At 35.8% G+C, this 72,089-nt stretch overlaps 6 protein-coding genes and 1 long non-coding RNA gene across 7 annotated transcripts; 2 read left to right on the top strand and 5 right to left on the bottom strand.

Annotated features, from left to right (window-relative positions):
• Positions 1-6,601: 6,601 nt before the first annotated feature.
• Positions 6,602-20,444, bottom strand: LOC141294635 (butyrophilin-like protein 2). The gene is made up of 7 exons (XM_073826396.1): positions 20,384-20,444; positions 14,030-14,362; positions 13,584-13,931; positions 13,109-13,216; positions 12,915-13,010; positions 6,933-6,951; positions 6,602-6,674 (listed from the first exon to the last, which is right to left on the bottom strand). Exons 1-7 carry the CDS (start codon positions 20,442-20,444, stop codon positions 6,602-6,604), a joined length of 1,038 nt encoding a protein of 345 aa, XP_073682497.1.
• A 4,042-nt stretch (positions 20,445-24,486) lies between these two features.
• LOC141343712 (uncharacterized) lies at positions 24,487-24,938 on the bottom strand. Its single transcript, XR_012356796.1, has 3 exons — positions 24,809-24,938; positions 24,653-24,698; positions 24,487-24,557 (listed from the first exon to the last, which is right to left on the bottom strand). It is a non-coding gene; the product is annotated as an uncharacterized lncRNA (long non-coding RNA).
• A 1,234-nt stretch (positions 24,939-26,172) lies between these two features.
• On the bottom strand, positions 26,173-31,541 carry LOC141294801 (uncharacterized). The gene is made up of 13 exons (XM_073826397.1): positions 31,529-31,541; positions 31,111-31,476; positions 30,672-31,019; positions 30,352-30,459; positions 30,160-30,255; positions 29,879-29,971; positions 29,534-29,608; positions 28,576-28,681; positions 28,346-28,393; positions 27,866-27,958; positions 27,496-27,576; positions 26,786-26,887; positions 26,173-26,250 (listed from the first exon to the last, which is right to left on the bottom strand). Exons 1-12 carry the CDS (start codon positions 31,539-31,541, stop codon positions 26,875-26,877), a joined length of 1,440 nt encoding a protein of 479 aa, XP_073682498.1. The 3' UTR covers positions 26,173-26,250; positions 26,786-26,874.
• A 1,976-nt stretch (positions 31,542-33,517) lies between these two features.
• On the top strand, positions 33,518-36,733 carry mrps7 (mitochondrial ribosomal protein S7). The gene is made up of 5 exons (XM_073848350.1): positions 33,518-33,585; positions 33,836-34,024; positions 34,301-34,364; positions 35,763-35,930; positions 36,352-36,733. The coding sequence occupies exons 1-5, from the start codon at positions 33,542-33,544 to the stop codon at positions 36,571-36,573; spliced, it is 687 nt and encodes a 228-aa protein (XP_073704451.1). The 5' UTR covers positions 33,518-33,541; the 3' UTR covers positions 36,574-36,733.
• mif4gdb (MIF4G domain containing b) lies at positions 36,678-44,037 on the bottom strand. The gene is made up of 6 exons (XM_073848363.1): positions 43,948-44,037; positions 41,245-41,336; positions 41,051-41,160; positions 40,759-40,914; positions 39,354-39,446; positions 36,678-39,003 (listed from the first exon to the last, which is right to left on the bottom strand). The coding sequence occupies exons 2-6, from the start codon at positions 41,333-41,335 to the stop codon at positions 38,776-38,778; spliced, it is 678 nt and encodes a 225-aa protein (XP_073704464.1). The 5' UTR covers position 41,336; positions 43,948-44,037; the 3' UTR covers positions 36,678-38,775.
• Positions 44,038-45,521: 1,484 nt separating this feature from the next.
• On the bottom strand, positions 45,522-51,399 carry LOC141294967 (junctional adhesion molecule-like). Its single transcript, XM_073826398.1, has 9 exons — positions 51,385-51,399; positions 51,216-51,294; positions 50,314-50,658; positions 49,873-50,229; positions 49,409-49,510; positions 49,036-49,128; positions 46,112-46,207; positions 45,783-45,811; positions 45,522-45,665 (listed from the first exon to the last, which is right to left on the bottom strand). Exons 1-9 carry the CDS (start codon positions 51,397-51,399, stop codon positions 45,522-45,524), a joined length of 1,260 nt encoding a protein of 419 aa, XP_073682499.1.
• Positions 51,400-59,183: 7,784 nt separating this feature from the next.
• sstr5 (somatostatin receptor 5) lies at positions 59,184-67,783 on the top strand. Its single transcript, XM_073848375.1, has 3 exons — positions 59,184-59,647; positions 62,179-63,316; positions 66,978-67,783. Exons 2-3 carry the CDS (start codon positions 62,225-62,227, stop codon positions 67,056-67,058), a joined length of 1,173 nt encoding a protein of 390 aa, XP_073704476.1. The 5' UTR covers positions 59,184-59,647; positions 62,179-62,224; the 3' UTR covers positions 67,059-67,783.
• The last annotated feature ends 4,306 nt before the right edge of the window (positions 67,784-72,089 follow it).

Raw genomic sequence — 72,089 nt, forward strand, 5'->3', positions numbered from 1 at the left:
TGATTTTGTCATTTCTTCAGGAGCTGTTGGACAAGGGACGTTCTCCCTCCACGCTCAGGGTTTATGTGGCGGCCATAGCGGCATTTCATGTCCCTATGGACGGTCAGTCTGTGGGAAAGAACGATCTGATCGTTCGCTTTCTGAAGGGGTCGAGAAGGCTCAACCCTCCTCGCCCCGTCACAGTTCCTACTTGGGACCTACCCACAGTACTGAGAGCTCTGAAGAGCCCTCCATTTGAGCCGCTGCAGTCTGTTGACCTTTGACCTCTAACGCTAAAAACTGCCCTGCTGCTAGCATTGGCATCAGTCAAGCGTATGGGCGACCTACAGGCTCTATCCATAAATCCTGTATGCCTGGAATTCGTACCAAATGACTCTAAAGTCATCCTGAAGCCGAGATGCGGCTATGTACCTAAGAGTCTCTCAACACCGTTTAGAGACCAGGTTATCTCTCTCTTGGCACTTCCCCCATCGGAACAAGACCAAGGCTTTAATCCCCTCTGCCCCGTGAGAGCATTGAGGTGTTATTTGGAGCGTTCGGCTTCTTTTAGGAAGTCAGAACAGCTCTTTGTATGTTTTGGAGGCCGCAACAAGGGGTTATCGGTCACAAAACATAGACTATCCAAGTGGATAGTGGAAGCTATAATGCTGGCTTACTCTTCTTTGGGTCTGCCATGTCCCATGGGGGTAAGAGCCCATTCGACTAGAGGCGTCGCCTCGTCATGGGCCCGGTCCAGCGGAGTATCCATTGCAGAAATATGTGCGGCGGCAGGCTGGGCCTCACCGTCCACATTTGCTAGGTTTTATAATCTAGATGTCCCTGTCTTGCAGACTAGGGTCCTTTCTGCATGAGGAATTCTGTTACCAGTATTGCTATGTATGCACTTGGCCTCTGGGAGTTTCCAAGTGTATCATTTTTCCTTGGAACGGAATGTTCATTAGGTTATCCTGATTGAGCAAATTGGCTCCTACTAGCCCATTCTGTGCTAGGGCCATACAGTCGTTCCTCTACCTTAGCAATGGCGGGATTGTACTGGTTCCCCATAAGCGTCTTACGACGCAGTACGAGTGTAGTATCGACAGGGAACGTACTCGGTTACTTTCGTAACCTCGGTTCCCTGAGATACGGGAACGAGTACTGCGTTGCTTGCCGTTGCTAAGTAGCTGCACGACTCAGTCGTCGCTTCAGTCGAAGAACCTGAGATCCTGTGGCGAAATGCACGCATATATAGCAGAATTCTCCGCCCCTTTTGGCGCGTTCGGGCGCGAATCATTGCCACAGGCTCGTGCAGCTCCGCTGCCGAGCCATTGGTTTGTTTTCATCTCACTGCACAAACCAATGGTCGTGCAGTTACACTGCGTTATTGAAATACTTCAGTCTCAGGAGAAAAAGGAGCTTTTTCCCGATAAGCGTCTTACGACGCAGTACTCGTTCCCGTATCTCAGGGAACCGAGGTTACGAAAGTAACCGAGTACGTTTTCTCTGCCCATTTTGGGTGTGGTTGTGTTTCCCTGTGTGTGTGCGCTCGCTCTCTCTCTCTCTCTCTCTCTCTCTCTCTCTCTCTCTCTCTCTCTCTCTCTCTCTCTCTCTCTCTGCTTGCAGATTGGCCTCAGGTGGTGCTCATCAGAGAGTGTGCTGCAGAGAGGCAAACCACACAAAAGAGCACAGAAGCATTGTGGAGAAAGGTTCACTTCTCCCCTGCTCCAGACTTGTGTTGACGTTCTCTTTGTCTGTTGATTGTGATGCACACTTCTGAAGAGTTAATTGTTGATCTCTAACTCTAAAGAGTAAATTGAAATCTGGTTGACAAGTGAGTAGACTGCACACGGTGTGTATAACTTTAATTTAGTTTAAAATTTATTTGTTAAGGTATTAGAAGGTATTGTAACTTTGTTTGAACATTTATACTAAGCTTAAATTGGAAGCTGTAGGGAGAGGGTGCCATCTTATTTTGTACCAAACGTTTATCCCTGTTTTTGGTTAGTGAGGGAGTTGAGGAAAGCCTCTGTTGTTTATTTCTTTTCTTTTATCAAGGTAGGTTATTTAGTACTCCTCCCGTAGTTAGCTGCTGTTTTGTTTGTTGTTTTGGCCTGGCTCTCTCCTGAAGACTGTTGCTTCCCTGTTAATTTTGTAAGTTACTAAATAAAACTGCTTAAAGTTAAGTGTTAAGTGTTTGCATTTCTGGGGCAGAGGACTGGAGTGATTCCTCCACGCTTAAGTTTTCATTCTTTTTTTTTTATTATTACGCTTTATTTTATTTGTTACTCCCGCCCCAACCCTAGACTGGGAATTGGGAACGTAACACATGGCAACAGCATTTGATTTATCAAGGACCAGTGATGCGCGGGTCAGTGGATAAACAACCCGAACCCGACCGACCTTTTCAACTAACCCGCCCGCAACTCGGACCGCAAAATAAAAAAAGAAAATATTGTACCCGACCCGCTTCCTGACCCGCATGATTAATATTTGCGACTGACACCAGCGATATGCTATGCGGAGGAGATGCGTTCACTGTCAAACATCATTCGGCATTAATTAGGTAATTTTGTCAAAAGAAATGTTCTTGATTACAAGAAAAATACAGATTGTTCATGTTGTGATTTAGTTTGTCTTGCCTTTATACAGATTTAAATAGTTTCATTTTCAAAGTAGGCTACACTAAATTATGTCAGTGATTCTCCGATGTTAAATATGATCAAGAGTTATTTTATTTCGATCTAATAAAAGTTAAGAAAAAGATTAGCCTATAGTCCTACATATTAGAGACTATAAGCTAATTCCTTTTCTTAACTTTTATTCTTCTTAAAATTATCAAGAATATTAAATGAACTTAATAGCGACTTTTCTTATACAAACATAAGGAATGCACTTCAAAACAAAGTTTTCATATATAAAATCAGGAATCACGAATATGACAATAATATATATATATATATATATATATAAAATTATTTTGTCATATTCGTGAGAAATAGAGAAACATATATATATATATAAATTGTATAGCTATAATAGTTGTTAATAATAGGAAATTATAGTGCCTTGAATTTATCAAGTAATGCTCAATTTCGTTCGTTTCGCTTTCTGGAAATGTAAAGTAAAAATACCGTTTTTATTCGGAATTCGTTTTTAATGGTTTTAAACAAGCATATACATGAGATAATTTATATATTATTGCTTGAATAAACGTTAAAAAATAGTGCTAAATTTTATAATTAAGGAAATTAAACAGACCTAGGCGTTTGAAAAGACAGTGAAATGTGTCTAATAATTCCCAAAAGAAAGAGAAACATTGGACATAATGAAATTATTCGAGACATTTATTAGGAATACCATTTTCTTCACAATTAAGATGCTGCATGTGTTTATCCAGTCAAATCGAAGTGTGCGTCTCTCCCCGACTTTCCCAATAAAAATCCCACCCCCTCTCAGAAAATACATAAAGCTGACATTATATGCGTTTAGAAGTAGCTTATTAAAATGGTACAATGGCATTGATCAGTTCAACGTGTTGGGAAATCGGGCATTTTGTCCCGCCTCAGCATTTATTCTACAGTTAATAACACTCAACATTCAAAAGGTAAATATTATTCAGCCAATAAAGTGTATAGGTCTATGTATTTCATAGAAAAGTGTGTCTAGTTCTATATAAATTACAAAGATTTAATTGGCATCAAACGACCCAACCGACCATGACCCGAATATCATTAAAAATATTTTTGAATGACTCGTAACCCCGCGGGCACCCGCTCATTTCGGATCAACCCGTGCATCACTGTCAAGGACCCATTCACAAAATAGATTGCATGTCAACTCAACCAGAGGTCATAGGCTGTGTTTTGACATTATTCTGATGAAGTTTGAAGCAAATTGAGTAAAATTAAGAGGCTGATTTTAAAGCATTTTGAAAATGGCACGCTTCCAGCTGCCAGTTGGTGGCGCTATAACTTTGACTCATAATAGTCACACCTATGCGATTAACATCATACAATGAACAAGCTGCTGAACTTTGATCAAAATCAGTTACAAACTAGTCGTGACAGTGAAACCTTAAAATGTTAAGTTGAATTAAAAAATTAGGAATCTGCTAATTGTGTCAACTTGAAAAAATTTTTTTAAACAACTGTGAAATTATATTTTTTTTACAGTGAACATTTGTTATTACTTAACTGCAGGTACAGACGCATAAACTGTTGCACACAGACAACCTAACAATTCAGAACTTTGCAAACTACTGGTTTGTTTCAAACATTACATAAATATATTTGCATTTAAATTTGGCACAACCTATTCTGTTTAACTTCACCACTATTTGAAGAAAATGTGTTGCCAACATACATTGAAACACTGTCAGAATAAGACAAACATGAACAGACAACAGACACTCAACTCAACCAGAGGTCCCCAGCTCAAATTTTTTACTTTGCTAATATCTTTTTCTGAAGAAAGATAAACATGTATAGTGATGAAAGCCAAATATTAAATGTCATGGATAATTATTTACTGAGTAATACAGTTTTGTAGTAGTAGTAGTGCTTATTTTTAATTTATATTGGTTATTTTTAAGGTCCTTTATGGTTCAGTTCCAGAGATATTGGAACTTCAATATGGCTCCAGGGGTAAATTGTTAAAATGTACACATTTTCAGTGGTCAAAAACCAAATGTAGGTCAATTTGCAGAAAATATGAGACTTCCACTGTTTTGAAGAGGAACGTCTGAAGAAGAGTCGGCGTGAAAGCATTCTATTTCTATTAATATAGTGGAGGAATATTACTAAGAAATTTACTTTTTCATCTATACAAATCCAATAATTGTAAGATTGAAACAGTAAAATAAATAAATAAATTAATTAATTAATAAACGTACTGGTGCTTAAACAGTGCCTGATCTGATACTTAAAAAAAAAAAGAGCCACCAAACGACAGTGGAGCACATTTAAGAACAGCATGATATAATATTTTACATATTGACAAATACCTAAGAACACTACACTCTACACTCACCTCCAGTAAAGCTCCAAAAGATGAAGGCAAATAACATACAGATGTTTGGACAAAGAACAAAAGAAATCTGAAGATTCCAGATTTTGCTGCAGGTGTCTAGAGAGGAGATGCAGAATAAACATGAATAAACCAAAATCTTAAAGAAGCAAGACACTTAAAGTCACAAAAAAAATCATAAAGAACAATTCTTGTACACACCTGTGTTTTTTGATCTGCAGTAGATCAGACAGCAGAAGATAAGTTCAGCTCCAAATCCAGCAACAGAACGGAAAATTAACACAGCTATGCACTCTTAAAAATAAGGGTGCTTCACAATGTCATAGAAGAACCCTTTTTGTCTAAACAGATCCATAAAGAGACTTAACACCTGGAGATCCTTTCTGTTTTATAAAAGGTTCTTTGTGGTAAAAAAAAGTTCTTCAGATTCTAAAACGGTAAGAAAGAGATAACTGTGAAAAAACCTTTGACTTAATGGTTTTTTGTGGGACCAAAAATGGTTCTTCTATGGCATCACTGTGAAGAACCTTTTAACGCACCTTTATTTTTTAGAGTGTATGCCAAAAAAGAGAGATCTGTGAACCACAAACATCAGGTAATATTTGCAACTGAACTGAATCCACTTGTAAATTTAGTTTGTTATAAAGAAATAAAACATCTAAAGAAACACTTATTTTACAAACATAAAGGCCTATAAACCTTTTTTTATAGCGTTAGCATGTCAACTGTTGTGTTAATTAAAGCTAAATAGCAGTTGCATTAAGGAAATTAAATTTTAAAGTACTACAACGCATGAGAAGCAAATAAAACTTCACCACTGTGAAAATGGGCAGCTCATATGCTTATTTAATGAGGTTGATGAAAAGATAATCAGTGTTATTTAATTCAACTGTCAGTGGTCATAATGTTATGCCTGATTGGTGTATATTACTTTGGACATCAAATTAATGTGATAAAACTAAAGTAAAATAAGAGAAATGGTTATAGCCTTTGTGGTCTCATATCTCAAACTTGAAGACTTCAATAGAAAGCACTCTCAACATTTATTTCTGCATGTACACACATAAACTTTAGCAATTAAGACACTATACCCACTTCTGTGTTATCGTAAATTTTACATAAACATATTTACAGATGAAAATGTTGCACAGATCTGTTTAACTTCACTATTAGCTAAAACAGAAAATATGTGGGCTTCATACCACTGATGCAATAACCTCACAGATTTACAAAACACATGTTCAGCTCCCCCATATTTAACTAAATACTGAATAGATGAATAAACTCACATTTTTAATAACACCATATTTACATAAGATCTGTACCTCAATCTGTGGAAAAAAATACTTTGTTTTAAGTTATTAGAAGAAACTAATAACAAACTTAATACAGCCGCCAAAATACAGCACAGTTTACTTTTAAAATGATCCAGCCACCAATGTAAAATTATCCAAGTTATTTGTAACGGAATGTCACCAAACCTACTGCTTTATAATGTACTGTAGTTTTCAGTCTCGGTTTGTTGGGGTTTTTTTTACTCCAGAGGAACTCCTCTTTTGCAGACAGAGTAAATGTTTAGTTGGTTTATGGTCAGTTTCTAATATCTGTGTCTGTGAAACAGCAGTATCAGGTGCAGACAGATTCTCCATTTCATGATTCTCTGATGGGTTCTGTGTTCAAAACAAGACATTGTTTAGCAACTACACATCTGTACTCCATGCTAAGATCAAACCTTATACTGCTGAACAGCTGACATGTAATCATTACATTACCCTGGGATGATCTTCTTGAGGTGAGTTCCTTTAATTGTGTGTAAATGCATTAGAAAAAGAGAATTACAGATTTGGCATTGAAACATAAACTGTTGCATTTACTGTATACACACACAGACTACATAAGAGTTTTGTTGAATAAAAATCTGAACTTACCTAATTGTAACACTCTTCCCTGATAAGAGAAAATTAAAAAGAGTTGTTAAGTTGTTGAGAATGTTATATTGGTTGCGCAAAATAAGAGCAAACTTAAATGCTGGCTCCCTCTACTGGACACTTTTAATTTGTCACTTTTACCAGCGACTGAACTGCCTGCTCTTCAATAACTGTTTGCATCCGTTAACAAAACAGCATTTTAGATCATTTTAGGCGAATAATATTAATATATTATTATTCAGAAACGAATAATATATAATTATTATTATTATTATGAACAGTTGCACAGGCTTTTGGCAATTTAAAAAAAAAATAATAAAAATAATAATTTTACGCACATGAATCAAAATAACATTCCTGAGTTTGAGTCATTATTTATAATGTTCACTGCTGGGACATTTGACAGTTATTTAAGTCTCTCTCTCCTTTGACAATGATTTTAATCTCTCTCCCTGCCAATACTGTCATTTCTGTAATGTGTTTTGTAATAAAGTCCAATGAAAAAAAAAAAAAAAAAATACAAACAAAAAAATATTGTAAACGATACTTACAGCAAGCAGGCATTTGTAGAACCAGCCAATAAAAAGCAAAAACACATTCAGAAGGGAAGACAATGAATCTCAGATCCTTCACAACACGCTCACCATTTCCTGGGAATCAAAATGAAACAATAACAATGAATAGAAAAAAATACATTGGACAGTCGAAAGCAAAACAGTAAACTCTTTAATGGTAAAAGTATTTGTATGTAACCCTGCTGGGCTCGGTTCATTTTCACCGAGGTCTTTGTGCAAAAATGTTATGCTACAACACACAAACTCACACAATAATCTACACACATTTACAGACAAAAATACAGTTATTTGCAGAAAATACCAACTTACGTGCTTTCAGGATCAGTTCTGCTGTCAGTGTAACAGAGCTCAACAAAACAAGACCAACTGCTCCAAACATGTACATGATTTCATTACAGAGATGGACTAGAACAGATGCACAAAACAAACAAACAATCAAATAGTTTGCAGATCTATTTTCTATGCAATACTAATTGACACGAAAGGAAAGGAAAGGTGATAAATACAAAAAATGCTTCAGTAATTCATGACAAAATAGGATATATATTAGAATTTAGCAGTGAGTAATTACATGAATTTGATCCTCGTTGGCTCATCTCAGTCTGCTGTCTTCCACTCTGAACTAATACTTCAATGAACACAAGTGACAGCTAGATTATTTATGTGACTTTGATTGTGCAGTTTAGCAAGCACTAAGTCTAAAGTGTATATCTATGTATTAATTAACTAATAATATAACAATTTATGCATGTATAGTGTTATTTTATAACAGCATAGTGCTTTTTTATTTGCATCTGTAAGACATACCACATAATTTCTATTTCTTAGCAACATATGTGTATGCTCTTTTATAATTACAGTATTGGCTAAAGACTGACGGATAATACCTTTCGGAGTTACTTCAAAGGCCACTATCATCTTCAAAACTTCTAGAAATATAATGACACAGGTCCATTCCAAGTACTCTGTCAATTAAAATCAAGCAAATTTTGATCAGTTCAACATCTTACATAAACTAAATTGTGTGTATATTCTAAAAATGTCAAATGATAAATTTAGCTATTATGTGGGCTATCATTCATCACTAGAATCTAAAACATATACATTAATCACTCTGTCAAGGTAATAATAAACAAAATAATGATAATAATAATTTTCCTGACATAAGACAAATTTGAGTTTTCCTACAACATTTCCTACTATTTTCATTACCAACTTCATATGTTTTTTAACAATGTGTTCCTATATGGACAATAAAAGATAAAGGCAGCTTACCTTTCTCTCTTTTCAATGTGGCAAGAAGAACATAAATCAATAGGATATCCAGGAGTGGTATTGTCATGATCCACAATAATGTTATCCATCTACGGCGGAGAACTATTGATATAAACATGACCATCAGCATTCATGTGACTTTCATGTCACATATTAAAACTGATCTCAGATCTGTTACGAATCAATTCAGATTTGGCATGAAATTAAAACTGATCCAGTTAATGTTCTTAAGGCATGTTTTCGGTTTCATTGTGCTCAATTTTTTCTTGTGTTTCTTCATGTCTTTTTTTTTTTACACTTCAAAATCTTAAATGAAAATAAAATGTCATAACAACCTCCTCCTAAGACTCACTTGATGTATATGATATGACATGATATGCTTGGGCATACAGCAGTTAAGACAAAAGCATATATGTCTTCATTCTGGTTAACACAGCTCACTTCTCAGAATACAAATATCAACCAGTGGACAAAATGAAGTCACACTGAATTATTATTATTATTTTTTTTCCCACAGTAGTTTCACTCAGAAATACATCACAGTTTAGTAGTAAAATGGACAGCAACTTCTGTTTCATATCAGCTTTAGTAAATATTATAAGTTTGTATTTCTATTCATAAAATCCTCAAAAATGTCTGCATGCAGTAACATTATAAGATTTACTCTTTCCACACCTATACAAATACAATAATCCACATTTATTTTAGTATGTACTTACATGTGAATTTTGCTTGCAGATCAAGAAAAAGTAATATACAGATAACCAGTAGAATCAGAACAAAGCCCACAACAATAATGTCTGAAATAAGAGAATAATTAATGTATTCATTATCATATCATATTATTTGCTCAGAAGTTCTTAAACATAAAATCACTGTAAGGAGAGTCTAGAGTGGTTTTCTTTGTGGAATACTTAATTACTTCATTCATGTTAGCATGTCATTCTACAAGTTTTATATCAAGATAACACTGGCCAAGTGCCTTTTTTTACACAGAAAAAAGCAAACAGCAAATTAAATTTTTACGATTTTTTTTCTTTTGCAAATTAGTTCCATAAATTGTGAAGGGAGCAGTATGTTACCTAGAGAGAGAAATCCAAATGAGCAGATGAACTGCAACAGTTGGAAAGCAGTTATGCCAAGAATACAAACCAAGACCCTCCTGTTTATATTGTCTAAAAAAAATAAAAATAAAAAAATAGGAAAGACAAACATTGATTGAAGAATGAGTTACAAGATTGTAAATTCTGACTGTATCCAACGCTATCTCACGACAATTTATACATATTGTACGAGGTGGCTAATTCTTACAACCTCACGATTTTGTACGATTTGCCTAGACCCCAGTTACGGGTAGGTTTAGGGCCGGGGTTAGGTGTACAGTAGGGCATTCGTTTCAAATTCATACAAATTAGGACCTCGTAAAATAAATACTAACATTTATTCATGTTAGCATGTCATTTTAAAAGTTCTACATCAAGATAACACTGGCCAAATCAAAAACAGCTTTATCAACTTTATAATAAACTATATTTTAATAGAGTTTAATAGAATTGATAGTACTTTGCAACTCTAATAACTCATATTGAGGTAAAAAAAAAAAAAAAAAAAAAAAAAAAAAAAATTATGTATTTACTTTGGTTGCGTGGGGAAGCCCTTCTTGGCCGTATATGACTGGGAAGATCTAAAAATCAAACAAACACCAAACACAGTTAGTTTGATTATCATTGTTGGTAACTGTAGAATTAAACAATGTAAATGAACAAAACCATTGACATATCAACCTAATAAATATGTGCTTGTTAGCCCGTCACTCATCTTTAACAATGTAAGGAATCAAATCATACAGAAACTCTTACCTATATTTAAGAGGAGACAAAACAGCAAAACAAATCCAAACACTATTCCAGAAAGTACACGAGGCCCAATGCTAGTATCATGTGCTCTCTTTCTCCAGCCATATGTAAAAAGAACTATAGAAATAGATAAAAATTAAATGTTACACAAGATAAATTATGTTTTGTGAAAAAAATAGTACATATGTAAAGATGTGATCAACTGAACAGTGTGTTCACCCATACGTAAAATTATGACACCTATAAGTTCTGTTATACAGCAGCATGCATGAAATGTTTCTGAATCTGACAGACATAACTGAAATAGGATCACATCCTGGGATACTAGACAGCTATAAGAACTGTCTGTATTTTATTAATTTTGAGAAAGCAGGGTTGCTGACAGCAGGTTTCATGTTTACTAGATTTTGGAGAGTGGGGTTAGATTTAATGGATGGATTCTAGTCAAGAGCATTGGAAGTTAGCAAAAAGGTTCATCCCATTAAGCAGCTGCTATGTTTCCATTCACAGATTTGTATGTGAATTTTGGAATAATTACAAAAAAAGGGGAGAAAAACAATGTATAGAAACACCAAGATATGCATAAATTCTAAACATTTGCATTCAATTAAAAATAGCATACTTTTTTTTTTTTCGTTGTTAGCACATTTATGTAACACCCCCATCATTCTGTGTATGCTGATTTGTTCCGAATGCCCTTTTTTGGAGTTCTTTTTCTAATCATCAGTTTATCACATTCACCTGTCTGTAATTAGTGTCCTTTATAAGTTTGTCTGTTCATATCCTCATGGTCCGGCTAAAAGGTTATTTTGATTGTGTGTGTTCCTGTCTGCTGTGGATATTACCTGTGTTGAACTTATTAAATTCTCCAGATATTATACTCCTGTCTTTGAGCGTACTCTTCTACACATGATTGTGACAGTTTACATCATTACATCGTAAAATTCCTTGACGCTCAACAAAAAAGTCATGTGACTTTGCATCAACCGATTATGTGATTGGATAACTGAACTAACCAGCACCGATCCCATCAAACGCCATCTCAAATCATTTTTAAAAGCCTGAAAGTCTTACATTTAATTTATTTGTTATAATCACCTCCCATAACTGTCTCACACAATTGCATTCCCAAACATCAGGCATCCAAACTCAAGATAACATGACAACATTTGTTACTGTGTTTCAGCACAAGCAAATTGAGCAGGAAAACAAAGAGTCACAGGCTTTCCCAGGTTGCAGCAACCTTAATTATTATTATTGAATGATAATATTTTTATTGCACAATTTTTTAAGGAAGTGCGCATTTACTTACCTGAATAAACAACTACTGTAAAAACAGCAAGTTCTCTGGTTATTTCGAAAAACTTGATCCATGTTTTAAGGTTGTCTGTTGACAGAAAGTGTGGAACACATAAAATGAATATTTTGTAAAGCAGCAATGGACTGCATTAGTATTGGTATATCTGTCTACAGAGAACAGCTTTCTCTTATTCTCAACATGAAACAATGAAGCATGGTTGTGCACCACCCAGATGCCACATCCCTCAGATATCTTCATAACCTTCATAACTAGGTTTCTTAGGCATGCATTAAAAAATTCTAAAGTATTTTCAATACCCATAAACATACTCATACGTCACAGTTTACAACTGAATATTTCTATGAACAAGATTCATGCCATTACTATGCATCACATCTGTTCTATTGCTTACTTAAATACTCAGTATTTAGGCAGTATTAAGTTTTGGGTATGACAAAGAGTATTTCGCTACAAATTCTACAATTTTCCTGACACATTTAACATTATTGGCTAGAGTAGAATTAGAAAATTATCTGAGGCTTAGTTTGTGGTTTTTTTAAAAAATGTCATGCTTCAGTAATCGGGACTTTAATGTATTTACCTGCCATAGAGGTAATGACTAACAATATTGTAATGCAGAATGTTAATATGTTGCTACAAAATGCATTTAATGAACTCCTTAAAAAGTAACCAACATACCTTGAAGATACTTTAAATAGTGCATAGCCCAAATCAACATAAAAGGCCTCAGAATATAAAGAGCACAGCAAGTTATGGTCTCATTCAGAGATCCTGGAACAGAATAATTAATTATTTAGTGATAAAGAGCCCCTTTTTGAAGAGCCCCACCATTACATAATATATATACACAACACACCAACAAGTGTGCCACACTATTAAGATTATATTAATATTATTATACTTATTATTTTATTTTACAATTTACAAATATAACTAGGAACAATAAACTTCTCACCTTCAGTAAAGCCCCAAAGGATGAAGGCAAAGAACATACAGATGTTTGGACAAAAGACCAGAGAAAGCTGAAGATTCCAGATTTTGTTGTTGGTGGCTGAAGAGAAGATGCAGAATCAACAGTTAGCAATTAGCAAAACACTTACTTTGAGAGATACAGAGTTAAATCGCAAGAAACAACAACAATTCACTTACAAACATTGTATTTTGATCTGCAGTAGAGCAGAGAGAAGAGCAGAAGCACAACTCCACATCCAGCAGCAAAACAGAAAAACAACACCGCTATATGCCAAGAAGAGAAACCTGTGAAACACAAACATCGGGTATAACTGCACTGCATCAGTTTGGCATATTTAGAGTTTTACAAAGTTTTGCAATTAAGACAATTCTTTCTTTAAATTAATTCCCACACCTAATTTTGGCAGCAGCTAAATGATATTTGCTCTTTACTTAAAAAAAATTAAATACAAACTTTTTAAACTAGTATAAATAGCAAAAAATAGCCTCTCATTTATACCAACTGCAAATAAATATTAGATACAGTTCATACAATGTCAAATGATTTGAATGGTGGGCAGAGTTAATTAAACTTGCCATTACCAACAAGTTTGTCTATTTAAATTAGATCAAATAGACATTATTTTACTTCTTCTTATGTTTGCTAACTCACCCAGTTGCTCCAGAATGACAGTTGCATTGGCTGAAAGTCCTCCAGCAAACACTCGACACATATAAACTCCTTTATCCTCAGTTCTCACACTCTTCAGTCTGAGAGAGAAGTTTCCTTTGGGGATTTCATTTGTGAAGAACTCAGCTCTGTCACTGTATTGTTCATCTGCTGCCTCTGAGAAAGTCTGATTGTTTTGGAAGAGCAGAACCAGAATATCTCCATCTGTTCTTATCCATGAAACCTCAATGTCTTCATGCTGGAGGTGAGAGTCTACAGAGCAGTTCAGAGTGACGTCCTCACCATCATATGTAGAAACAGACTGATCTGCTCCTGATACTATCAAACGCTCTACAGTAATAAAAATGGTTTAAACTCCGTTTCATAAAAAAAAAAAAACATCCAATGTGATTTATATTTTCAACAGAATTCAAGTATCTCTCACTCACCATGTTTTATTTGAACCACAATTTCTCCAGAACCCTGTTGACTGTCAACATTACATTTGTATTGTCCCTCATCTTCAGCTGTCAGATTGTCCAGACGGATTGAGAAGTTTCCATGTTGAATCTGATCAGTAAAGAAATTAGCTCTATCATGATAATCCTCCTGCTGGGCCTCTGGTCGACTCTCGCCATTCAGAAACAAATGGACCAAGTTCTCTGAGTCTGCTTTTCTCCATTCCACCTCCAGATCGTCTATTAGTAGCGGTGCATCAACATAACAGGGCAAAACCACTGAAGATCCTAGAGGAGCAAACAGAGGACCAGTGGGGCCATGCACTGTGAACCCTATCAAAAAAATAGACACCGATTATTGCGTTAAAAAGGAAGGAAATCTCAAATGCCAATTTTGCGTAAAAACGTCTTATGATAATGTAACAGATAAATTCCTGAGTTTAAGTTTAGGCAATGAGATGTTACATGTATGTGTGTGGAAGGCATTCTGTCCCTCGGGGCTTGCCGTAGGCAAGAAAAAGTGCACGCGCATGGTGAGATGAGGGCGCCCCCGCGTTTGGGTGTTATATGTGAAGAAGGAAAATAAAAAGTATGCACCGTTCAGTGAACCTCTTGGTCTCGTTTTCATTATTTTATTATCAATAAAGTGTTTAGGCGAACCCAATACGAACGCTCGGTTACATTGGTGGCAGCGGTTTTGTTTTGAGTATGTTAAGTGAGTATTTTAAAGTATTTCGGCGGTTGTTAAACTAGTTAGCTTAGCTTCAAAAGTTTATAGTGAGATAGCGAACGCGGTCAACGGATCGTCATTATGTGGTGCAAAGATGATGACAGTTTTACTACGTTACGGGACCGTGATAGAAGCAATAGGAGCGTGCGAATTGAGTTGCCGCCGCCGTTCTCCGGGGAGGAAAGACAAAGCTTCGTGGGCTGGGCCAGACAGTTTGAAGTGGCTGTCAAAGCGCTCACGGAAGGGAGTGGAAGCGCTTCCTACAACTATGAACTGACAAGGATTTTGCCTACACGATTGAACAACGCAGCTTTCTCTCTATGGGACAGTCTCCCTAATGCTGTTAAATCGGACTATGAGGCAGTGAAAGAGAAGCTAAAAGAGGCTTTCGGAAGGAGACAGTTTATGGAGCGATTCAGAGCCAGCTTATCTGCCCGTCCTCGCGCAGCACGTGAGAGTCTAGAGGTGTATGCAGCAGAAATAAGTCGGCTAGTGGATGAAGCTTTTCCCGAGTACGGCGACAGAGCCCAGCGGGAGGAGAAGTTTCGCCGTTTCGTGGCTGGCCTGGACCCAGTGCTGAGGACAAAATGTTATGAGCAGGGAGCGACAGACATGGAGGAGGCCGTAATAATTGCAGGTCGGTGTGAAAACGCAAGGAATGCGATTGATGTGACTGCTAATGTGGGCCATAATTTAAATGCAGACGGAGCAGTGGCCAATGTGAACTCGGTGTCGGACATTGGTGGGCTGTACAGAGCAATTGATAGATTAACTGATGAGATGAGAGACATGAAAGTTACTCTTAACCGTTTGGAGGTCGAGAATCTCGGATTGAAAGAAAAGATGAGTCGGAGTGGCAGAGATGAGTGGAGTAGAGCACGCTCCCCGTCACGTGAGACAGGTCAGTGCTGCTGTCAGGGGCATGCTTGCCGTATGCAGACGTATGAAGCACAGAGAGGCCGCTCTTCTGAACGAAAACCGTTCATTGAATTTGATAATCGAAAGGAACATAATGCAACTCGTAGCCCTATGAGACGTGCTCCCAGCCCCGGCCCTAGCCCATATATGCGCAGACGAGGCAGTTATGAGGAAGAAACTAGGAAACCGGGAGTGCGCTTCATGACCCCGAGCGGTGAGGGGAGACATTATGAGCCGGGAAACGGGCTGTAGCTGATGTTGCGGCCCAAACACCAGCTGTGATACCCAGGGGCCCAAACCCTGATGAAAATTTGTCTATATTGGACACCAAGGCAGACACAAACACTGACCACTGCCCATTTGTATCATATGTAAAAGGAACAATTGAGGGCATTGAACTTCCTATTTTGATTGACTCTGGTTCTAGTGTATCGCTGATGAGCTCTGATTTTCGAATGTCAATTCCAGCATTTCGCAGTCGGCCTCTTAAGAAAGACTATATTGCGGCCCGTGCTGTAAACGGACAGATGTTGGACACGCTGGGCACACTTACTGTGACACTGCAGCTGGGTACTGAAACCTGGCAACATGTTTTTCACATAGTGAGAGAAGCAACACAGTCTGTATTGCTGGGATGGGACTTTTTATTGAAAAATCATGCCCTGCTGGATGTTAGTCATGCTAAATTACAGTTATGGGACATTTCCATTCCACTCCTTACCAGTGCTGATTTTGTTCCAATGTGCTGCAATGTGTCGCTGGCCACGGACATGACATTTCCACCCCTCAGTGAGTCAATTGTGCCTGTTAGGATTGGTTTACCTGGCACGACCCGGCTATCTAGTGACTTTGTGGGGTATTTGGAACCCAATGTGTCTGAATCAGCCAGCCTCGTTGTTGCACACACACTCACTAACGTTCACAATGGACTGACCAAGGCACGAATTTTGAATCCAACAGGACAGGACATTCCTATAAAAAAGGGGACACATCTGGGAGAATTTTACTCCATAACTGATTCTGATATTCAACCCATTATTCAGGATGCAGGTGTAAAAGTTGATAATACCCCACTTGACACAGCTCCCTCTATATCGTTAAGTGAGTCACCAATCTCGACATCAGATAAAATTAGACTCTCGTCACTGTTGCAGGAGTACGGTGACATCTTTACTTCTTCAGAGAAGAATACAGGAAAATGCATGTTGGTGCAACATCATATCAGGACCGGGGAACATGCTCCTATTAAGCAGCGCGCATACCGTACAACACCAGAAAAGCGAGCTGAAATAGAACGACAAGTGGCAGGTCTGTTAGCTGATGGCATCATCGAGGAAAGCTGTAGCCCCTGGGCATCGCCGGTCGTGCTTGTGAAAAAGAAATGTGGCACCTGGCGGTTCTGTGTGGACTATCGACAATTGAACAGTATAACTATTCAGGACTCTCACCCTTTGCCTCGCGTGGATGACACTCTGGATGCATTGGCGGGCTCTAGGTGGTTCAGCACGTTGGATTTTTCGAATGGCTATTGGCAGGTGGAGGTGGCCGAACAAGACAGGGAAAAAACAGCATTTACTACAGGTCGAGGTTTGTATCAATGGCGCTCCATGCCGATGGGACTTTCTAACTCGCCTGCCACATTTCAAAGAATGATGGAGCTAGTTTTGAGAGGGCTCCCGTGGCACATTTGTATGGTGTACCTGGACGATATTTTGATTTATAGTGCGACATTTGAAGAACATTTGGCACACCTCAGAGAAGTGTTTTCCAGAATAAGGTCGTCAGGTTTGAAATTAAACCCCAGAAAATGTCACTTCGTCAGAGATCACGTGGTATTTTTGGGTCATGTCGTTTCAGAGAATGGCCTCCAACCTGACCCCAGAAACACGGAGAAGGTCCGAAATTGGCCAGTGCCACAGTCTCCCTCCGAGGTTAGAGCATTTGTGGGACTGTGTTCGTACTATCGACGCTTTGTCAAGGATTTTTCTAACCATGCAGCTCCGCTGAATCAACTGGTAGGCAAAAATGTGCCTTTTGTGTGGAGTACTGATTGTGACAGCGCATTTAACTATTTGAAAGAAGTGCTGTCCTCTGCTCCCATTGTGACACTACCGGACTTTAAAGTGCCATTCAAAGTTTATACAGATGCCTCTAAGTGGGCTGTTGGCGCTGTACTCGCACAGGCAAAAGATGGATTGGAGTGCGTTGTGGCCTATGCCAGCCGTGCTTTAAATGCCACACAGAGACGTTGGTCCACTTTTGACCGGGAGTTATGGGCTATCGTTTGGGCAGTGAGAGAATTTAGACACTATCTCGGACTTTCTTCTTTCACCATCATTACGGATCATCGGCCACTTCTTGCGCTACGACGTATGTCCATCGAGGATGATCCCACGGGCAGAAGGGCGAGATGGCTTCTGGAATTAGACCCGTTAAATTGGGTTGTGGTGCACAAAGACGGCAATCGGCACAAAAATGCTGATGCAATGTCCCGCCGCCCAGTGACATCGGATATGGAGATCAGTGAGACAGTAGTTGAAGAAATAAGGGATGTGAATGTGGTGAATGCTGCACAATCTGATAATGACATGTCCTGTTCCTCTAAGACCACTGAGGGGAATGAGAACGTGGTTTCGTCTGCTTTGTCCTTCAGTGCAGGCGAGGTGATGAGCCTGTCTGATTTGTCATATGATGCAGCGGACGTTGCTACGATGCAACAGAACGATCCAGACATTGACACGGTACGACAATGGGTAGAGCGATCACAGCGACCTCCTAGGAGACAGCTAGCAGGTACATCTCAGAGTTTACGTAAATACTGGACTGAGTTTAACCGCCTTTCTATAATAAATGGACTGTTGTGTCGCTCAGTTTCTTGTCCTCTCACAGGTGACCCCGTTGCTCAAGTGGTGGTCCCTCCTTCTCTTAAACACGACATACTTTTGCAGCTTCATGGGGCCCCAACTGCCGCTCATTTTTCTCCAGAACGGGTGTGGGAACGAGCGAGGCGTTTTTGCTACTGGCCGTCTATGTTTAAGGACATCAAGACATGGTGTGAGCAGTGCACAGCATGCCAAACTCGCCGTAAGCCTGTCCCTGTTCATCAAGCACCCATGGGTGGGTCCCTGACAATGCGACCCTTTGAGAGAGTTGCTATGGACATTTTGGAACTGCCAATAACAGCCAAAGGAAATCGGTATGTACTGGTAGTTGAGGATTATTTCACAAAATTTGTTAATCTCTATGCACTGCCTAACCAATCGGCCCAGACTGTCGCTCACTGCCTGTTTGAGGATTACATTTTGATTCATGGCATTCCTGAAACCCTGCATTCAGATCAGGGCCGCCAGTTTGAATCCGAAGTGGTTCTGACCCTCTGTCGGTTGCTGAATATTAAGAAAACACGCACCACTCCCTACCATCCGGCTTCAGACGGCATGGTGGAACGTTTTAACAGGACATTGACTGATCAAATGGCTAAGATACTTTTGTCATGTGGGGGTGAATGGGATGATTACATCAAACAAGTGGCTTTTGCATACAATTCCTCACCTCATTCTAGCACCAAGTTCTCGCCATACTTTTTGGTGCATGGACGAGAACCAAGGTTGTCTACAGACTTGCTACTACCAACTCGTACTCTTAACCTAAAAATTTCAACATCTCATGCTGAATTCGTTTCCACTTTGCTTGAAAGACTACAGGACGCTTTCAAGAGTGCCAGAATGTACAGTGAAGTGGCTTTTGATCGGCAGAAACTGTATCACGATTCAGGCCTCAGACACCAGCCTTATGCGGTCGGTGCCATGGTGTGGCTACATAATCCTGTGGAGAGCCGCATGAAACTGGCGCCTCATTGGAAAGGACCTTTTAAGATTGTACAAATCTTAGAGTCTGGTGGAGAGTCAGGACTGACTTACAGGATTGTTAGCCCTATGGACTCAGATGGACAAGGACAGGTTGTGCATTACAATAGGCTGCGACCTTATACATTGCCTGTTCCTGCACTTTCACTGTCTGGGGTTCCTCATTCTTTGGGTGATTCTCCTTCTAAAGAGTCTGACATGCTGGGGGGGTTGAAATGCAGTTCACCTCAAAGGGATTTAAGTGAGGCACTTGAGGGACCTGACGAATGTGTCCCTGGTGTGAGTAGGGCTGGGAGGACGTTGAAGCCTCCTGGTCGCTGGAAGGATTTTGTGTTGTACTAAGGGTAAAAAAAAAAAAAAAAAAAAAGGGATTGTTGGAGAAATGTCTGTTTAAACTGCTAATGTTTCAGATGGTCTAGACAGTTTTATTGTCGGACATGGGTTCAGGTATTATACATGTTCTGTTGCAATGTGTATTATTGTTTTTTTTTTTTGTTTGGATACAGGTTCTATCCTTCACTGTTTTGATGGATAAACGGGGACGTTTATGTTAGGGGGATGGGACGTATGTAACAGATAAATTCCTGAGTTTAAGTTTAGGCAATGAGATGTTACATGTATGTGTGTGGAAGGCATTCTGTCCCTCGGGGCTTGCCGTAGGCAAGAAAAAGTGCACGCGCATGGTGAGATGAGGGCGCCCCCGCGTTTGGGTGTTATATGTGAAGAAGGAAAATAAAAAGTATGCACCGTTCAGTGAACCTCTTGGTCTCGTTTTCATTATTTTATTATCAATAAAGTGTTTAGGCGAACCCAATACGAACGCTCGGTTACAATAATACTTACCATCAGCGACCATAAGTATGGACATAAACATACAGGTAAGAATGTCCATAATGTACAAAAATTAGACAAAACTGTCATTTCATCATAAATTACGGTGAAAACAACAGGCTTTTTCGACGAGGGTCACACGAGGACAAGTCAAAAGAAACACTTTCACTTTCACTTTTTTGAATTATGCGTGAGTCAGGACTTGTTCAGATGAACCAATAAGAGCAAGCGCTGGAAATACGGTTTAAATATATTACTTTTTTTTTTTGGCTCTTAAATTGATCAGATAGGCTATACAATTGAACAACAAAAACCACTAGACTACTGCTACTACGTTACACAAGCGATGAAATGACAATACGAACTGTTTAACAAGAAACTGCGAAAGCTGCTCTTTTTGTTTGTGTTCTGCATTTGATCGCTTTCAAATTTATACCTCGATATTATACAAATGTAAGACCTGTAGCCTTGAAATTAACAAATGTTCCGTTTATTAATCTAAAAGAGCAACTGGATTAAGGAAGTCAAACTAATACAACGCATTAAAACGAATAAAACCGCGCCACCACGATGTCTGGGACTGCGGTCAAACCATATGCGCTTCGTAAAATTGCGGTCACGCCCACTCCGCTAAAATATACTTTTTGCGCCTACATGGATATTTACGGTAACAAACACTTCCGACCTAATGCGGCGCATTTCCAGATTATTTAGTAGGCCTATTTTTAATAACGGCATAGTGAAGTATCCGGCGTAAAACATGTGCCAAATCGGCTGTGCGGATCACTCCGCTGTGGCGACCCCTGAATAGAAGGGAGTAAGCCTAGAGAGAATCTATCTATCTATCTCCCAAATAAAAATGCTATTAATCTGACGTAAAAAATCATAAAAATATGAAATCAAATGGTTTTCTGTTCTTCATCTCCCCAAGTATCACTGTGGTGATTTTCAAGTTGTTTTACTGTATAATTTTTTTAATAATTGCATACCACTGTATCATATATATATATATATATATATATAAAAAATAATAGAAATATAAAATCAAATTGTTTTCTGCAAATTCCTCCATAATCTTGTTATATGTCTCCCCAAGTACCACTGACATAATGTTCATGCTCTTTTACTGTATCATTTTTTAATAATTGCATTCCAAAATCAAGACAAATGTTATAACCTCACTCTATCAAATATTTAAAAAATAATAGAAATGTAAAATTAAATTGTTTTCTGCCAACTCCAACAGATTTTTGTTCTTCATCTCCCGAAGTAGGCCTACCACTGTGGTGATTCTCACACTGTTTTGCTGTATCATTTTTTTAACAATTGCATACCAAAAAATAAGACAAATGTCATTTATTACCTTACTCTTGCACAGATTTTAAAAATTATTCGAAATATAAAATCAAAGTATTCTCTGCAAATTCCTCCATAGTCTTGTTCTACAACTACCCAAGTATCACTGACATAAAGTTTGAGGTGAATGTCATAATTTTTTCTGGGACTAGCATGAATTTATTCACAGCTATATTTTTACAAAAATCCCCATTCAAATCAAAATAGCTGACTTCCTGTTGTTCGTAGCTAATGGGTGTTAAATAGAAAGTTGTCCGGCTTGATGAGAATAATATAGGCTATGTAGTGAGTTTGGTGACTGTAGGAAAAACAAACTTTTGTCAAAAGGTGGCACTATGGAGTGCCTGCTCAACACCCATTTATGGGCTTTTATCAGTGTTTAACTATCATTAATAGAAATGTGTGTTGAGTTTAATGAAATTCTAAGCTTTTTAAGCGTAGATATATACGTAGATGCCTCATTAGTCATAGATATATATACATAGATGCCTCATTAGCGACTGTTTCTATCATAGATAACATAGATACCGCATTGGACCGCTCCAAGCACGTAGATGCGTCCGCCATATTGGAACGGTCTACTTGACGTCATTCACCCATAGATCTCATATAGTAATCACTGATAATTCGAAAATCCACAGTCCTGCACACAGCCGTTGGTCTGCGAACCTACAGTATGGTGAATGACGTCAAGTGGACCGTTCCAAAATGGCGGACGCATCTACGTGCTTGGAGCGGTCCAATGCGGTATCTATGTATATGGCCTATATATTGAATATGAAAATTTGCTATATTTTCACCTGAGATTCAGAGCTAAATTACAGGTGATTAAAAATGACTATAGAAATATAGCAGCATAATTATACAATTTTTACACAGATATTGGTAGGTCTGCTAGTAAAATCTGTTGACTTAAGCTAATTTTGTTGCATTATGTGTATGTGTATAATGGCCCTTTTCAAGTTTTTACTCCAAAATTACTCCTAATTTAAGGCACATCATATTGGTTATTTTTAAGGTCCTTTATGGTTCAGTTCCAGATATATTGGAACTTCAATATGGCTCCAGGGGTAAATTGTTAAAATGTACACATTTTCAGTGGTCAAAAACCAAATGTAGGTCAATTTGCAGAAAATATGAGACTTCCACTGTTTTGAAGAGGAACGTCTGAAGAAGAGTCTGCATGAAAGCATTCTATTACTATTGATATAGTAGAGGAATATTACTAAGAAATTTACTTTTTCATCGTTACAAATCCAATAATTAAGATTGAAACAGTAAAATAAATAAATAAATTAATTAATTAATTAATAAACGTACTGGTGCTTAAACAGTGCCTGATCTGATACTTAAAAAAAAAAAAAGAGCCACCATCGACAGTGGAGCACATTTAAGAACAGCATGATATAATATTTTACATATTGACAAATGCCTAAGAACACTACACTCTTAAAAATAAGGGTGCTTCACGATGCCATAGAAGAACCCTTTTTGTCAAAAACAGATCCATAAAGAGACTTAACATCTGTATATCCTTTCTGTTTTATAAAAGGTTCTTTGTGGCAAAAGAAGGTTCTTCAGATACTAAAATGGTAAGAAAGAGATAACTGTGAAAAAACCTTTGACTTAATGGTTTTTTGTGGGAAAAACATGTGGCATCACTGTGAAGAACCTTTTAACGAACCTTTTTTTTTTTTTTGAGTGTATGTGCCAAAAAAGAGAGATTTGTGAACCACAAACATCAGGTTATATTTGCAACTGAACTGAATGCACTTGTAAATTTAGTTTGTTATAAAGAAATAAAACATCTAAAGAAACACTTATATAAACCTATAAAACTTTTTTTTTATAGTGTTAGCATGTCAACTGTTGTGTTAATTAAAGCTAAATAGCAGTTGGATTAAGGAAATTAATTTTTTAATTACTACATCGCATGAGAAGCAAATAAAACCTCACCACTGTGAAAATGGACAGCTTTCTGCTTATTTATTTAATGAGGTTGATGAAAAGATATTCAGTGTTATTTAATTCACCTGTCAGTGGTCACAATGTTATTCCCGATTGGTGTATTTTACTTTGGACATCAAATTAATGTGATAAAACTAAAGTAAAATAAGAGAAATGGTTATAGCCTTTGTGGTCTCATATCTCAAACTTGAAGACTTCAATAGAAAGCACTCTCAACATTTATTTCTGCATGTACACACATAAACTTTAGCAATGAAGACACTATACCCACTTCTGTATTATGGTAAATGTTACATAAATAGATTTACATAGATCTAAATTTTGAACAGATCTGTTGAACTTCACTATTAGCTAAAACAGAAAAAATGTGGGCTTCATACCACTGATGCAATAGACAAAGATTTACAAAACACATGTTCAGCTCCCCCATATTTAACTAAATACTGAATAGATGAATAAACTCACATTTTTAAAAACACCATATTTACATAAGATCTGTACCTCAATCTGTGTAAAAAAAAACATTTGTTTTAAGTTATTAGAAAAAACTAATAACAAACTTAACACAGCTACAAAAATACAGCACAGTTTACTTTAAAAATGATCCAGCCACCAATGTAAAATTATCCAAGTTATTTGACATTAACGGAATGTCACCAAACCTACTGCTTTATAATGTACCGTAGTTTTCAGTCTCGGCTTGTTTCTTTTTTTACTCCAGAGAAACTCCTCTTTTGCAGACAGAGTAAATGTTTACAATTGGTTTATGGTCAGTTTCTCATATCTGTGTCTGTGAAACAGCAGTATCAGGTGCAGACAGATTCTCCATTTCAGGATTCTCTGATGGGTTCTGTGTTTAAAACAAGACATTGCAACTACACATCTGTACTCCATGCTAAGATCAAATCCTATATTGATGAATAGCTGACATAATCATTACATTACCCTGAGATGACCTTCTTGAGGTGAGTTCCTTTGTTTGCGTGTAAATCTGCATTAGAAAAAGAGAATTACAGATTTGACATTGAAACATAAACTGTTGCATTTACTGTATACACACACAGACTACATAAGAGTTGTTGAATAAAAATCTGAACTTACCTAATTGTAACACTCTTCCCTGTGTGATAAGAGACATTAAAAAGAGTTGTTAAGTTGTTGAGAATGTTTAAATTTGGTTGAGCAAAAAAGAGCAAACTTAAATGCTGGCTCCCTCTACTGGACACTTTTAATTTGTCACTTTTACCAGCGACTGAACTGCCTTCACTTCAATAACTGTTTGCATCCATTACAAATCAGCATTATAGATCATTTTAGGCGAATAATAGTAATATATTATTATTCACAAACTAACACTATATTATAATTATTATTTTGAACAGTTCCACTAGCTTTTTTAACAAAATAATAATAATAATAATTTTACGCACTAACATTCCTGAGTTTGAGTCATTATTCATAATGTTCACTGCTGACAGTCATTTAAGTCTCTCTCTCCTTTGACAATGATTTTAATCTCTCTCCCTGCCAACACTGTCATTTCTGTAATGAGTTGTGTAATAAAGTCCAATGAAAAAAAAAATACAAACAAAAAAATATTGTAAAAGATACTTACAGCAAGCAGGCATTTGTAAAACCAGCCAATACAAAGCAAAAACACATTCAGAAGGGAAGACAATGAATCTCAGATCCTTCACAACACGCTCACCATTTCCTAGGAATCAAAATGAAAGAATAACAATGAATAGAAAATTGGATACATTGGACATTCAAAAGCAAAACAGTAAAATCTTTAATGGTAAAAGTATTTGTATGTAACCCTGCTGGGCTCGGTTCATTTTCACCGAGGTCTTTGTGCAAAAATGTTATGCTACAACACACAAACTCACACAATAATCTACACACATATACAGACAAATACACAGTTATTAGCAGAAAATACCAACTTACGTGCTTTCAGGATCAGTTCTGCTGTCAGTGTAACAGAGCTCAACAAAACAAGACCAACTGCTCCAAACATGTACATGATTTCATTACAGAGATGGACTAACAGGAAAGGAAAGGAAAGTTGATAAATACAAAAAATGCTTCAGTAATTCATGACAAAATAGGATATATATTAGAATTTAGCTGTGAGTAATTACATGAATTTGATCCTCGTTGGCTCATCTCAGTCTGCTGTCTTCGACTCTGAACTAATACTTCAATGAACACAAATGACAGCTAGATTATTTATGTGACTTTGTGCAGTTTAGCAAGCACTAAGTCTAAAGTGTATGTATTAATTAACTAATAATATAACAATTTATGCATGTTAATTACAAACAATATAGTGTTATTTTATAACAGCATAGTGATTTTTTTATTTGCATCTGTAAGACATACCACATAATTTCTACTTCTTAGCAACATATGTGTATGCTCTCTTATAATTACAGTATTGGCTAAAGACTGATGGATAATACCTTTCGGAGTAACTTCAAAGGCCACAATCATCTTCAAAACTTCTAGAAATACAATGACACAGGTCCATTCCAAGTACTCTGTCAATTAAAATCAAGCACATTTTGATCAGTTCAACATCTTACAAAAACTAAATTGTGTGTGTATTCTAAAAACGTCAAATGATTAATTTAGTTATTATGTTGGCTATCATTCATCACTAGAATCTAAAATGTATACATTCCTAGGTCAAGGTAATGATAAATAAAATAATGATAATAATCATTTTCCTGACATAAGACAAATTTTAGTTTTCCTACAAAAAAATCTTAAATATTTTCTTTACCAACTCTGCCCTACAAAGGCAAAGTGCAGTAACTACACCAACACTGAAAACTGCCTTTTAAAGTTTTTACAACAGCTAGTGTTGACACTCTCGTTTCTCTGAAACTGGACAGAATTGAACCAGAAGACTTTTCCACAATACAAAACAGTTGTCACAAAGTCCATTTTTAGCCTTAACTCAATTTTGACCAAATGTGTAGTTACGGCACTTTGCCTTTGGAGGGCAGAACTTCATATGTTTTTTTTTTAACAATGTGTTCCTATGGACAATAAAAGATAAAGGCAGCATACCTTTCTCTCTTTTCAATATGGCAAGAAGAACATAAATCAATAGGATATCCAGGAGTGGTATTGTCATGATCCACAATAATGTTATCCATCTACGGCGGAGAACTATTGATATAAACATGACCATCAGCATTCATTAACATTCATGTCACATATTAAAACTGATCTCAGATCTGTTACAAATCAATTCAGATTTGGCATGAAATTAAAACTGATCCAGTTAATGTTCTTAAGGCATGTTTTCAGTTTCATTGTGCTCAATTTATTCTTGTGTTTCTTCATGTTTTTTTTTTTTTTTTTACACTTCACAATCTTAAATCAAAATAATATCAAAATGTCATAACAACCTCCTAAGACTCACTTGATGTATATGATATGACATGATATGCTTGGGCATACAGCAGTTAAGACAAAAGCATATATGTTTTCATTCTGGTTAACACAGCTCACTTCTCAGAATACAAATATCAACCAGTGGACAAAATGAAGTCACACTGAATTATTATTTTTTGTTTGTTCCACAGTAGTTTCACTCAGAAATACATCACAGTTTGGTAGTAAAATGGACAGCAACTTCTGTTTCATAGCAGCTTAAGTAAATATTATCAAGTTTGTGTTTCTATTCATAAAATCCTCACAAATGTATGCATGCAGTAACATTATAAGATTTACTCTTTCCACACCTATACAAATACAATAATCCTCGTACTTACATTTGAATTTTGCTTGCAGGGGAAGAAAAAAGTGTATACAGATAACCAGTAGAAACAGAACAAAGCCCACAACAATAATGTCTGAAATAAGAGAATAATTAATGTATTCATTATCATATCATATTATTTGCTCAGAAGTTCTTAAAAATAAAATCACTGTAAGGAGAGTCTAGAGTGGTTTTCTTTGTGAAATACTTAATTACTTCATTCATGTTAGCATGTCATTCTACAAGTTTTATATCAAGATAACACTGGCCAAGTGCCTTTTTTTACACAGAAAAAAGCTAACAGCAAATTAAAAATTTTCGAATTTTTTTTTTTTTTTTTTTGCAAATTAGTTCCGTAAATTATGAAGGGATCAGTATGTTACCTAGAGAGAGAAATCCAAATGAGTAGATGAACTGAATCATTTGGTAAACAGTCATATAAAGAATACAAAGCAAGACCCTCCTGTTTGTATTGCCTAACAAAAAAGAAAAAATAGGAAAGACAAACATTGATTGAAGAATGAATTGCAAGATTAGATAAATGTCTCAGTTTCAGTTTAGAAACATAACTTCATGTTCCTGTAGTTGGTTGTTTTAAGTAGTAACAGATTGTAGTAACATATTTCAGATTTGTTTTTTGTTTTCATTTACTGTTGTCCTTTTTACAACTCAGTAACATGCTCAATAAATGTAACATTTATTCATGTTAGCATGTGATTTTAAAGTTCTGCATCAAGATAACACTGGCCAAGTCATAAATAGCTTTATCAACTTTATAATAAACTATATTTTAATAGAGTTGATAGTACTTTGCAACTCTGATAACTCATATTGAGGTAAAAAAAAAAAAAGAATGTATTTACTTTGGTTGCTTGGGGAAGCCCTTCTTGGCCGTATATGACTGAAAACATCTAAAAATCAAACAAACACCAAACACAGTTAGTTTGATTATCATTGTTGGTAACTGTAGAATTAAACAATGTAAATGAACAAAACCATTGACAATAAACGTATCAACCTAATAAATATGTGCTTGTTAGCCTGTCACTCATCTTTAACAATGTAAGGAATCAAATCATACAGAAACTCTTACCTATATTTAAGAGGAGGCAAAACAAATCCAAACACTATTCCAAAAAGTACACGAGGTATAATGCTAGAATCATGTGTTCTCTTTCTCCAGCCATATGTAAAAATAACTAGAAACAGATAAAAATTAAATGTTACATAAGATAGATTATGTTCTGTCAAAAAAATAGTACATATGTACACCCATACATAAAATTATGACATCTATGAGTTCTGTTATACAGCAGCATGCATGAAATGTTTCTGAATCTGACAGACATAACTGAAATAGGATCACATCCTAGGATACTAGACAGCTATAAGAACTGTCTGTATTTTATTAATTTTGAGAAAGCAGGGTTGCTGACAGCAGGTTTCATGTTTACTAGATTTTGGAGAGTGGGGTTAGATTTAATGGATGGATTCTAGTCAAGAGCATTGGAAGTTAGCAAAAAAGTTCATCCCATTAAGCAGCTGCTATGTTTCCATTCACAGATTTTTATGTGAATTTTGGAATAATTACAAGAAAAGGGGAGAAAAAACACTGTATAGAAACACCAAGATATGCATAAATTCTAAACATCTGCATTCAATTAAAAATAGCATAATTTTTTTTTTTTGTTGTTGTTGTCAGCACATTTACATCATTACATCGTAAAATTCCTTGACGCTCAACAAAAAAGTCATGTGACTTTGCATCAACCCATTATGTGTTTAGACAACTGAACTAACCAGCACCGATCCCATCAAACGCCATCTCAAATCATTTTTAAATACCTGAAAGTCTTTCAATGCATCCCAAACATCAAGCATCCAAAAACTCAAGATAACATGACAACGTTTGTTATTGCGCTTCAGCAAAAGTAATTTGAGCAAAAATAAAAAAGCCATAGGCTTTCCTGGGTTGCAGCAACCTTAATTATTATTATTGATTAATAATATTATTATTGCACCATTCTTCCAAGAAATGTGAATTTACTTACCTGAATAAACAACGACTGTAAAAACAGCAAGCTCTCTTTTTATTTTGAAAAACTTAATCCATGTTTTAAGGTTGTCTGTTGACAGAAATTTGAATACATAAAATTTATATTTAGTAAAGCACCAATGTACTCCCTTATTGGTGTATCTGTCTACAGAGAAGAGTTTTAGGTAGGACAAAGAGTATTTCACCACAAATTCTACAATTTTCCTGACACATTTAACATTATTGGCAAAAATAATGATTTTAAATATCATGCTTCAGTAATCAATGTTTTAATGCAGCATGTTAATATGCTGCTACAAAATGCATTTACTAAACTCCTTAAAAAAAATAACCAACATACCTTGAAGATACTTTAAATAGCGCATAGCCCAAATCAACATAACAGGTCTCAGAATATAAAAAGCACAGCAAGTTATGGTCTCATTCAGAGATCCTGGAACAGAATAATTAATTATTTTGTGACAAAAACGGTGTTATGTTATAGTTTTAAAGTGTCCTGTCATTACACACCAACAAGTGTGCCACATTAGTAAGATCATATTAATATATATTCACTTATTAATATTATACTAAGTTATATTTGTAAATAGTAAAATAAATTGAGAACACTAAACTACTCACCTTCAGTAAAGCCCCAAAGGATGAAGGCAAAGAACATACAGATGTTTGGACAAAAGACCAGAGAAAGCTGAAGATTCCAGATTTTGTTGTTGGTGGCTGGAGAGAAGATGCAGAATTAACAGTTAAATTAGCAGAACACTTACTTTGAGACATACAGAGTTAAACCGCAAGAAACAACGACAATTCACTTACAAACAGTGTATTTTGATCTGCAGTAGAGCAGAGAGAAGAGCAGAAGCACAACTCCACATCCAGCAGCAAAACAGAAAAACAACACTGCGATATGCCAAGAAGAGAAACCTGTGAAACACAAACATCAGGTATAACTGCACTGCATCTCATTTACACTAAGTGCAAATAAATATTACTGTTCATACAGTGTCCAAAGAAATATATTCAAATGATTTGAATGGTGGGCGGAGTTAGACAAACTTGTTGGTAATTTCAAGTTAAATTATTTAAATTAAGATCAAATAGACATTTTTCACTTTTTCCTATGTTTGCTAACTCACCCAGTTGCACCAGTTCTGCAGTTGCATTGGCTGAAAGTCTTCCAGCAAACACTCGACACATATAAACTCCTTTATCCTCAGTTCTCACACTCTTCAGTCTGAGAGAGAAGTTTCCTTTGGGGATTTCATTTGTGAAGAACTCAGCTCTGTCTCTGTATCGCTCATCTGATGCTTCTGGAAAAGTCTGATTGTTTTCGAATAGCAGAACCAAAATATCTACATCTGTTCTTATCCATGAAACCTCAATGTCTTCATGCTGGAGGTGAGAGTCTACAGAGCAGTTCAGAGAGATGTCCTCACCATGATATGCAGAAACAGACTGATCTGATCCTGATACTAGCAAACGCTCTAAAAGAATAAAAAGGGATTAAACTCTATTACATACAAAACATCCAATGTGATTTATATTTTCAACAGAATTCAAGTGTCTCTCACTCACCATGTTTTATTTGAACCACAATTTCTCCAGAATCCTGTTGACTGTTAACTTTACATGTGTATTGTCCTTCATCTTCAGCTGTCAGATTGTCCAGATGGATTGAGAAGTTTCCATGTTGAATCTGATCAGTAAAGAAATGAGCTCTATCATGATAATCCTCCTGCTGGGCCTCTGGTCGACTCTCGCCATTCAGAAACAAATGGACCAGATTCTCCGAGTCTGCTTTTCTCCATTCCACCTCCAGATCGTCTATTAGTAGCGGTGGCGGTGCATCAACATAACAGGGCAAAACTACTGAAGATCCTAGAGGTGCAAACAGAGGACCAGAGGGGCCATGCACCGTGAACCCTATCAAAAAAATAGATACTGATTATTGCGTTAAAATGGAAGGAAATCTCAGTCTTGTGATGATACTTACCATCAGCGACCATAAGTATGGACATAAAAATACAGGTAAGAATGTCCATAATGTACAAAAATTTGACAAAACTGTAATTTCATCATAAATTACGGTGAAAACAAAAGGCTTTTTCGACGAGGGTCACACGAGGACACGTCTAAGGCCGTGTTCACACTTAGCGTCTTTTTTTTTTTTTTTTTTTTGACCGCCAGCGTGTTTAACCGTGTTATCAAAAAAGTCCTGAGCGCTTTTTAAACGCCACCACCGGCGACTTTTTCAACAGCTCAGTGCTTCTTTGACGCCAAGTTGAAAAAAGTTTTACTTTTCTGAAGAAATCGCCCTACGTCAAGCGCATTTTTGACAGCTGATCAATAACAAGCGAGTAGCTAGACCTGTCATTTCCATAACAAGAAGAGCAACAAGAAATAATGGGAAATGTGCCGTTAGATAGAACTTTTTTCTCATTGTTGTGAACCGATCGCCTCCCAGTTAAATTCAAAAACCGACGTGCAGCGACTATAGCTTCTTGAGCCGCATATCGACATGTACAGTAGCGCCGTTGAGCTTCGGGCGTCCCTTTTTCGAAATGCGGACAACTGGCTGCTTTATTCTTGACCCTGCGGTTAAGCAATTAAAATAGAACTTCACTGCACTGTGTGAGGCGCGTGCACGCGAGGGGGGTAAGATTTTCACGGGGGTCGGATTTCGGTACAACACCAGGTGTTGTACACCAGCTCGCAGACCTTTCCCGATCCCGTACCCCTCTCTCTCTCCCACTTCGCTTCCTGTCTAAATACTGTCCTATCAAATAAAAGCCAAAGATGTCCAAAAAAGAAAAGTGCCAGCTTCATCTTTTCTCGACATTTCTGCACAGGGCTTGGGCATGGCTTGCTTGTTTGTTTGTTTTTAATATAAAAAGGTTTGGAATTATTATTATTTCTTTATATATTATTTAAACAAGTCAAGGCTGCAGAAAATAAAGTGAAATATTACCTATTAAAAATAACTTTTCTATTTGAATATTTTAAAATAATTTAATAATATCAATTATCCAGTCTTCAGTGTCACATGATCCTAAAAATAAATTCTTCCTATTCAAAGAAGTTTGAAAATATTTATGTATGACAATTTTTAAAGAAGTAAAACAATGATACTAAAATAAACCATTATTAATAACTGAGCAAAAATAACTGATAAGACTTGAGCAAATCAGCATATTAGAATGACTTCTAAAGTATCATATGACACTGAAGTAATATTGCTGAAAATTAAGCTTTGATCACAGGTTATACACAAGTTATTTTAAATTGTAATATTTTTGTAAAGTATTCCTGTTTTTCTTGTGTTTTTAATTCAAATTAATTTTTAATCAATGTAAAGTATTTGTATTTTTCATTATTAAAATAAAATGCAGCCTTGTGGACATAGTAGACATCCTTAAAAAATATAACAAAAATGTGAATTATTCAAATTTGTGACCAGTAGTACTTGTAAAATATCATGTTACATTACAATACCTAAAAATAAAAATAAAAAGTCTCGACCCAATTTCTGCTTGGATGTTTTGTGTCCGTTTAGACCTATTTTTTACAGTCTATGGTTTAGACGCTGGAGAGCATAAAGAGAAAACGGGTGGAGAAATACATACAATATATTTATTTTAAAACGGTCAGATATCTACGACGCTAGGGGGAAGTATAAACACGTTTAGCTTGCAAGAAACTCACTAACTGCCTATATTCTTTTAATGTAAATAATAACCATTTAGACATAAAACAAAATAGGTGTAACGTTATATAGTTACAAAAAAAGTAAAGATGCAAGATATAAATGTTAAAATATATTTAGTGTCTTTATTTTACTCAGGCAATATTTTAGGACGCGTCCTTCAGCTAGGGTCCTTTCACGGTCGCTTCTGAATGAGTTTAACCGCTGATCTGAGATCTGTGTTTGTATTGCTCCTCCGTTATAGTATTTAAGCGTTTGGTCATCCAAGCTGATCTGAGACAAACCTATTCCACCATCCTAAAGATGGCAGCCTCCGTCAGACATTTACTAAAACCTTGGACACCGAGGTATAATTTACTAGTTGTTTGTATTTATTTTTGCATGGAATGTCCAAAATGTGATTTGAGCCACATTAGCTTTGCTGTGTTATTCATACCTTGTATAATTTATCGCTGATTTCATGTGGTTCATTGCAAACTGAACCATGTGCTGATATGCGTTTTAAAATCTAAATTGACGCCGCTGCTTGTTCTGGGTAATACACGTACGGTACATTACATAACATTTGTCTATTTTTCTGTATTTCTTTATTCTCAGTCTGTGTTTGATGAGATGGAGTCGGTATAATCCATACTATCTGGATCCAGATCCCAGTAAAGATGCTCGCGTCCCAGAATCAGAGCTCAGTCCTGAACAAAAAGAGCTGCAGGAACTGAAAACAGTGAGACCGATAAAAGCAGCGCTGTCAAGCGACACCAGCTCTTCTTTCAGTGACCCTGTGATCAGGTAAACACAAAACGAGCACAACCATCTGCAATAAACCTTAGTAATAGCTCTATGACCTGCATAAAAAACACACTATTGTACAAAGTCTGTGGCCACTTTGAAAATCTAAGATTCAAAGTAATTTCACTAATAAACTGTAGATTGTTTTCTCATATTATGCTTACAACATTGTTAGAAATTTGCTCTAATTTGAAAACAAATTCACTCGTGGTCCCACTTATTTTGGAAACATATATGGATCCTTTATAACATTGATTATCTGTTTTCCTTTAACAGCAAGTTCATCAACATGATGATGCAGGATGGCAACAAAATCCTTGCTAGAGAAATCATGTCACAGGTTTGAATCACATCCCATTATATACACTCACTACTGGTCAGTGTTGGGGAAAGTTACTTTTAAAAGTAATGCATTACAATATTGAGTTACTCCCTAAAAAAGTAACCAATTTCATTACTTAGTTACTTTTTATGGAAAGAAAAGTGTTGCGTTACTTTTACGTTACTTTTGAAATCTGGGCAGGGCTTGCTTGTTTGTTTTTAATACAAAAAGTTATATTTTTGACAAATGTAAAAGCCTTTTTACACCAAAAGCCTCAGGCTTAGAGAAAAGTAAATTTATGCCTGTACAGTAGACTGCAGAAGAAGAAATGTCAACTCTTCAGCGATTAAAAAAAGGAAAACAAATGATAATTATCTTGAGTATTTTTTTGCTTATTGGTATGGATGAATTGGATCATCGAAGATCGGCAGCAAAGACATTAGTTGATAAAATGGGATTAAACACAAAGGATATTTGTATTATTTAACATTTAATTATTGCAGGTTTGCATTGAATCTTACTTTTTTTATTTATTTTGAGAAATACTGTATCTTTTTTTAGTGAGTGAGATGAATTAATGCATGTTCACATTTATTCTAGAACTGAAGTTACATCTTAGAATCTTACAATTTTTCTCAACATGGGGACAGGAGAGCTTTTAGTCAATACATGGGGTTACTTATTTGAAAAAGTAACTCCTTGTCGATTAAACTAATGCGTTACTTTACTAGTTATTTAGAAAAAGTAATATTACGTAACTTGCGTTACTTGTAATGCGTTACCTCCAACACTGCTAATGGTCAAAGGTTTGGAATTATTACATTTTTTTTATTTATTAATTTAATATTTTAATAAGTCTGCTCACCAAGGCTGCAGAAAATAAATAAAGTGACATTTTTGACCATTTAAAAATAACTTTTCTATTTGAATATTTTAAAATAATTTAATAATATCAATTATCCAGTCTTCAGTCAGTGTCACATGATCCTAAAAATAAATTCTTCCTATTCAAAGAAGTTTGAAAACATTTATGTATGACACATTTTAAAGAAGCAAAACAATAATATATAATAATATACCATTATTGATAATTGAGCACAATAATAACTCATAAGAATTGAGCAAATCAGCATATTAGAATGATTTCTATAGGATCATGTGACACTGAAGTAGTGTTGCTGAAATGTTGCTCTTTTGTTTTTAATTAAAATTCTAATAAAAGTTAATTATATTTATTCTTTATTTTTAAAATAAAATGCAGACTTGTGGACATAGTAGACATCGTTAAAAAATACATAACAAAAATGTTCTTTATTTAAATCTGTGACCAGCAGTATACACTTGTAAAATATCGTGTTACACTACCTGAAATAAGTCTAGACCTAATTTCTGCTTGGATGTTTTGTGTCCGTTTAGACGCTGGAGAGCATAAAGAGAAGACAGGTGGAGAAATACCACAAATCTCCAGCAGCTAAGAAAGAAGAGATCGAGTGTAATCCATACACCATCTTCCATCAGGCCCTTGAGAACTGCAAACCTATCATTGGCCTGGCCAATATTCAGAAAGGAGGAAAATCTTATCAGGTCAGTGAACAAGCCTGAACATTTATTTCAAAATGGGGAGATAATATAGTCAGATGTTTGATATGCAACAGCCAACATTGATAGAAATATCTTGAGGAAAATGTGACTAACAGCCAATTTATTTTACTTATAAATGAAAATACAATTTAATAACAGCAACTAAGATGCACAAAGTTGTAAAGAATTAATTTCACACATATTTTGGCCTATATTTGTTTAATATGTTTTGAAATTGCATTATTTTATCCAAAAAGTGAAAAGTTTTCATCATTTACTTACCTTCATGTGGTTCCAAACCTATCTGACTTGCTTTCTTCTGTGAAAAACAAAAGCAATAAACAATAGTCAAGCTTCAGGAACTGTATCAAAGCTCTATGACTGATCAAATATTGAGTCTTACTCTGAAGTATTGGTCTTTCAGGTGCCAGTTCCTCTCACGGATAATCGGCGGCGTTTTCTGGCCATGAAGTGGTTGATCGCAGAATGCAGAGACAACAAGCACCGTCGCACACACATGTACGAGAAACTCTCACAGGAGCTGCTGGCCGCTTTCGTTAACGAGGGAAATGTAGTGAAACGCAAACAAGACCTTCACAAGATGGCCGAAGCCAACAGAGCATTTGCACACTACCGCTGGTGGTAGAGGATGTTTGGACTCCTAATTCACCTACAGATGTGATTTGTTTTGGACTGGCAGCATCAGGAGTTCAGGATGGATGGGTATCACAAAAAAGGACATGAGAATAATAATAATAATACAGTTTGTCTTTGTATGAAAAGAAATAAAGCTATAAGAAGTCACATTTCCATTTTTGATTAGGAATTTGTTACAACAGTCGAACAGCGTTACAAAACAAATCTGATACATTACACATTCTTGAGATTTCAATTGCAGTCTTGTGCACAAAGAAATTTAAATATTTCTTTATTTGACACTTGCAGCATCAAGACACTATAATATACGTCAAGTCAATGTCTAATCTGCAAGAGCCTGAGGAATCGGCGAGGCCAAAAAACCAACAACTTTATTTTATATTTTTAAATACAAAATGTTGGCATATCACCTAACATGTTAACATTTCAGTCCACAGGACCTTCTTACATTTAAAAAAAAAAAAAAATAGGGGAAAAAATATAATCAAAAGCAAATCATCCAGCACATGCAAAAGTATTGTTGGATACGCATCCATTCTTCATAGTATAAAAATATTACTTAAATGTATTTAAGTATTTAACAGTGACTCTTGTAAACTGCTTTTGCTCCATCAAAACATAGAACAAGTCTCTTCTACTCACCAATCTTGCAATTATTTGATCTGAAGTACAGCCAAAACAGTAAAAAAAATTATATTTTACTGTTTAAAATAACAGTTTTCTATTAAAATATATTTTAAAATGTAATTTATTCCTGTGATTTCAAAGCTGAATTTTATCATCATTATGATGATCCTCCAAAAATTATAAAAAAAAAAAAAAATGTGTTGAGTAAATTGTTACAGGTTTCTTTGATGAATAGAACATTCAGAAGAACAGCATTTATATAAAATAGAAATCTTCTGTAACAAGTCTTTATCATCATTTTTAATCAATTTAAAGCATCCTTGTGAAATAAACATTCATTTCTATTCTGACTCCATCCAGCTTTTGAATGGTATACAGTGTGTAATGTTACAAAGCTTTTTTTTTTATTTTAGATAAATGCTGATAATAATAATAATAATAATAATAAATGTTTCTTGAACAGCAAATCATATGATGTTAATCGTAATGATGCTGAAAAAGTAGCTCTGATCACAGGAATAAATTACATTTGAAAATATGTTCAAATAGTAAGCAGTTATTTTAAATTGTAAAATATTTCACAATATTATAGCTTTTGCTGTATTTTGGATAAAAAATGCAAACTTGGTGAGCAGAAGAGACAAAAAACAAATCTTACTGTTCAAAAACTTTTGACTGGTAGCGTATGGGAGTAATATGAGTAATACTCTCTATAAAAAAATAGCTGTTCCTCCAACTGAGGCAAATATTGTTAGTCAATTTAATTAAAAATCACACAACTAACATTAATTAAATATATTAATAATAAAATAATCTAGTCACCTCTAGTGTTAGGATTACAACCCTTTGTGTTAATCTTTGACACAAATATAAAAGCTAAATCAAACGAATCATGATTGTAACGGTGCTGCTGTTGAACCATATTCACTTTTAAACTCTTAAAGACTAAAATGTTAAAAGATTTGAGACTAATGCTAATCAAAGATATCATAATTAAAAAATATAATAAAAATAAAAAGATCTTTAGCTAGAACTTCTTTTTTCCCAGGTAACTGGATTGGTAGGAGTGTTGCTTAACCATTAATGAACTGCCGAAGCCAATGTCAACATGAAACAAAATTGACAACTTATCTTTTGTAATTTGGCATTAAAAAAACAGGATATTGAACACGAAAAAAAAAACGTGAAATGTGAAAAAAACCTTTGCAATTGGGGACACATTAGCAGCAGCCATTGGTCAAACCAAAGTGACCTTGGTTGTAAAACTGATCTAAAAAATTATGAATTGTGCGTTATTTACATTTTGTTTCTGAAATAATTTGAATGAATAAAACTAGGAATGTGTATCAAGATCAACTTCAAGTTGACTTTAAAAAAAAGTCAAAACAAAACCCAGTACCACATCTAGCTTTGAACAGTCTTCTACTTCATGTCAAACCCCACACCTAGTTCATCTCCAAGCCTTCATCAAACGCAACTATAAATATCAAACCTTCACTCTTGATTTTTACGGACTGCAATTTAATCTCGCCTTCTTGTTTCTCTCTTCTGATTGGTGGAGGCTTCAGTCCGTCACTTCGCTGTAGTAGTATTTCTGAGCCGTTTCGCTGAGAGTCCAGCCTCCTGCACGAAACTCAAGGATCTCAAGCAGAAGCAGGCGGCCCATGGAGCTCAGGTCCTCCTGAAGGAGAAATCCATCCCTCAGTAGATTGAACAGCTCATCCATGAGTTGCATGTTCATCGTCTCCAGCTGATCTCCAATGCGATGCAACTGTAACACCAGACAGTCCACCTGAGACAGAGAGAAATTCACCATTTGAGTAAGATCAAACATTGATAAAAAGAAACAGGTAAATAAGTAAATAATGACTGATTTGTCAGAAAATGTTTGCTATGTAAACAATAAAAATAGAAATGCATCAGTATGCACTGTTGAGTAAACAGAAACCAATGATGCACAAGAGATAATTAAACATCAAAATGTTGTGGACAATAATTCTGGTTTGGTTTGATTTTTGATCACACCAATGTCTGATGAAACTGAAAATTAATTTTGGCCATTCTTTTGGTACATCACTAATTTATTTACTAAATTAGTCTGTACATTTCAATCAACCACTACTAATAATGTACAGGACTTACCTCCTCCTCGTTCTTCAGGGCGTCAGATTGGGCCAGTCTGAACAAACAGTCATAGACAGGCTGCACCAGGGCCATCATTGGCATGTTGTTTACCTGCAGTAAAGAGAATAAAGTTAAAACTGAGTAAGCACTTCAAATTAACTTACATATATGTGACCCTGGACCACAAAACCAGTCATAAGGTTAAATTGGACAAAACTGAGATTTTTACATCATATGAAAGCTCAATAAATACGCTTTCTATTGATGTATGGTTTGTTAGGATAGGACAATATTTGGCTGAGATACATCTATTTGAAATCAGAAATCTAAGGATGCAAAAAAATCAAAAAGACTGAGAAAATCACCTTTAAAGTTGTCCAAATTAGGTTCTTAACAATGCATATTACAAATCAAAAATGACATTTTGATATGTTTACAGTAGGAATTTTACAAAAAATCTTCATGGAACATGAACTTTACTTAATTTCTTAATGATTTTTGGCATAAAAGAAAAATCTAAAATTTTGACCCATGCAATGTATTTTTGGCTATTGCTACAAACATACCCCAGCGACTTAAGACTGGTTTTGTGGTCCAGGGTCACATATAGTTACCATGAGTACCTTCCAAATTATGATTCTTAAACAAATAGTTCACCCAGAAATAAAAAAAAAAATTGAAAATTCACTACAAGATGTAGATGAGTTTGTTTCTTCATCAGATTTAGAGAAATTTAGCATTACATCGCTTGCTCACCGAAGAGTCCTCTGTAGTGGATGGGTGCCGTCAGAATGAGAATCCACACATCTGATAAAAACATTACAATAATCCACACCTCTCCAGTCCATCAATTAACATCTTGTGAAGTGAAAAGCTGCATGTTAAAAAAAAAAAAAAAAAAAACACGCAAAGGCATTTTAATTGTACACCATAATAATGCTTTCTCCAGTGAAATAGTCCATTTCCCGTTGTCTCTTATATCAAAATACACCAACATATTTGTTTTCGAACTGTTTTGGCTTGTAAACATGCTTGTTCTGTGCCCTTTCTCTTATGATTAAGACCACTTTATCTCAGGAAAAAGCAATATTATGGATTATGGACTCATATTTTATCGGAAACAACGGTTTCAAGTTAAAAACACATTCTTATAATGGACTTGCTTCTTACAAACACACAGCTTATAATTACACAACACATTTACTCATGGACCAGAGTGGTGTGGATTATTGAGATGTTTTTATCAGCTGTTTGGACTCTCATTCTGACGGCACCCATTCACTACAGTGGAGCCATTAGTGAGCAGGTGACGTAATGCTACATTTCTCCAAATCTGATGAAGAAACAAACTAACTTGCATCTTCGATGGTGTGAGGGTGAGTAAATATTCCTTTAAGCATTTAAACAGAAGGCAATTTTTCACCTTGAGGTAGTCAAAGATGTTGCAGATGAAGGACACGAGGCAAACCCATTCCTGAGTGGATCTCTTCCGCGTCTCCTCTCTGGCTTTAAATTCCTGCTGCAGTCGGTTCAGGAGGTTACGGCGAAACACATTTCCGTTGTTCTGTTTGGCCTCTGCCTGCATAAAACAAGTCAAATACTTACAACTAGTAAACTACAGGACAAATGTAAGCATTTTCAGGCATTAAAGAGAATGCAACATCCAAACTTTTGGGTGTTCTCTATAAGAACTTGCATTTGGTGCAAATGTTTACCTGGACAATCGTGTAACAGATTCGTCCGGCCTCCCTGCTGAAGATCTGGTCCTTCAGAGACTGGTCCACTATTACATTGGACACTTTCTCCAGGTCAACGGAACTTGGGTCTGAGAGGAAACAAGCAACAACAACATTTGTGAGCCTAACAGTAAATACATCATGCGAAACTCCCGCAGATTAAAGAAAATGACCTTTCAAGGCAGTTTTAAGAAGTTGCTGTGTCTCCAAATCAAACGACTGGATCTTGTACTCTTCTTTAGATGAGGTCTCCAAACTCTCCATTCTGTTTATGATAGGAAGACAGGGAATCAGTTGATCAATCAATAACCAACCTTCAGACACATAAGATCAGTTTTACCATGAAAGCAATGGCAAACATATGAAACAATGTACATTTTTTTTTCTGAAGCAGCAATGAGGGTGACCAAATGAATTTGAGCTATAAGGAAAAAGTCCTGGTACCAACAAATACTGGCAACATTTATAGTCAAGACTCAACATCTCCTGTCAGCAACATTTAGAAAGTTGACTAGAAAAGCACGATTTTAGTGTAATAACACTCAAACTTGAATATTAAAAACAGATCACATGTTGTGTGTTCAAAACCAGTGAACAACATATGTTTTATGTAGATAACAAAATTGGGGATTGGGGCAAAATGTTTAACATTTGAATATGTGTATAATATGTCTAGTTACGGGTTTAAAGACAATAGTGACAGATCACCAGATACATGTACAGTCAAACCAAAATGTGTTCAGACAACTTCAATATTTATCTCAGTTTACTCACTATAGTTTAGAAAATGGTAATATGAAAAGAACTCAGAGTTAACTTTGTGTCAGAACAAATAAATCTTGATAATGTCAGACAATTTTGGTATAAAGTTATGTAATGGATTACATTCAACCAAGCATTATTCAGACAACTGTTAATATGACAATATTTACACAGCTACCAATACTTTATTGACCAATTACCAAGCAAAGCTTAATTTTGTTCAGTCTTTGGTGTAAAAAGTTTGCATTATAATTAAAGACTAAACTAAACACTTAAGCAAAACATGGTCAGGTAAAAGTATCTAAATAATTTTTGGTCACAAATTTTTATCAATTTTACTTTTAAATCCTCACTTACGTAAATTAACTAGTGTCCTGCCCTCGCTAGTAAAATATATATCAAACATTATATCTGGTTTCTTAATAATTTTTTGGTCCGATTGTATTTGCTGTCACAGAAATGTGTTTTGTTGAATGAATAAAATTATGTTGTTTGTTTTGTTTTTTATATGCATGATAACTACACTGTGTGCATAATTATTAGGCACGTTGATATTGTGGTCATATTTTTTTTCCAAGCACAATTGACCAATTCCAAACCGCATCAATCTTAATAACTACTATTCATTTTGTATTAAATTATTTATAAGTGATATATAATTGCTCATGAAGGCTGGAAGTGAAAAACTCCTTATATTCAGTTGTGCAGAATTATTAGGCACATTTTCTTTTACAGATAAAATGAGCCAAAAAAGAGATTTACCTCAGACTGAAAAGACAAAAACTCTTAAATGCCCATGAGAAGGATGCAATACTAATGCAATACTGCAATTTGCAAAGTTAAGGCATGACCACCGGACAGAAAAACGCTTGTTGCGTCTGCATTGTCGAGAAAAAAAAAAAAAAAAAAAAAACAGGTGGAAGAGACAAAATGCATGTTAATTGCAAAAAAAATAAGAATTAATGTTAAGAATTAGATATGAAACCATCAGGAACCATTTAGTCTGCAGTGCCACCGTTTTCCAGAACTGCAGCCTACCTTGAGTCTCCAGAAGTGCTATGTGTCAGGTTCTCAGAGACTTCGCTTGGGCAAAAAAAAATCCTAAAAAATGACCCACAATTAATAAGAATAACATTCTGAAGTGTTGTGAAATACATGGAGACTGTTTTTTGTTATAGGCTTCATAGACAGATCAGTTGAGAGTGGCTCTTGAAGAACCAGCACCACATCCTCTTGTAGCACTCTTTCAAAAATATATTTTCCAGAATCTGGCAGTAAGTTTTAAGAGTTCATTTTGGTCCATCTCTGCAAGACAGACATTACAGGATAGGAGATGGGCTAAAACTGAAGTCCCAAAACTTACTGCCAGATTCTGGAGTGCCAAAATCAATTCCAGAGCCTTAATATTGACCACTTCTCCATTGTATTTGTCTTGAGTTGCACTCATTAACGTTAACTAACTAGAACTTCAATGGCAATGCAACTCAGACCACTAAAACACTATTGCAATAGTGTCATTGTGATCGGATGAAACAGATGATGTGTAAAATATGTGCTGTCATCAATCTGAGCTGCTCGTGTGTTAAACGGGGATAAACGGATTACGCCAACCGGCTAAACACCATCGGCTGACACTTTCAACAAACACAACTTCATGATAAACGACTCAAAAGTGCTGATTATTAATATTGACCAAAAACACCCTATTGTAAGCGACAGAAACTGTAACTTCACAGTCGATTGCAGGGCAAATCTTTACTTTTTCACGTGCCGTCAAAGCCAAAAGTGACAATACATTAACGCCGACGAGGTAGCGGAGAAATACACATTATTTTGGTTGTGACCACTCCTAACTACTCAAAGCTCATAAAAGTCATTAAGACAAATAAAACTTCATTTAAAGACAACGACAAACTCAAAATACACACTTTTACGGCAAGAACATTATGATTGAAACTCTTTAAAATATAAGTAAACAATACAGATCTTCTCAGCTTGATACGCTGAAAGCGGATTCCACAGCTAATAACAACGTTAATGCCTCTATATTGTTTTTATACAACTACAATTGTGAGAGGGGTATTGTAGCATGTTCACGAGGACAAAAAACTTACTTTAAAACCTGAGAAGTAAATGGGCAAATGTTTTCCGCATTTCTAATCTTCGTTCTTTTCCGCGGTTTCCCGTAAGCGAATCTGCTAACGCTGCCGTCTTTCCTTATGAATATTAATTACGTAATGTGACGTTGTCTCGGTTGACCTAACTGATTGGCTGAAGCGGGATGGTTCTGTTTTAAATATTCATTGAGTTTTCCTGGACCCCATTGAAAATGAATATTAATAAGCAAAGCGTATCTCTTCAGTACGTATCCGGAAGCAAAGGGGGAAAAAAAGAAAATTGTTCAAAACTATCGTGCCACTTGGGGGCGCGCAGCCATAACCAGCTCATAAAACACACACGCATAAAAATTACATTTATTAAAACAATCTTTTTGAAACCTAACCTCTAGTTAGCTGTTTAGAGTAGAGTAGCACGTTACGTATATTTGCACCAATGAAAAAACAATAGACCATTATGATACATAAACGTCAATACACACTTCATAATGTTAGTTAATTATTCAAAAAAGCAATCCAAGACAAAAATAAAATAGAAAAAATACAATAAAGCATACTGAGTCGGTGGAAATCACATTCTTGGGAGCAGAATGTAATTTCTTACAAAATATTTATTGTAATTTACAGAGCAAATGTAGCCTACCTCTCAAGAGATGCAGATCATATTTTAGTACAACATGAGATCATGTGCTTAAAGTTGGTACAAAAAAATCTAATTAAAAAATATAAGAATAAATAATACATTTGTTCAGAGGCAAAATACCATTAAACTTACAGTATATATACAGTAACTCCATAAAGTCAGTGTGCATAAACAAACATCTAACGGAGAATGAAAAGGTAGAACATCTTTTACAGAAAATGTCAGTGGAAAAGCAACAGAAGAGGATATTATGCTATACTTTCAACTATTGATCCATTATTGATCTATTGCAGCTTACTCTAGCTAGGAACATACACTATCACTTGAAAGAGAGTCACAATACAGTTACAGTAAAATTCAACATTCATCAATTTTGGTACTACAGAAAAAAATAATAATGCGGATTGCTTTAGTTAATGTTGTAAGTGCTCTAAGCACTTTCAGTGCACATTTTAAAGTAACTTAAAAATGTATATGCATATTACATGTAAAACATTTAAAAACACATATAAGTTTACGAGTATATAAGTCACTCCAAGCACTTAAATCACTTCAAAGTAGAATTCAGCATAGTTTGGTAACCACAACATACCATATCAATGGCTCTGCATTGCAGATATAACAATAAATGCATACAAATATAAAAGTTTAAGAGTATATAAACAATTTTTGAGTCACTTGATGCACTTATATCACTTCAAAGTAGAATTCAGCATAGTTTGGCAACCACAGCATACCATAATATCAATGGCACAGCATTACAGATATAAAAAAATCTATGATGATGTGCACCAGTCTCCGTCAGTTATGCAGACAAAAAATGGCATGTTTGAAAGTCTTACCCTCACAAATGTTTCATACCATGAAAACCTCTGCCCAGTGAGAAAAGTTCAGTCAGATCTTTTAGAAAGTTCAGTTCACTTTACTGTTAGTTGATCTCCTCTTCTTGATGCTCCTCACTGCTCCCAGACACTTTTCTCAGAGTTTTCATTTCATGGGATTCTCCAGTCAGCTGGTTCATATCTATACTGGTATGCTTTGTATCAGGAGTCCTATTACAATGTGTCGACATCTGCAATTAGAAGAAAAACGTATTCATGTGACATCTTTCTATTGCCGTCCACTAAATGTCAGTGTATTTGAAATTATTGTATTAATTAACCAAACTCATATTGTAATCATAACTCACATGAGAGGACTCTGTGTTGACAGATTTGCCTGAGATATTAAAGAGGAAAAGATTTGTTACAATTGATCAGCCTCAGTTAATGCATAGATTTGTCAAAGGCATCATGATTGATGATTCACACAATGATCAAATCCATTTAGGTCATACTCACAAGATTCAACAAATGATAAAATCAGCAGTGCTACAGTAAAGAGCCACTCCGATGGAAGGACAATTACTCTTAAATCTCCTAACAGACGAACACCATGAACTGTGGAAGGAGAGTCATTTTAAATAAACAGTATGTTTTGATCCTAAAGGAATCTCATTACAATGTTGTGTTCACTCACCTGCTTTCATGATCAGTTCAGTCATCAGTGCAGCAGAGTTTACTAAAACAAGACCAGCTGATCCATACAGGAACAACATCTTCCTCATGCTGAGCTCTGAAGGGCAGAGTTAAACATTTTTGTTAGTTCATTAAGGAATTGTGAATGAGTGAACGAGTTAATGATTTTAGACACAGTGGCAGTTTTCTGATTGGTTCCAGTGTAATAATCTCTGGCAGAATCACAACACTCATCCAGACCTTAAGCTTTGTGAATGAGAAGGAAAAAGTAGGACTGAAAAAACAACACATGAACGAGAAAGAAGCTGATCGGTACTTTACTCTGATAATGGACTGCGACTTCAGAAAATGCGAGCACCCACAAGGCTTGAACAAACCCTGCCACACAGACCGGTCCTGCATCAACTGAAAATGAAAGACAAAGCAGGAAAGTCTTATTTATTGCTGCACACTTGCATTTTTATCATTTAAAAATGTTTCAACTTTTAAATATCTTTAAATATTTAGAAATATAGTCATACCTTCATTTCTCAAGAGCGTAATGTAAAAATACATCATTACTCCACTCATCACAATCATCATTGACCATATTAATTTGTATAGAAAATGTAGACCTGTAGATGAAAGAAACAATTAAAACATGCTCAAGAATAAAAATAGTTACTGGTCGGGTTTAACTGTGACTTGTGAAACAGCTGATATAGATGTAAACTGATTTTCTATTGAGGACCACAACTTGTGAAACACGCAATTTTTGATCTTTTATTGATTGAACAAAGAGACAGAACCAGCACTGACACTTTTAGATGTACATTCAACATTAACTGCAGTGAAATATAATTTCTCATACTTACACCTTTGACCTGCTTTACTTTTAGTCCAAAAGAAATAAGGCAACCAGTGAAGTATTGGAAGAGCTGTAATGATGAACACTTAAAAAGAGAGAGGCAGTTATTAGAGTAAAGAATTAAAACATCACAATAACTGCATGACTGGCTTCTTCTTACATTTTTATTTATGGTGAAGTATGTGTAAGTTGAAATGTTTCTCAAGCATATTGATCAATTCATTTTCGGTCTCTGCTCAGGTCTAAAATCTTCTTGCTCACCTGCTTTGGAGTCAAAATGAGAGTAGAGCAGAAGGGCAAGCTGTAATGAAGGCAGCAATGAAAAGCTACAGGTAGCTATAAACAGTTGAACTTTGCTGTACATCCTTCTGCATAACTCTCCAGAGAATGATAGCACCTTTTCTTCTGACAATTCTACAAATAAATAAATAAATAAATAATAATAATATATAAACAAATATGTGAATTAAATATCAAGATATCAAATACATTTCACACTGCATACAGTGCCTTGCAAAAGTATTCACACCCCTTCATTTTTTTCACGTTTTGTTTTGTTGCAGCATTATGTTAAACTGCTTTAAACTAGTTTTCCCCCACATCAATTACACTCCATACACCATAATAATGACAAAGCAAAAATCATTTGTATTCTTACCCTTGACTCAGTACATAGTTTAAGCACCTTTACAGCCTCAAGTCTTTTTGGGTATAATGTGACAAGCTTTGCACGTCTGCATTTGGCAATTATCTGCCATTCTTTGCCTCACCTTTTCACCTCGCTTGTCAGCTTGGATGGGGGATTTTCTAGAGTCCTAGTTGTTCCAATCGTCTTCCATTATGGATAATGGAGGCTACATGCTTCTGTGAGCCTTCAATGCAGCAGATTTTTTGCTGAACTCTTCCCTAGATCATTGCCTTAACGCAAGTCTGTCACTGAGCTCTACAGGCAGTTATCTTGACCTCAGGACTTGGTTTTTGCTCTGATATGCATTTTCAGCTGTTAGACCTTTTCTGAGAGGTGTGTGCCTTTCTAAATCATACTCATTCAAATGAATTTGCCACAGTTTAACTCCACTCGAAGTGTAGTAACATCTAGAAGCAATGTGAATGCTCCTGAGCTAAATTTCGAGTGTCCCAGAAAAGGGTATGAATACTTATGCAACGGGATCTTTTCAGTTTTTTATTTTTAATAAATTTGCACAAATGTTAAAAACCTATTTTTTGCTTTGCCATTATGGAGTAGGGAGTGTAGATTGATGTGGGAAAAAAGTAATTTAAAGTAGTTTAACATAAGGCAGCAACATAACAAAATGTGAAAAAAATGAAGGAGTATGAATCATTTTGCAAGGCACTGAACATTTACCATTGTTTGAATGTCAGTTTTGAACAAATGTTCTCTTCTATGGTCATAAATTATCAAAAACAATGTGAATGAAGTGGTTGTGTAAATTAAGGTCAAATTAAATTTCAAAAAGGTGAAATATGCAAATTCTTCTATACTGTACTGAGATTAACTGTAGAGTTTCCTCTATTAAAAAAAAATGCTGTCTGAAAAATGTTGAGACAATGCTTTAAAACAACATATCCTCGTCTTGTGGATGATGCTCCATAATGAACGATCACTCACGTTTAATGAAGAGGAGACACATCAGGACAAGTAAACCGATGGTGACTGTTCTGAGGACGGTGCTGATATTTTCAAAATGTTCCGCTAAAAGTACTGACACAGAAATATATTATTAATTTAAATATTAAGATAAGTTTTTTTTGTCAATTCAAATACATTGGATAAATCAACTGGACAAGCTTAGCTTTAACTACGGATGAATTAAGTGGATTTACCTGAATACATCACTGCCATAAATGCTGCATGATCAGTATGTGCAGTCATGATATACTTCAGGATTTTAGCTGCAAAAAAGTTGAAAAATCATGTAAAACACTAAAACAGTAATAAAACAAAAAATAATAATTATTGTCTAATCCCTTCATGTATAGATATGACAATCTCAGTAGACACAGATGTTATGTAAAACCTGAATATAAGAGTGTTACGATTTATTTAAAAAACCAACCTGGAAAACCTGTGGCTACTGGTGTAACCCAGAACAACCTCAAAGGCCCCAGAATATAGAGCACACAGCAAGAGATGGTCTCATACAAAGAACCTGAAACACATTATTTTGATGATAAATTAAGTTGTAAGGTCTATGTTGGATTTACTAATAGATCTCAGAGAAAATAGTCCTGATGAAATACCTTCAATAAAACGCCAGATGACTGAAGCCAACATCATAGTAATCGACGGGCAAAGGAAAAGACAAACTTGAAGACACAGCCTTTTGTCTACAATGGAGATACATACCAACTCCAGTTAGAAATTTAAATAATATTAAAAATATATAACTCAATACATTTTTGAAATCTATTTCTCCTAAAAAAGCATACCTTGATTTTCTGATCTGGAGTAAACAAGCCAGCAAAGCAGAACTGCAAATCCAGATGCAATAATGCAGAGAATCAACAGAGTTATGTGTTTCCAAGTGAAACCTGTGAACACACATCAGATACACAATAGTGTAATGTGAAACGGTATGCAAGTAAGTGGCTACATGGAACTCAGGTATTGAATTTTGGGTGAGCCAATATTTCACATTGTTGCTGCCATATCACAATGATACAATGTTTGGAACCCTTGAAAGTCTCATATACAGTACATGAGGCTACCTTAAGATTATTTGAGTTACCCTTTCTAAATTATTTTACATGAAACTCATTAGTGGTAATATGAATATGAACATTGCAGTTCCTTAAGATTTATGAATACACATTTATTCAACGACTATATAATTGTTAAAAACACAAGTTTCCCTGATTCACATTTTTTATTATTATTATTTTGAGTTACTCACCCAGGTGCACCAGTTCTGCCGTTGCATTGGCTGAAAGTCCTCCAGCAAACACTTGACACATGTAAACTCCTTTATCCTCAGTTCTGACACTCTTCAGTCTGAGAGAGAAGTTTCCTTTGAGGATTTCAGTCGTGAAGAACTCAGCTCTGTCTCTGTATCGCTCATCTGATGCATCTGATAGACTCTTATTGTTTTGGAAGAGCAGAATCAGAATATGTCTGTCTTTATCTTTTTTCTTCCATGAGACCTCTTCAATATGTTCAGGTGTGACGTGAGAGTCTACAGAGCAGTTCAGAGTAACGTCCTCACCATCATATGCAGATACAGATTGAGCTGGTCCTGATACTAGCAAATGCTCTAAAAGAAAGACCAGATGAAATATTTCAGAAAAAATGGCTATGTTTTAAATTCTGATCTAGGACTGAAATGATTCACACTCACCAGCATCTTTTATTTCAACTAAAGTTTTGTCAGCAACCTGTTGACTATAAACTTTACATCTGTAAACCCCTTTGTCTTCAGCGCTCACATTTTCCAGCAGGAGGGAGAAGTTTCCATGTTGAATCTGATCAGTAAAGAAATGAGCTCTATCACGATAATCTTTGTGCTGGGCCTCTGATTGACTCTCACCATTTTCATACAGATGAACCACAGTCTCTGAGTCAGTTTTTTTCCACAACACTTTCACTGTCTCTGCTACTAAAGGCGTCTCAACATAACAGGGCAAAACGACTGAACCTCCCGAAGGTACGACCAGAGGACCAGAGGGACCTCGAACAATAAACCCTGCATGTTTGAGAGAGAAATAAATATAATTATTGTTATAAAATTCCAAAAGACCTAAATATTAATTATACATTATTACATTCATTGTTTCACAATAATTTTTAGAAATAATAGGCTACGTTGTAAATTCCAAGCATTGAAGACTAATAATTGAAGTGGTTTAAGGGGTCTGACATTACACAACAAATCAAAACAATAGCCACGCGGTGAACACAAACAGGAAATAGGCTATGAGGCTTTAAATTGACATTTAAACTTTTAATTGTTAACTAGATGATTAAAGGTTAATAAAGGACACGTGATCACTACTGAAAATACCCTTTGCCATATAATCTGAAGAGAGTGTTATACAATCTAAAGAGTGATGAAAAATCAATTCGTTTTACTTCCTGAAGCATTAAATATATATTAAATATAAACAAACAATACATACCACAAAATAATATGAAGATGAGCATCAAACCACAGCTAAGAAAATACATATTAAAATGTATTCTTACGAAACGTTCATTATTTCTGGTTTAAATTGAAACGAGTAACAGGTGAATCTACTGTACAGCGCGTCATGTCATGTCTGTTATGTTTGTGCAAGTACTGCTCACTGGCACTGCAGATCCAAATGGCCTCCAGCTCCACCTCTGAGTGAACAAATGGGTGGAGTTAAGGTTAGGGATAGGGTAAGGGGTAGGGTTAGGGTGTGGTTAGGTGTCTATCTCCACCCATTACCTCCAGCGAACACATTTTTGCAAGATGCTGTCAAGGAAGTGACCACAAACTTCGACGTTTTATTCTACACCGCAATAAGTCTTTATTTTATGAAAATTGGTTTAAATATAATATTATTTCTTTATTGGATATGATGGATAACCATGGTGAAATTCTCAGCTATAATGATTTCTGTCTGAAACATGAATTTGTATGTCATCCTAAAGAGTTTTATACAGTCGTAAATGCCATCCATAAAAGTATGGTCTTATTGATCAAAGGAATTCTGTCTCACTATTCCGTGACATTCTCTTTTCCATCTCTGTGTTTGGGTCCTTATTCTATTAGAGATCAAAAATGTACCAACTTATTAATAAGAAGTGTTTTCATTAATAGACTTTCCCCAAATCGACTCAGACGTCGCCATACTTTTAAGGATTTTGATTCAAAAGATTTAAAAGAGATAAGAATAAGTTACCTCCCTTTTCCAATTTCCCCAAAAGTAAAAGAGCTTCAATTTAAAATAAGGAATGATATATATCCATCAAAAGAATTCCTTAGGTCAGTATTTAATATTGAAGAAAATTCTTGTCAATTTTGTGAAAGTGATATAGAAACCACTGAGCATATTTTCTTCAACTGTATCCATTCAAAGCAGTTTTGGTCTCATTTAGAAAACAGAATGTCCTGTTTCAATATCCAGATTAACCTTTTAAATTATATGCAAATTAATTTTGGAGTGTTTAAAAAAGATTGTACGCAACACTTTTTGGTTAACAATCTTCTTTGTTGTAGTAATTTTTTTATTCACAAATGTAGGTTTTTGAAAACTGCCCCTTCCTTCCCTCATTTCATAAATGATCTTAAAATTATTACTTCATCTCTGTTTTTCCCCTTATGAATAATAAGGCTATGACACTAGCTAACTTTTTTATTGAGTTTATTGATTTATAATATTTTATAACCCCTTTGCAAAGTCATGTAAATGTATTTTATTTATTTATTTTCATTATTTATTTTGTTGTAATTTTTTTCAACCTTGATTTCGTAATTCAAATTTAGTTATTACTATTTATATACCTTACAGTTATGTCTGCCTTATGTACTTGCAATTGTATATTTTGACATTTCTATTTTGGTTAATTTAAAGCCTGTTTGATTTGTACTTTTTTTTTTTTTTTTTTTTTTTTTTTTGATTTTCAATTAAAAAAAAAAAGAAGAAGAAAAAAAATAGCTAAATCTGACATTTTTAAGATTTTAGAAAGATTATAATCTCTCTAAAAGCCCCTAAAAATGTGTTTAGTTAGATTTAAATTACTTTTAAAATATTTGCACAAAAGAAATATAAATGTAGTTACTGATATTGTGTGTATATAATGATATTATACTGCTAAAAGTCATTGCAAACAGTAATTTATAATGTAGATTAATTAAAAATTATTTGAATGTATAGTACATTGAAAATAGTGGTACTGTGGTGCCTTCTGGTGGTTAACAGAGGAGTTGACTGGAACTTTTTTTAAATAAAGAAGCACAGAGGAAGACCTGGAAAAGCCTTGTCCTCAGGAAGAACATCGACAAAGCGTTGAGCGTTGCAAGTCAGTCATATCAAAACAAATCCGCTAATAACTAATAACTTGAGATAAACAAGGGATTCCGTGTTTAAATATCAACTTCAACTTAAGGAATATATCAGAGGCAAACAAAGAGTTTTCTCACATGGATTCTCAGTCGTCTTGCATTTTAGTTACAGTACTGAGCATCATATTTAGCTCTTATCAGCAGACGTAAAAGAATAACCCATGTGTGAGCTTTACTGTCATAATAATGTCACTTAAAAAAGAAGAAAGAAAAAAACAGGTTTTCTGAGGTGGGATTGAATTCATTTAACCAACATTAGGAGCAGTCAGAGTCCAGAGTTTGGAAAAAATCAGTGCAGTATCCAATAGGAACGTGATATAATGCCATAAAAAAGAAAAACGATAAGCTCAGAATGGATCTAATGAGGTTTTTATGCTAGTGTCAACATGGTCAAAAACTTGCTTGTTGTCACAATGGAGTAGCAGTGATAGTCTACAGAGAGGAATTGTGTGTGTGTGTGTGTGTGTGTGTGTGTGTGTGTGTGTGTGTGTGTGTGTGTGTGTGTGTGTGTGTGTGTGTGTGTGTGTGTGTGTGTGTGCGCGCATTCACTACAGGAATATAAAATCTGAGGAGGACATGAGGAGAAATAAGTGATATATTCATGACTGAATACATGTTTTTTGTTTCTCTAGGCACTGTGAACATTCTATTTTATCATTTTGCAAACATTATGGCATTCTTTCTTTTGAATACTCTCTCACACAAATAGTATCATTAGAAAATGCTAAACATTTCAGGAACGAAAAGAATATCCATGAATGCTGCATAAATACTGTTTTTGTGCTAATGCTTTGAGAATATTATTCATTAAATTATTATTCATTGAGAATTAAATTCATTAAAGAACCAGAGAACATTAAACAAGCATTCTTACTAGAAGAAAATTAATAAACATTAACAACTTGATTTAATGTTTAACACTGACGTTTTCTCTCAAGCTGCATTGAAACTGTATTGTGACAAGAGCTATACAAATAAACTAGACTTGACTGAGAGGCTGCATTAGTGATCATACATGCAGCAAGTAGATATGTTATCTCCAAATTACACAATAGGCTATAGCATTATATATGCACCTTATACATTCATCAAAACACAGACACACCAGAGCCATCAGGATGATGTAGGTATGGATTCTCTGTCTGTTTGACCTTTCTCAAAGCCTCATGCTAGGTAGGAAGGAAACGGCCTCCATTCCCTGCTCCTCCTCTTCCTGTATCTGTATTTCTGTGTTTCCCTTCTTCTGCCCAGATCATCCTGCCCTTTATTTGACCATATTTATGATGCCCTTTCTCCATCGATCTGTGAAAACTCCACAGATGTGTCTGGCTGTATTTTATAATAATCAAAACATACTGAGCTTTAGACATTTATACTATCAGAGAAGATAATAATATGAATAATGATGAATATTATATATATATATAATGAATATTTGATAATGCAGCTCTGATAATAAAGGATATTTCACCTTTTTCCAAAATATGTATGGCTTATTTTTTTTAAAGAAAGTAAGTTAAGAGGTCATTTTCATTTTTGAGTGAACAATGCCTTTAAGACTCCCAAGTCAAGCTGTGACTGATTAGAAACCACAGTAATAACATAACATATGCATGATATGAAACTTCCTTTTCCTCCTTAACTGCCTACCATACGACTTGCTGCTTTTAGACTGAAACAAACTACCATTGTCCCTATTGAAGCCTGCCACATATGAAAACAAAGCATGTTTTGCTAATTCATAAAAAGTCATAACTATGAGATAAAGTGACAGAAGTGGAAAGTGGCTACTAAGTCAAAATTATGACAAAAATAATCAAATATTATGATTTTATTATTTACATCTAATACAGTGAATTTGTAAGAAAAAGCGTGCTTTGGTAATTCAAAATTATGTGATCAAATTTATTTGGAAAATAAAATAAACATTTTGATCTCGTTATGACTTGTTGTATGAATGTTATAAATTAATGTCATAATTTCAAATTTTAATAATAATTTTGACTTTTAAATCTCATAAACATGACTGTTTAATAGCATTTTTTCTTATATGGTGGAAATGCACATCCATACTTGCTGATATAAATTATATTTTAAAAAGCTGGAAAGCTGTGTGAGTGATTCTTACACAAACCGGAACATGAATATTTGCTAAATGTCTAAATATGCATCTTCAAATGCATCCACTTTAGTCAATGAGCAATTCTTGACGGTCTTCACTGTGCTGTTAAATGCTCTCTGCCTCGCAAATGTGTCTTGCCTTCAGGGGTTTAAGCTCAGCATGTGACTTTTATTACTAGCTATACCTGCCCTGGCCACCACTTATGTAATTTGTGCAATTTCATATAAGTCACTGTGTGAGAAAGTGTCTGCAAGGCTTGCGCATGTAACTGTGTCTCACAACCGCAGAAGCAGAGACATCATGGGGTTCAAATTGAACATTGGTGAGGAACATGCTCTTATAAAGACTGCCAGTCACGTACCCTACACATTAACTTGTTCATTGCTAAAAAAAGAAACTGGAAAACAAACTTGGGGGAAAAAACTGCCTATCAGTTATGAAAAAACTTTTGCATTTCAATATGTATAAGGAAACATTCGTGTTCATTAGCTTCATTGAAACCAAAATTCACAAATCACTTACAAAAACAGCTAAATAATTTTAGGCAAAATGACTAATGACAGCATATGCCAAATATAGACATGTTCAGAGAAATGTTTTTACAAAAAGAACATCCTTAATAAATCTAGTTGTGTAGTTGAACTGACACAGTTTTAATCTGGTCTTGGAATAACAGTAAAAAGGTAACCAATTGAAAAATACTGAACACTGTTCAGAAATTGGCACAAATTGAAAAAATAATTATACTTATAAGTTTTTGAACAGTAATATTTTTCACCAAGCCTGCATTTATTTAAGTAAAAACACAGAAAACAGTAAAATTTTGAAATATTTTTTCTATTTAATACAAATAACTGTTTTCTATTTGAATATATCTTAAAATGTAATTTACACCTGTGAATAAATTCCTGAATTCTTAGCATCATTGCTGCAGTCACACGATCCTTCAGAAATCATTCTAATATTCTGAATTGCTGCTCAAAAAAACAAAAAAAAACATTTATTATTATTATTATGTTGAAAACAGCTGAGTACATTTTTTGGGTTCAGAAGAACAGCATGTATTTCAAATAGTCTTTATTATCACTTTTGATCAATTTAAAGCATCCTTGCTAAATAAAAGTATTAATTTGTATAATACCCCCCGACTACAGCTTTTAAATAGTATAATGTATGTTACAAAAGCTTTTTATTTCAGCTAAATGTTGATCTTTGGATCTTTCTATTCATCAAAGAATAAAAAATAAATAAATACTCAACTGTTTTTAATATTGATAATAACAATTTCTGAAGAGTCCTGTGAAACTGAAGACTGTAGTAATGATGCTGAAAATCTTGCTTTGATCACAGGAATAAATTACATTTTAAAATATATTCAAATATAAAGCAGTTTTTGAAAATAGTAAGAAAGTATTGCATAAAATCACTGCTTTTGCTGTATTTCGAACCAAATAAATGCAGGCTTGGTGAACAGAAGAGAGATTAAAAAAAACTAAAAAAAAAAATAAATAAAAAACTCTTACTCTTCAAAAACGTTTGCCTGGTAGTGTGCATTCCTTATGATCTTATCAGAGCTTTGTGAACTAATAAAAAACAAAGCCTTTCTCTTTTACTGAATACTAGTAAACCACATTTGATATTAGGACTCTGCAGATCTATATTGTGAAACTGGAATGCAGGCATACACACCCTTGTCATTTCTTACACCAGTAAAGTATGCCTTTAAAATACGCAAACAATAGCGTTTTTCAGCAGTTTTGCACACTGGGTTATTCACCCTGGCAGTAAAGATTAACAATTGAGACATTTGATCCTTTTAAAACTAGATGAATTTTTGAAGAACCTTCGATATTGAACACCGCAAGAACTCAAAAGACAACAGTAACAGCATCAAGAAAAGTCTTTGAGACACTTAATTGAAAAATATTAAGGTAGGCCTACACATTTTGAGTCACCGGAAAAAAAAACAGCATATGCTGGTTAGGTATGTTTTGGTGCTGGGATGCTGGTTTTAGCTGGTTTATACTGGTCATTTGCTGGTTTATGCTGGTCCTTTGCTGGTTAATGCTGGTCCCTTGCTGGTTTATGCTGCTTCAAGGACCAGCATAAACCAGCAAAGGACCAGCATAAACCAGCAAAGGACCAGGAAAAAAACAGCAAAGGACCAGCATAAACCAGCAAAGAACCAGCAAAGGACCAGCATAAACCAGCAAAGGACCAGCATAAACCAGCAAAGGACCAGCAAAGAACCAGCAAAGGACCAGCATAAACCAGCAAAGGACCAGGAAAAAACAGCAAAGAACCAGCATAAACCAGCAAAGAACCAGCAAAGGACCAGCATAAACCAGCAAAGGACCAGGAAAAAAAACAGCAAAGGACCAGCATAAACCAGCAAAGAACCAGCAAAGGACCAGCATAAACCAGCAAAGAACCAGGAAAAAAACAGCAAAGGACCAGCATAAACCAGCAAAGAACCAGCAAAGGACCAGCATAAACCAGCAAAGGACCAGGAAAAAAAACAGCAAAGGACCAGCATAAACCAGCAAAGGACCAGGAAAAAAACAGCAAAGGACCAGCATAAACCAGCAAAGAACCAGCAAAGGACCAGCATAAACCAGCAAAGGACCAGCAAAGAACCAGCAAAGGACCAGCATAAACCAGCAAAGGACCAGGAAAAAACAGCAAGGAACCAGCATAAACCAGCAAAGAACCAGCAAAGGACCAGCATAAACCAGCAAAGGACCAGGAAAAAAAACAGCAAAGGACCAGCATAAACCAGCAAAGAACCAGCAAAGGACCAGCATAAACCAGCAAAGAACCAGGAAAAAAACAGCAAAGGACCAGCATAAACCAGCAAAGAACCAGCAAAGGACCAGCATAAACCAGCAAAGGACCAGGAAAAAAAACAGCAAAGGACCAGCATAAACCAGCAAAGAACCAGCAAAGGACCAGCATAAACCAGCAAAGGACCAGGAAAAAACAGCAAAGAACCAGCATAAACCAGCAAAGAACCAGCAAAGGACCAGCATAAACCAGCAAAGGACCAGGAAAAAAAACAGCAAAGGACCAGCATAAACCAGCAAAGAACCAGCAAAGGACCAGCATAAACCAGCAAAGAACCAGGAAAAAAACAGCAAAGGACCAGCATAAACCAGCAAAGAACCAGCAAAGGACCAGCATAAACCAGCAAAGGACCAGGAAAAAAACAGCAAAGGACCAGCATAAACCAGCAAAGAACCAGCAAAGGACCAGCATAAACCAGCAAAGGACCAGGAAAAAAAACAGCAAAGGACCAGCATAAACCAGCAAAGAACCAGCAAAGGACCAGCATAAACCAGCAAAGAACCAGCAAAGGACCAGCATAAACCAGCAAAGGACCAGGAAAAAACAGCAAAGAACCAGCATAAACCAGCAAAGAACCAGCAAAGGACCAGCATAAACCAGCAAAGAACCAGCAAAGGACCAGCATAAACCAGCAAAGGACCAGCAAAAACCAGCAAAGGCCCAGCATAAACCAGCAAAGGACCAGGAAAAAACCAGCAAAGAACCAGCAAAGGACCAGCATAAACCAGCAAAGAACCAGCATAAACCAGCAAAGGACCAGTAAAGGACCAGCATAAACCAGCAAAGAACCAGCAAAGGCCCAGCATAAACCAGCAAAGGACCAGGAAAAAACCAGCAAAGGACCAGCAAAGGACCAGCATAAACCAGCTAAAACCAGCATCTCAGCACCAAAACATCCCAAACCAGCATATGCTGGTTTTTTTCAACAGGATGGGTTCCATCAGTGTAAGAAATCTAATTTAGTAGCTACACATTGTCCAGATTAACACATTTCTACTGCAAGTTTAGTCACACACATGAACAGTAGTGTGTTTTCAAAGGCGTAGGGATCGTAAAAAGACCATAAAATTTTACACTGCGAGGTTTTCGACAGTTTTATGATCTGTCACTTGCTTCAGCTGGGAATGATACCGACACATTAATAAACTTCCATATCAATAAATTCAACATTAGGAGGTCGTGCAACAGGCAGATTCAAGCATGACAAGAAGCGCAAGTCAGAAAAACAGAAACTCGTTTGTGCTTGTGACGTATGAAGTCCTCTGCTTTAGACCTGTTGCGCGCAGATGACCAGCCAAACCCATTTCACGCCGCGCGTTTGGAGAGAGCAGCACCTCTCCGCCTGAACCGACCTTTACAATTCAAGGAGAAACACTGAAGGTGATTTATAAGGTGCTCGAGTACAAATAGTTGCTTGGTTGGATGTTTTAGTCACCAAAAGTTGTGTTTTCCCTCAGGGAAAACAATGCGAATTGTTTGCGCACCGCAACATTGCGCCTAGTGAGCTCTTTTTAACTGGAATCGGGGATGAAGGTGATGTGCTGGCTTTTGATGTTGGATCTTAGAAAAAGAGACATTCAGTCATCTAATCCTTATTGACCACTGACAACAAGGAGAGATTCTGATCAATTAGTGGAAGCGCTCCAGAAACCCAGAGGATTATGCACTGCTTTTGAGGTAGGGCTGTACCTACTATAGCTAACTAAATAATGAGGGAATATACACTCTTTGAAATTAAGGTGCTCTAAAAAGTTCTTCACAGCGATGCCAAGAACCATTTTTGCTTCCACAAAGAACCATTTAGTCAGAGGTTCTTTAAAGAACCATCTCTTTCTTACCTTTTTATAATCTGAAGAACCCTCTTTCGCCACAAAGAAGCTTTTGTGTATCAGAAAGGTTCTTCCGATGTCAAAGGTTCTTTATGGAACCATTCAGACAAAAAGGGTTCTTCTATGGCATCGTGAAGCACCTTTATTTTTAAGAGTGCATTAGCCTAACAGCTTAATTTGTAACTTTGCATTGCATTTAGAGGAAATGGACGTGTTATCAACATGAATTCCAATCTTTAAAATGGCATTCCTTCTGAAAACTTCATAAGCATGTGAGCTGCTGCTTTGTTTGGAATGAAAATCTTATCGCAAACAACTGGGAGTTAATATTTGCATTTTGTTAGTGTAATTTAAATATTGTAAGTATTTTGTTAATTTGCCTATAAAGTCTGTCAGTTACAATGACATGATTATAGTTGAATTTCCATATGTAATTTCCTATATATTTGATATAGGCTATATACAGACTTTCTAGGGAATTTCCATTTGGGAATTTTCAAGGCGCACTGTTTATTTATTTATTTACTCATTCATTTATTTTGCTGTGATAAAGAATGCATTTCTTGTAAAAATGTAAAAATTTAGGCTAATAAAATGAGAATGGTTGTCATATTTTTGTCGTAGTAACGTCGAATACTTAGCGCAAACTCTCGAACTCTGGAACACACTGTTGCTATGGTTACTCGCCCAGCGAACGTGCGCGCTAAATAAGTTTGTAGTTACATAAATGTTTAAAACAGTATACCTATAAACATATAATCAATAACATATAACACCTATAAACAAATTTGACCTTTTGAGAATTATTATAGATTCAGAGCAACATGTGCTCAGCAGAGATGATTCATAAGCTGAGCAAGAGAGAACACGGGCTTATGATTAAATAAACCGTCAGTATAAATTACAGCTGTCATATAGGCAATAGAAATGAAAGATGAAAATAAGTGGATGTGTCGGCACATCAACACAGACTTTTTTTTTGTCACAGTCCCGTCCTTGCTTAATGAGAGTGTTTGGCATAGATAAGTTAAATATTCACCTGTGCGGACTGTTCATATGAATTAGTGCCCACTGAACTGTTTGTACTCATAACAGTGACATCGTTACCCTTTGTTTCGATTTATGGTTCAGCGCATTTCTGAGGCAGTGCTTTATTTGTGCAACACATTGTGTGGCTCTGCTCACTTTGCACGCCTCATATCCAACGCGAGTGCCACTTAAAGTCAAGGTCATGCAATACAACGCTCACATGCTTCATGCGGTGACAATGCAATATGAATATGCATGCTTTTGAAGGGTAAAAGGACATAATTAATTGAGAATAATGCCTTTGGCTTATTTAGTAATGCACTTGTCTGAAGTCTCAAGTAATCATCCACTACAAACCCCCTTATTTTTTGTGGGTAACAAGGGTTTCAACATTTTTTTTTTCTAAAATCTACAGAACTTTCCAGTACTGCATTTCTAAAAAAATAAAGATTCCAGTTAGATCCAAAGTGGGTTTTACAAGCTGATGCCATAGAAGATCCTTTAAATTCTTTAAAAAAATAACTGTTGAACTATTGAGGAACCTTTATTGTTATGACTGAAAAAGCTAGATGAGTCTCCGTGTTTATGATTTTTACATATGTGACCCTGGACAACAAAGCCAGTCATAAGGGTCAATAAAATGAGCTGAAATAAATAGGCTTTAAATTGATGTATAGTTTTTTAGGATAGGCCAATATTTAGCAAAGATACAACCATTGTCACTGGTGTTTTTTTAATATTTAAGAAACTTCCTAGTGCTGCATTTCTAAAAAATAAAGGGTTCAGTTGGAACCAAATTGGTTTTTACAACCTGATGCCACAGAAGAACCTATAAATTCCTTAAAAAAGTGTCTATTTTTTCTTTTCTTTTTTTTTTAATAGTTTAAATAGTCAGTTTCTCAATCTATCTTCAGAAAACAATTAACACATTCAGAAAATATATGCTGATCTAAAGAACAATTTTTTTTCCCATTGAGGAACCTTTATTGTTAAGACTTTAAAAAGCTTGTTGACTGTATATCCTTATGTTTTTTTAAATGTATTAACTATTCTGAATTGGAAAGGTATTTTCAAGTCTAACGTCATATTTAATTCTCTCAGAATTGTTCAGCTCATTATCAATGCCTTTTTGCGCACTAAGAATATCTGCCCAATGGTTTGTGTTTGAAAGAATTTCCCATATTGATATTCCCATACTTTGAATTAAGCATTGCATTGTGTTAAAGGAATGCCCTACGGATTTCCTACAGTGTGTGCCTAAGAGTCAAGTATGCAAGTTTAATTTCACATTTTAAATATCATGCTGCTGAGCTAAACCACTATTTTGCATTCTCCTTTTGTTCTTTTCAGCACTTTGGTGACTCAAAAATCAACGGTTCCTTGCCTGTATCTAAATATGGCAACCCAGGGGCCCATGTGCAACACCTCAATCTCAGACTATGAAAATCAGTCCAATGAAATCACCAATATTTCTCTTCAGCTGAATGGAAGCTTGATGGCCGAGGAGGACAGCACAAAGGTCCTGGCCGTAGTCTACCTCATTGTGTTCGTCGTGGGTTTGACGGGCAACTCTCTGGCCATTTTCGTGGTGCTGCGCTACACCAAAATGAAGACGGTGACCAACATGTACATCTTGAACCTGGCAGTGGCAGACGAGCTGTACATCCTGGGACTTCCATTTCTCACCACCCACAACGTGCTCGGCTACTGGCCATTTGGCAACTTCCTCTGTCGTATTCTGATGTGGGCAGACTCCATCAGTCAATTTACTAGCACATTCTGTCTGACAGTAATGAGCATTGATCGCTACATGGCTGTGGTACATCCTATCCGCAGCTCGAGGTGGCGGCGACCCAGTGTTGCCAAGGTGATAAATAGCATGGTATGGGCACTCTCCTGTCTGCTGACACTGCCAGTCATCATTTACTGTGACGTTCAGCCGGAGCTAAACACCTGCAACCTGAGCTGGCCTGAACCGCGTGACGTGTGGTCGACAGCTTTCATTCTCTACACCGCCATACTAGGCTTCTTCTGCCCACTTCTGGTCATCTGCCTGTGTTACCTGCTCATTGTAATCAAGGTAAAGTCCGCCGGTGCACGAGCGGGACTCTCCAAACGCCGCAAGTCTGAGAAGAAAGTGACGAGAATGGTGGTGATCATCGTGGTGGTGTTCGTCCTGTGCTGGCTGCCGTTTTTCATCCTCAACATCCTTAACTTGATCAGCACCCTCCCGGAGAATGGCTTTGTCACTGGTGTCTACTTTCTCACCGTCATCCTGACCTACGTCAACAGCTGCGCCAATCCGCTGCTCTACGGCTTTCTGTCGGACAACTTCAAGCGGAGCTTCCAGCAAGTGCTGTGCATCCACAAGGTCAACGGGGTCAGCGACGGTCAACCTGGTCATGCGCGCCTTAGCAGGAACCAACAGAATGAGGCCTTCTTCCCTCCAAGGAGCTTTGATTTCAACGACCATGACCAGAGATATCAAGTAAGGGTCTTTCATTCAATATAGTACCATTATGTTTTCTAAAACACCATCATATCTTTACTCATCTTGGAAGATTTATGCTTTTTTGTAATGTATTAGTAACCTTCATTAAAACCAGCATTGAATTTTTTTATTTTTTCTAAGGCCTTTAGTGATAGCACTATGGCTAAAGGCTGGAATACACTACATGACTTTCAACATCTGAACAGATTTTTAAAACACTATGTATCAGAACATTTATTGACTTTGTAAATCGTGACAGAGGAAAACTGCCCTGCTGAGAAAAAAACAAAAAACAAAAAACAATAGAAACCATCAAAGAATTTGTATTGGTTTAAGTAAGGGATAATGTACAGGCAGCCGGTAGTTATCGCAGAAATAAGCCCCGACAGTGTGATCAGGACCCGACGCGAAGCGGAGGGTCTTGTATCACACTGAAGGGGCTTATTTCGCGATAACTACCGGCTGCCTGTACATTATCCCGCTTATTACACGGCTACTTGCCACATAAGGAAAAAAACTGGACATGAATTTGAAACCTTTTATTGGCATATTTGTTTTAAATTAACATTTTTATCCTTCCGCGAAACGATATAGTACCACGCGACTAACATTCAAACTATGTACGTTAGTAAGACAATTTAAATAGATTAATGTCGAAATTTTCCATTGTTAATTGTGGTTGTCCAGTGTTTGTCACAAGATGGCGCCAAACGGTAATCTTTGTTGGCACGGAGGGATTTTAAACATACAAGTAGTACCGGCTATGCGTTATTACTTTGGAGCGGTGATTATTTGAAAAGAACGAACCTGCAAATGTCTCAACTGACCAATCAGAATCAAGCATTCCAAAGAGCCGTGTAATAACTGGTTATAATGGGAATTGTACTGGTTGAAAGACACCTTCCAGGGGCTAAATATCACTTTATTGGGGTTGCCTCCAACATTCCACGGCAACACTGTTGTTGCACCAGTGCGTCTGTCTCGTTTTTTCTTGATGACCACGAAAAGAACTAAAAATACACCATAAATAAAAACTGGAAAGGGTCTACTTTTATGTGTGTATAGTCATAAGAACAACAAAATAATGTGCTTTTGTAAAATAAATTAATAATCTGGGTGTGTTCTCTGCAGTCTCGGTCTCCATCATGTCTCTTTACAGACACCTAGGCTGTCAAACAATTAATCACGATTAATCGCATCCAAAATAAAAGTTTATGATTACATACTATATGTGTGTGTGTACTGTGTATATATTATGTATATATATAAATACACACACGTTTATTAAAGAAAAATATTTTAGATTTAAATATAAAATATTTATAATTTTATATATAATCTAAATTAAATACAAGTATAACTATTCATACATATACATTTTTTTTTATCTATACATGTATGTGTGTGTATTTATATATACATAATAAATATACACAGTAAACACACATTTAGTATGTAAAAATAAACTTTTATTTTGGATGCGATTAATCGTGATTAATCGTTTGACAGCCCTAAAATAAAGCAGCCTGAATCTCTGTGAATACCTGCCTCACAGACATGAGAAATATATGTATAGAAAACTATACATCAGCTATATACAAATGAAAAGACAAATATGTTCTAAAATTGGCTCAAAATATCAAATCTGATTGATATTCACCTTTTTCTGAACGTGGTCTCTCCAAAATGGAATGGTGCTTTACATTTCCAGTCTCTAGTGTTTCTAGTCAAATTAACACATTAACATTACATTAAAGGTGCCATAGAATGTAAAACTGTATTTACCTTGGTATGGTTGAATAATAACAGTTCTGTACATGGACATAACATACCGTGAGTCTCAAACACCATCATTTCCTCCTTCTTATATAAATCTGGTATTTGCAAAAGACCACTTAAAAATAGGCCAATTCCAACATAACACAGACTATTATGTAACAGTCGTGATCATTAATATTCACGCCCCCAACATTTGCATAGCCCAATCATCAGAAGTTCTGCGGGTAGGCTATTGTGTAAAAAAAAAAAAAAAACACTAAGTGAGGACAATAGCGAAAATGGCAGATCACAGGAATAAATGTTACGTTCCAGGTTGTGCAGGAGATGTTAAGTGCAGGGATGGGTTGGTGTCTACACAGAAAGGCAAGGAAAACAAATAAGGCATTATAATAAAATAAGACGAGCCATTAAATATATACTTTCCTCCATGTGCAAGCTTCTGAAAGAAGCCAATCAGAGCAGAGCTCATTATTATTTTTCATGATCCTTCTAAATAAGGTAATAATAACAGACCATTTCATTCTAGGGACAAATCCTAGGCTTGTAAATGGACCTGTAAAACCGTTTCTGGATAATTTCTGCCCTTTTCTTTGCCATATACATTCTATGTAGATATCAGAGAACAATTTAAAATATTGTATCAATGCATTCTATGGCACCTATACATTTTTTTCCAAACCAATAATATAATGTTAAACCTGCGCACATTTTTATATTTTGTTATTTTGAAAAAGTTTCAGTTCAGTCTTATCTTTTAACCCAGTTTTAACATGGATTTTTATGGAGACTGGAACAGGAAAGCAAATGGAAGTTATAATCCATCATGGCGCTGCTCATCGGTTACTCAGGAAAACGGTGGTTACTCCGACTAGGTGGAATCAGAGTCTTAAGCTAAAAAAACAGAGCCTGTGACCATCATACATTACGTGATTTTCTTTGGAATCTCTCAACTCAACTGCAGACTGGCTCTGACTTTTGGCAACTTATCAGGGGAGCAAATCACCGGAAATCAGGGGGGAAACTCATGTAGTGTATTGCAGGCGTAAACAGGGAAGGATGCTCATTGATTATGGTCATACATATCAGGCTTATCAGAGCAAACAGCAGAGAACATCATAAATAGACCATCACTAAATCATCTTGAATCAAACAGGTCTGATCCATCACACCTTAGTCATCAGTTTATGAAACACTATCCTCAAAGAAGTGACATAGAACCATAAACACTAAACAACCAGGTGCATGTTCTCTGCTACGGCGGTGTAGAAGTTTACTTCCGGCCATCGTAGCTGTTCCATTGGAAGCTGTTGCTTAAAGACCCTACGTGTTAGGCAACACCAGCATTCCAAACCTAATTAGAATACATTTAGAATGTTGAGAAACATGGAAGTTTGAACCTTTGAATTTTGGTGTTTGCTTTAGCTTTAATAAAAAAATACAGGTAACACTTTAGTATAGGGAACAATTCTCACTATTAACTAGTTGCTTATTAGCATGTCTATCTATATTAATCTATATCTATTCTGCATGTCCATATTCTACACTCCTAATCCTACCCAATACCTAAATTTAGCAACTACCTTACAAACTACTACTAAGTAGCAAATTAAAAGTTTATTGAGGCAAGAGTCATGGCTTGTTAATTACGAGAATTGAACCTTAAAACAAAGATCAATATATATATATTTTAAACAGTCACTATTGCACCTAGTTGTTCTGTATGTACATTCCCCTTGAAGGAAGATCTGAAGGAAAACAAATACTCTGATTACATCTGAACTGCATTTGAAGAATAGAATTTAAATAGTTAATGCTAAATGCTTTATTCTTTCTGTTGTTTGTGCTTTCTGAAATCCTACACCTACCTTTTCCTTTTCAGTCCATTGGATTGGAGGCTGAGCCCTGTCCCAAAACTGAAATCCACCAACATGGACCAGAAGTGAGCAGCCAGTCCATATAAAAGTTGATTTTTTTATTTTTCCTTTTTGTTCTGTTCGAGTCAGTCGTCCAATTGAAGTCAATATGAGTTGAGTTGTGGTCAAAATATATGGCTTTATATAAAGTTGTTGTTGTGTATTTCTAGATAAAACACTGTCTGGTGCACAAAGACAATATTTCCACATAAATATCATTCTTCGGTAAGAAGATTTCACTGATGGTATATATGACTGCAAATATGTCTTATAATGGCAAATGGCTCATCATTTTGTTCAGCGTGACTGAATAAAACTGGGAAACTGTTCATCCACAACCTTTGGACCAATTTGGACAGTTGAGAAAGGAAGTGGCATCTGCTGTTACATTTTGATGGATCATTGCTTATTTGGTGGCGGTTTTGAACATTTTTACTCTCGAACAAGTTGTCCTGGTGGATGTCTGGATTTCAAAGCAGAGTGATACACACAGCTCAGACGAACATTTCTCATAGGATTTGATGGAAATGCCAAACGGGCTATTTATTCAAGACTGAATGTCTTTACACAAACCTATTTATGATGGATGAAGAAGTTTCCTAGTTGGAGCTGAAGCAATGGCCAAAACATCCTGAGAGTAGGAAGAAGCTGCACAGGCAGAAATCAATGTTTTTTCTTTAGTCTCGGTTGATGTATCTGTATTATGCTACCTTAGTCTTGATGTTGTTTGTATCACTCTTAATAAACCTGAGCTACAGGATTACAGTTGAAACACAGGAGTCATGTAATATTACTGTAGTAAAAGACATGCATGTTATTTGGTTTATGTACTGCATAGTAAACAAAACTGTAGTTACCTGCTGTAAATAGAGGTCCAGGCAAAATGGTAGGAGGGGCTAATATAAACCTGTCAAGCACATTGTTCATAAGTACATAAACAGCTGCTTACCTTAAAAAGTTTCAAAAATACCTCCATCTGTTAACATATCATAACTTGTTTGAGTTTGTTTAATTGTAGATTTTATTTCATTCCTGACCCGATTTGTGTCCAGGGCCAGAAGTTCAGCAGACTTTTCCATACTTCATTGGCTTTAGATTTACAGAGACTTTACTCATTAATAGACGCTTCTGTATACGGGTCAGTTTAGCCAATTTTCAACTGTAACTCCTGGGAAAGTATGACGAAAAACAAAGAGGCACGGAGAAGGGAGAATACTCAAAACAAGTTAAGCACACTCTTAAAAATAAAGGAGCTTCACGATGCCATAGAAGAGCCCTTTAGTAGCTTAATGGTTCCATAAAGAACCTTTAGCATCTGAAGAACCTTTCTGTTTCACAAAAGAGTGTTTAGATTATAAAAAGGTAAGGAGATGGTTCTTTAAAGAATCTTTGACTGAATGGTTCTTTGTGGAATCAAAAATGATTCTTCTATGGTATCGCTATGAAGAACCTTTTAAAGCACCTTTATTTTTAAGAGTTTAAACATGGAGAGAGTGAACATAGACAAATGATGTTTCTTCATCAGAAGAGATTTGGAGAAATTTAGCATTACACCACTTGCTCACCAATGGTTGTGAATGGGTGCCATCAGAATGACAGTCCAAATAAAACATCAAGTAATTCACATGACAGTATCAATTAACATCTTGTGAAATAAGAAGCTGCGGGTTTATAAGAAACAAATCCTTAATTTTAAAGGAACACTCCACTTTTTTTTGGAAATAGGCTCATTCTCCAACTCCCCCCCGAGTTAATAAGTTGATTTTACCATTTTGAAATCCATTCAGCCGTTCTCCTGTTCTGGCGATATCACTTTTAGCTTAGCTTAGCATAGATCATTGAATCCTAATAGACCAATAGCATCGCGTTCAAAAATGACCAAAAAGTTTCGATATTTGTCCTATTTAAAACTTGACTCTTATGTAGTTATATCATGTGCTTATACCAGCTTTACATTTTCTGAGCTATGCTAAAAGTGATATCGCCAGAACAGGAGAACGGCTGAATGGATTTCAAAACAGTAAAACTCAACTTATTAACTCAGGGGGGGGTTGGAGAATGAGCCAAAAAAGTTGTGTTCCTTTAACTTTAAACTATTCCTTCTGGCAATCAATAGAAATCAATACTTCATAATATTGCTTTATCCAATAAAAAAAGCTTATCTCCTGTTCTTTCACAACTAAATACAAGATATCTTTTTCACAGGGTAAAGTTATATTATAGATAGATTTGTATTTTTGCTGGAAGCAATGATTTGAAGTTAAAAATGTCTTAAGGATGGATTTGTTGTTACAAAACAGCTTTTCACTTCACAAAACATTAATCGACTTAAAATAACCTGAAGAGGTGTGGATTACTTGCAGACTAGTGTTATGTCTTTATCCGCCGTTTAGACTGTGATTCTGACGGCACCCATTTACTGCAGAGGATACATTGGTGAGCAAGTGATGTAATGCTTCCTTTCTCCAAATCTGATGAAGAAACAAGCTCAAATACATCTTGGATGGCCTGAGGGTGACTACATTTCCAGCTGATTTTCATTTTTGGGTGAGATAATTCCTCCGAGAATACCTCAGAGTTTGTATTTTCTCCAAATAAAGAAACTGATTCTGCTGCAGGATCGGTTCTGGTTTTACGTTATATCATCATCCAAGTCAGCAGAATGATTCATTGTGGTTTGCTTCAAAGCAAACAGATCCCTTTCACTTATTTTGTGAAATTCCATTCTAAAGTGATTCAGAATGCTAAAAAACAACCTGTAAAGAGGTTTAACAACTGCAAGACATTTCTATTAAATGGTTACTGTTGCACTTTGGACTCTATAACAGTACCGAAGACATGCAATACCGTGCCCTTTCTGGCACACAGGCAAATTCCTGCAAACCTATAGATCGTACCGTCTTTACAAGTGCGCCTTTTACTCTTTTATGCTTTCCTTCTCTTAAAATCTTTCATTTATGCCGATTAATGATCCTCCAAATCACTGTTTATTGTTGGCGTACCGCCAAGAGGTTCTGGCCGTTATTTTTTTTCTGCTCATATGCTTTCTAGTGTTTGTTTTGAGTTCAGTCACTCATTTGCCACTGGGTTTAGCGGACTTGTCAATGTTATAACCAGCCACAGCCTTGACAAACCAGTTTCAACACTGTCATTCGGCTCTCTATCGCTTTGTCAACATGACTTCTTCTCTGTCAATTTTGCTGTCTCTACCCGCATGTTCATGGTGTTTACTGTCAACTCCTCTCTCAGGGTGGAGGAGGTAGCAAATGTCACTTTTTCTATATGTCTAAACTTGCCGTATGCAAACTATTTAAATTGATAGCATTTATATCAGTTCCACAAATCAGGAAAGATGCATAAACATCATTTGAATTCCTTTCAGTTAGTAAAAGAATTCTGTCAGAAAAAGATTTATTCCCATAATGCAATGAAATCATTTTTAAGTGACTATGCACGCATATGATTCATGTTCATTTTTACATAACCCCCACAAGCGTGCTAACTGATAACACAGTAGCATGCCAAATAGTCATTTCCTAGCGGTTCAATTGGAAAATGTCCGACTGTTTAATGTTGCCCCTTTCTCAAAAACTCATAAAATGACACTTAAATTCAATGCTAATTTTACATTCAACATACACTCTCCTCATTAAGTCCCAAGCAAAGCGTGCTGGGAATTACAGATCCCCTGCCCAGTTTCAGTTCAAAAACAAAATGACGCATCGAGCCACAACAGAAATAGTTTCCTGTGGATTAAATGCAAAGAAATTAAGTTAAATCCTCCAAAACATCAATCCATCACGTACACGTAGTAAAACAAATATCTTTTGATTTGCATATCTCTGTGTGAGGTGTTGTTCTTGGTTAGTCCTGTGGTGACATAATCTGTGAATTAAGTGTTGCAGAGTGAAGCAGAACAGTTGTCAATCTATCAAAAACAGATTTAAGAAATATTTCGCTCAACAAAATTTAAATATGCTGAAATTTACTCACCCTGAAGATGTAGATTTATTTCTGTAGTTTGTATCTTCATCAGAGCAGATTTGGAGAAATGTAGCATTACATCATTCACTTATCAATGGATCCTTTGCAGTGAATGGGTGCCGTCAGAATGAGAGTTCAAACAGCTGATAAAAACTGTTTGCACAACCAGTTAAATGTTTTAAAGAGTACGATTTTTAATGTCTCTTCTGCAAGCTTGCATTTATTTTAAGCAAAGTACAGCAAAAACATTAAAATTCTGAAATATTTGTACTAAAAAAAATAACTGTTTTCTATTTCAATATATTTTAAAATGTAATTTATTCCTGTGATGCAAAGCTACATTTTCTGCATCAGTCTTCAGTGTCACATGATCCTTCAGAAATTATTCTAAAATGCTAATTTGCTTAAGAAATGTTTATTATTATGATCATCATCAATATTTAAAACAGTTGAGTACACATTTTATCAGGATTCTTTGATAAATAGAAAGATCCAAAGATCAGCATTTATCTAAAATAAAAAAAGCTTTTGTAACATCATACCAATCAAAAGCTTTGAGTCAGTATTATTATTTTTTTAAGAAAAGAAAATAAAGAAATTAATACATTTATAATGTTACAAATATTTCCATTTCAGATAAATTATGTTCTTCTGAACACTCTATATAATAAATATCTTTCAGCAGCAAATCAGAATATTACATGGATTTCTGACGCTAAAAATTCAGCTTTAAAATCACAGGAAAAAACTACATAAAAATATTTAGACACAGACCAATTATTTTAAAATGGTAAAAATATTTCATAATTTTACAGTTTTTTTCCCCCCTGTACTTTACATCAAATAAATGCAGGCTTGTTGAGCAGAAGAGACTTCTTTTAAAGACATTAACAATTTTACTGTTCAAATACTTTTGATAGTCTAGTGAACTTCTTAAACACACAGATTTTCACTTCACAAGACATTAAATGGTGGACTGGAGTGGTGTGGATTACTTGTGAATCATTGTGGTGCTGTTTTCAGCTGTTTGGACTTTTATTCTGACGGCACCCATTCACTCCAGAGGATGCATTGGTGAGCAAGTGACGTATTGC

The sequence above is a fragment of the Garra rufa genome, chromosome 1, assembly GCF_049309525.1.
Source record: "Garra rufa chromosome 1, GarRuf1.0, whole genome shotgun sequence".
Classification (NCBI taxonomy): Eukaryota; Metazoa; Chordata; class Actinopteri; order Cypriniformes; family Cyprinidae; genus Garra; species Garra rufa.

Coding starts and splice junctions, on each gene's coding strand:
- LOC141294967 (XM_073826398.1), bottom strand. Junction 46,208..49,035: donor AGTAGCCACAGGTTTTCCAG/GTTGGTTTTTTA, acceptor TCTGCCCTTCAG/AGCTCAGCATGAGGAAGATG. Junction 45,812..46,111: donor TGAACTGATCATGAAAGCAG/GTGAGTGAACAC, acceptor TTAATATCTCAG/GCAAATCTGTCAACACAGAG.
- sstr5 (XM_073848375.1), top strand. CDS start 62,225: ATGGCAACCCAGGGGCCCATGTGCAACACCTCAATCTCAGACTATGAA. Junction 63,317..66,977: donor ACCATGACCAGAGATATCAA/GTAAGGGTCTTT, acceptor TTTCCTTTTCAG/TCCATTGGATTGGAGGCTGA.
- LOC141294801 (XM_073826397.1), bottom strand. Junction 29,972..30,159: donor CCTTTGGGGCTTTACTGAAG/GTGAGTAGTTTA, acceptor ATTCTGTTCCAG/GATCTCTGAATGAGACCATA. Junction 29,609..29,878: donor CTATTTAAAGTATCTTCAAG/GTATGTTGGTTA, acceptor TTCTGTCAACAG/ACAACCTTAAAACATGGATT.
- mrps7 (XM_073848350.1), top strand. CDS start 33,542: ATGGCAGCCTCCGTCAGACATTTACTAAAACCTTGGACACCGAG. Junction 33,586..33,835: donor CTAAAACCTTGGACACCGAG/GTATAATTTACT, acceptor CTTTATTCTCAG/TCTGTGTTTGATGAGATGGA. Junction 35,931..36,351: donor AAGGAGGAAAATCTTATCAG/GTCAGTGAACAA, acceptor TTGGTCTTTCAG/GTGCCAGTTCCTCTCACGGA.
- mif4gdb (XM_073848363.1), bottom strand. CDS start 41,335: ATGGAGAGTTTGGAGACCTCATCTAAAGAAGAGTACAAGATCCAGTCG. Junction 40,915..41,050: donor TCTGTTACACGATTGTCCAG/GTAAACATTTGC, acceptor TGTTTTATGCAG/GCAGAGGCCAAACAGAACAA. Junction 39,004..39,353: donor CCCTGAAGAACGAGGAGGAG/GTAAGTCCTGTA, acceptor TCTCTGTCTCAG/GTGGACTGTCTGGTGTTACA.
- LOC141294635 (XM_073826396.1), bottom strand. CDS start 20,444: ATGGACATTCTTACCTGTATGTTTATGTCCATACTTATGGTCGCTGAT. Junction 13,932..14,029: donor TGTGGTTCAAATAAAACATG/GTGAGTGAGAGA, acceptor TTATTACTGTAG/AGCGTTTGATAGTATCAGGA. Junction 13,011..13,108: donor CAGATCAAAATACAATGTTT/GTAAGTGAATTG, acceptor TCTTCTCTTCAG/CCACCAACAACAAAATCTGG.